The 72,089-nt window shown below is 37.3% G+C and overlaps 5 protein-coding genes and 1 long non-coding RNA gene across 10 annotated transcripts in view; 4 read left to right on the top strand and 2 right to left on the bottom strand.

Moving 5' to 3' along the window:
• Positions 1–4,083, bottom strand: part of LOC136255623 (PR domain zinc finger protein 14-like) — a 7,844-nt gene extending 3,761 nt beyond the window's left edge. Inside the window, exons 1-4 of the mRNA XM_066048439.1 lie at positions 3,976–4,083; positions 1,265–1,388; positions 254–462; positions 1–199 (exon numbers count right to left, since the gene is read on the bottom strand). The exon at positions 1–199 is cut by the window's left edge and continues 36 nt beyond it. Of these exons, the coding sequence (XP_065904511.1) occupies positions 1–199; positions 254–448 (394 nt within the window). The 5' untranslated portion in view covers positions 449–462; positions 1,265–1,388; positions 3,976–4,083. The remainder of the gene's footprint in view (positions 200–253; positions 463–1,264; positions 1,389–3,975) is intronic.
• Positions 1–15,597, top strand: part of LOC136255542 (zinc finger protein 431-like) — a 135,508-nt gene extending 119,911 nt beyond the window's left edge. Inside the window, exons 2-4 of one of the 3 annotated variants that reach the window (XM_066048342.1) lie at positions 4,069–4,212; positions 8,991–9,035; positions 14,445–15,597. In XM_066048342.1, coding sequence (XP_065904414.1) covers positions 4,164–4,212; positions 8,991–9,035; positions 14,445–15,472 — 1,122 coding nt within the window. In that variant the 5' untranslated portion in view covers positions 4,069–4,163 and the 3' untranslated portion in view covers positions 15,473–15,597. Of the gene's footprint in view, positions 1–4,068; positions 4,213–8,987; positions 9,036–14,444 lie in introns of all 3 variants that reach the window. The other 2 variants (XM_066048337.1, XM_066048348.1) reach the window with 2 other exon arrangements.
• Positions 15,598–16,847: 1,250 nt separating this feature from the next.
• On the top strand, positions 16,848–22,301 carry LOC136255387 (zinc finger protein 555-like). Of its 2 annotated transcripts, none has more exons than XM_066048158.1 (2): positions 16,848–17,001; positions 20,658–22,301. In XM_066048158.1, exons 1-2 carry the CDS (start codon positions 16,956–16,958, stop codon positions 22,082–22,084), a joined length of 1,473 nt encoding a protein of 490 aa, XP_065904230.1. In that variant the 5' UTR covers positions 16,848–16,955; the 3' UTR covers positions 22,085–22,301. The 2 variants fall into 2 exon arrangements, with proteins under 2 accessions (XP_065904230.1, XP_065904227.1); XM_066048155.1 differs by lacking the exon at positions 16,848–17,001 and adding an exon at positions 18,203–18,680.
• Positions 22,302–32,528: 10,227 nt separating this feature from the next.
• On the bottom strand, positions 32,529–33,559 carry LOC136255776 (uncharacterized). Its single transcript, XR_010701101.1, has 2 exons — positions 33,113–33,559; positions 32,529–32,830 (listed from the first exon to the last, which is right to left on the bottom strand). It is a non-coding gene; the product is annotated as an uncharacterized lncRNA (long non-coding RNA).
• Positions 33,560–45,858: 12,299 nt separating this feature from the next.
• Positions 45,859–57,517, top strand: LOC136255253 (oocyte zinc finger protein XlCOF6-like). Its single transcript, XM_066047983.1, has 6 exons — positions 45,859–46,023; positions 50,047–50,139; positions 52,450–52,530; positions 53,459–53,739; positions 53,792–54,029; positions 55,874–57,517. The coding sequence occupies exons 1-6, from the start codon at positions 45,975–45,977 to the stop codon at positions 57,283–57,285; spliced, it is 2,154 nt and encodes a 717-aa protein (XP_065904055.1). The 5' UTR covers positions 45,859–45,974; the 3' UTR covers positions 57,286–57,517.
• A 7,150-nt stretch (positions 57,518–64,667) lies between these two features.
• LOC136255637 (histone-lysine N-methyltransferase set-17-like) overlaps positions 64,668–72,089 on the top strand; it is a 9,802-nt gene continuing 2,380 nt past the window's right edge. The window contains exons 1-2 of one of the 2 annotated variants that reach the window (XM_066048454.1): positions 64,668–64,805; positions 68,966–69,052. In XM_066048454.1, coding sequence (XP_065904526.1) covers positions 64,757–64,805; positions 68,966–69,052 — 136 coding nt within the window. In that variant the 5' untranslated portion in view covers positions 64,668–64,756. Of the gene's footprint in view, positions 64,806–68,962; positions 69,053–72,089 lie in introns of both variants that reach the window. The other variant, XM_066048453.1, reaches the window with a different exon arrangement.

Genomic DNA, 72,089 nt, shown 5'->3' with positions numbered 1-72,089 from the left:
CATACTGCTCACCATACCATACTAATAGTTCTGTGCCTGGTAGAATATCCTTAATGGTGTAGCAGTAAATATTACCCTGGTATTGGAATGATAATAAATTCTGTTCTTCTTCATGTCTAGCACAATTGATAAATCTCAACCTACTAGCATGTTCCTCATTCTTGGCATCAATGTAGTGAAATTCTCTACCTTTCTTAACCTAAACAAAAAGAGTAACATGTTCTACTGACACTAAAATTATAATAGTATATACCTTCCAGAAGTAACTTGTATCAGTTTCATCAGTTACATCTTCTTTCTGTACCACTTCTCCCAATCCTAGTCCTTCTGGGTATAAACAAGCTCTTTGGAAAACACTTCCTTGCCAGCATTCATAATGGAGGACTTCTTCACTGTAACTTGTAGTGATACTGGTACACTGGCAAAATATTTTGAGTTTTGGTCCCATCCATGGGATTCATCCTATGGTATTAGAGGACCAGACAGTCACCATGGTATAATTTATCACAATCAACACAAACTGGAAACAGCAGAACAATATTAGTGCATAGAAGACAGTGTCAAACAGTATGCATATAGTGGAATTAACTTCAATCATCCAGATATAGTCTACTACCTGTATATACTGTATTTACTTGGTTAAACGCTACAACGTTTTGCTAAAAATTGAGGAAGCGACTATTCGAATTTGACTACCACTCAATCCTTGAAAACATTGTTGAAGTCCTTCTTTTCAAAGTCGGTTGTAACACCACTTGAGTGTGGTTACTATTGTGTTTAACAAAGTACATACAGTATGCATTAAACTATTAATGCAACCTAATTTTGTCATAAGTATTGATTGCTCCTATAGCTAAATGTTATGTTAGAATAGTGTATGTACATTAAATTTGTATCATTCATCATTTCTTCATCAACTCTATATATTATAGTGATGTATAGGTATATACCAGTTAGACTGCACTACAGAAGTAAAGTTGGGTAGAGAGTTGCTAGGGAGGAAATTAACTAGCAATTCATAAATGCTCAACTTGACAACAATTAAACACTAGAGCACTGATGGCACAAAACGGCTCACAGTTAAGGGCTGATAAACTGATCACCGGTGCCCTCACGATGTTGTATTAAATCTTTGCTGTAGTCTATGCAACAATTATATATCTGTGAATACCAGTATGTGGTTAACTATCTACTACTATACATACTGTACATCTTTAGATCAAGCATAATTTATCTACCCAACTATTTGATTACATTCACATACAGTAGCTCATCATCAAAACTTCTGTCATTGTTTTTGTCATCACCAGTTATACCAGAATGGTGAGGTTTCAGCATTTTCATTCCTTCCGAAATCTCTTTTAATGGAGTCAACTTTATGCTGAAGTCTGCAATGTACAGAAAATAAGTATTACACACATACATACATGTATGTGCAAATTCTTGGCTGCTACATTTGATTTCACAACTTTTCATTCTCATTCTGGCATTTCAAGGAGTTGTATTCTCCTTTCACAGCTTCACTGTTTTAGGTCCCAACTGATTATGCTGATCACATAAAACAATAAGAACAGTAGGGATATAACACTTATTATTGTTTTACTGTGATAGTGCATTACTCAAGTTACAAGCAAGTAAGGTTGCCGACTATATTAGTATATGCAAATTATTTGCATTGTTCGTCGGTTTTAATTTTCGTCGATACAGCCAGTGATGAAAAATTTTTGACAACAAATTTTTCCTCATTTAGTAATACAGTAGTACCACCACCAATAGTACATACGTATGGTAATATAGCCACACTTGTATCAACTGGTGGTGTTTGTTTATTTTGCCTGATTGGATTTGTTTTGTAAATCTGGTCACAAATATATAAGCTTTAACATTTCTAATTAATCCTCATCCTTCATCTATATAGCACCAGTAGTCGAGTTGATAAAATCATCATTTCTGTATTGTTTCTGCTTCACTGTATACCACTCCACAATACAATCTGCAAAACAAACTATTTAAACATTTTGCATAAATCATGCTATAGTTACTAGTACATTAAAAATTATAAATTTAAAAATGAAGTAGGAATCCAAGTGATAAAAAGTAGTGAAACAAGAGATCAATGGTGGTAGCTATTACAGCATAGCTCAGTGGGAAATCCCTACTTTGGCATGGTATAGCAATTATTTTGTGTTCAATGCCAAAGTAGGGATTTCTCACCGAGCTATGCTGTAATAGCTACCATCGTTGATCTCTTGTTTCACTACTTTTTATTACTTGGATCCCTACTTCATTTTTTAAATTCATAATTTTTAATGTACTAGTTTGTTTAGTTTTTTGTTAAGGCATACAGCTAGCTATAAACATGTGACTGTTCTATTAGGGTGACTGCTGTATTAGAGTATCCCGAATCAGCCTGCAAAGATGTGCACTTGCCCAAAATGGGGCGTGGTCATTGTGGTTTTGATCGATTATTAGAGTATCTCGAGTCAGCCTTCCAACTTGAAGGTGTGTGGTCACTGAAATACAGCTAGCATTAAAGTGGTGTGTCTCAATCGATAGATCCATAATGCATAGAATAAAGAATGGGCGTGATCTTGTGACCTATCATGAAAGCTATCTAGTACCGGTACCTCCGTACAGTAGCGTAGTCTAAGCGCCTTAAATAATCATTTGGCGTCTATTATTCTGCTTAAAGAAAGTGTTGATACGGAAAATTAACGCCTCGATATGGTTTCGTTGGATGAAGAAGAAGACAAGCAGCCTGATTGAAGATAAAAGAAAAGACAAGGCTCAGAGGGCACACACTCGTCAGGACCCCAAAAGGCACATCCCACTGGTGAGTTTGCTATTGTGGCGTAAAATGGTGGGCGTGCACTGCTTTGTTTGGCCTCTAGCCTTGCGACTGTGGTCAGTCAGTCAGGCAGTCCAAAATTCAAGTTTTGGTGATTTTTTAAACTTCTATATCCAGCCAACTGTAAGTGTTTTGTTGTATTTAATGCTGTTTTATGCATTATATCGACTAGTACTATTCCGTAAAGGTGATTTTCATCTCGTAAAATAAATCTCTAGGATGCTTTTTAAAGACGGAATTTCGGGCAGCACGCGAAAATTTCACCAGGGTCCCTACTTAACGGCACGACTGTACCGTTTGATATCCCATTACGAGTGTAATAGCAATAAGGGATAGCTATATCACTATTTTAAAATCCCAGTGCGAGGGAGATTATGGATATTAGATTAAGTTCCTGTCAGTGTGTTCAATATTTCGTCCAAATTGTGCAAAAATTTAACTTTGTAGCTACTAGAACTTTCAGACAGAAGGGAGAACAGAACTTTCAGACAGAACTTTCTGCTTCTCCATTGCTGCTGCATTAACTGTAACGAAGGCAAGAAATTTATAAAATTTCATGGATTTCACTGGCATTTTATTCACGGAATTTTAATATTTACAACTCATGTACAAATTGTGTGGAATGATCCAGAGATTGATGTCTACACCACAAAGATGTGCTCCATGACATTGTAACAATGGGAGATTTGACTCTAAAAATCACTCCACTAACTATTTGAAAAGTTAGCTACAAGCTATGCACCTCCCACAAGAATAACCTTGTTCAAAGTACACTGGGTTGGGATTTGACCACTCGTCGTGCCCCATGGGCGGGAAATTTAATTTTTGAATAATTAATTAAGTCAATTCCTACCTTTCCAACAGGCCAGGGGATAATGTTGATAAGTGCATTACCAGTAAAGTGAAGACTCAAGTTGTAGTCAAGGATCAAGCCTCAATTAATCAACCAAGATGGGAGTATTGGCCACCTATTGATACTGTCATCCTGATGATCACCCTCGCGTAGAGTGACCAGACTTTTTTTGTCCGAGGTATAGTCCCACCCACACCCAAAAGAAAAAAAGTCTACATGAGCGAAGTACGCGAGACTACAGCCTAGTTTCATCCCAACACAAGTTACTACATACCTTCATATTCCCTTTTGTACTGCTCTGGCGTACAGTCCATTTCCCGGCACAAGCTCATGAGAGTCACCCGAGACTCTAATAAAATTGTAAGCGCTTACCTAGTGCGTCTACACTAGAATAGGCAAGGCGACAAACGGCTGCTGAAGAAACGCACTGAAACGTGAAGGAGCGGAGGTGTAATAGAGCAAATGGAGCTTGTTGGAGGCCGTGATGAAGACAGGCTGCATGAACGAGAAGGTACAGTACTGAATAGTTGGGCTTAAATCACAAGCTTATAGGGCCTTGTGACAGTGTGATCTGCAAGGGGGTTAACACACAGGTAAACTCGTAAGCCACAAGTCAAGACAAGTCAGCGAAAATTTGAAACCCACAATCGAAAACCTTCAGACTGGTAAAGGCTCTAACTCGGGCTCTAAATCTCAAGTCAAGGTTAAATTTTGGGAGGTCAAGACATTGCATCACCCCCTTAGCTTGATATTGGTTTAAGAGTAGTGTACACATTATTTTTGCCCATTCATCACATAATTTGTCATCCAAAAATGATTGCACCCAATGGCTTTGCTTGCTTCTAAGGGTGGCACTGTGTCTTGATCAAAGTGAAAATTTGTGAACAAGACCATTTTGAATAAAGTGAAGCAGTCAAGCTGTTTCTCAGGGTGGTAAATAGCATGCGGCGGGGGACACCTATGGAGGGGGGCTTAGGTCCCCCCCTTTATTGGAATGGTATTTCTCTTGTTGGAGTGGGGCTGAAAATCATGAAAAACTGCACTACACCCATGATACACTGCTCAAATACCCTAATAGAGTTTTTAAACACTTGACTTGGAAAGTTGGTGTTTTAGTTGAAATACTTCAAATAATTGTACATATAAATTAATTCTGGTAAACTTTGAGACATTGTAAAAGCTAAAATGGGGCTGCCCAGACCCCTTGCTGCCAGAGATTTTATACTCTGGTCAGCCCTTCCCCTCACATCAACTACTTCCTCCATCACTGGTCAATAGTCAGTGGCGTAGCTAGCCCAGAAGGATTGGTTGGGCACTATTGTATGCCACTAAGCTGCAGTAACCATGATGTGCGCAGCTAGGGCCTAGGATTGCATGCCCCCAGGAAAATTTTTGAAAATTACATGCTGAGACGTGCTGAGATTCAATTTGGTGGCATTTTTACAGTTAAAATTTATCATCTCTAGTAGGACACTAGCTGTACGTACGTTTTGTTTGCATAATAATTATTATTAGTTACGTAGCTGTAGGAGGCTTCATATTGCACCTCGTATCGTACAATTTAGCTATAGTTAGCTGCGTACGGTGAGTACCTGAGTTGGTGGGGCACTGGAACTGATTGGTTGGGCCTGTGCCCTACCAGTACCCACCTTAGCTATGCCACTGTCAATAGTGCATGAAGATGTAGGGAAAATGAACAAAATCAGTCAATACAAAGTTCTGTCAAAAGTCAACGATCGGTTTTGAAAATTGATCTGTATCAATAGTGATGGCTATTGTTGATTGTAGTACAGTGGCTATTGGAGTGACATGTCCTTGATGCTTCCCAATGTTGGTGTTGTTTAGCGGCCTCACCTTCAGGCTTGGCTACTAATGCTGCCACGATATAGAAAAACTCTATATCATTATTACCAACATATAATTTAATTAAATGCCAAATACCATAATGTCTGGCCTCCCCCACATCATTAAACTATCATGATACATCGATATAACTGTATAACTGATTGGCTATATCACCACCCTGTTATATCAAGATAATTGCAGCTTTGTTAAGGACTGATTTACTTTTCTGGCATGTTTTCTAACAAATTAGAATCATTTTCTTGAATTACAGCAAGATTGGTGGTATATTATCAATATATCGTGCATGGCAGCATTATTGGCTACTACATGACACGAAACTTGAAGTTATTTGTAGCAGTTGGCTTTCTAGGAGTAATGGATCTCATTCTAATTTGATTTCATCCGTTTATTTACAACAACAACACCAACTGTGATGACTACTGGATAGCTAACTATGAAATCAAGAGTGGGAACTGTGACGGAAAAGTCGGTCCAGGTAAAATCGGTCTGACTACCATAACTGGTCCTGCCGGACCGATTTTAGTTGACCAAGTTTAGTCTGGTTGGACCTTTTTTGGCATCCAAAATTGGTCTGGCCTGACCAAAAGTGGTCCGGGCAAGTGTGAATTCTACGAGATGACTCTACGGTCATTAGCATATGTAGCTATACTAATGTGGTAGTGCATGAAGTATTATTCTACAGCACTGGGTATAGGGCAGAATTGCAAATATTTTGTGTCAGGAACCACTGCATGGCCTGCAAACTACAATATTACGAGTACTGTAGTTTCGTTTCCCGAGCTGATTTACAGAAAATGCATATAGCTATAGAAACTTAATGCTATATCATTGCTGTAGCTATACATGCATAGCCTTGCAGCCACTCAAACATACTAAAATGATACTATACTAATCATAAGCACTCTTTTGTTATTAACAAATTATTTGCATATGTCAATACTAAGTCCCTGCATTGCATGCCAATCAGGTTCCAATACTATACCCAGTCTATCACCTTACAGTGTATACATTAATGAATTTATCAAAGATAACCAGCAGTGTTGCAGGCAGAGTAGTTCTTGAAGGAACAAATGGGGTCTGCTTTACATCTTTTATAATGGACAAATTTCATAATAAGGCTTTATAGCATATAATAGTAACTGTTGCCCCTAGCAACCTGAATTTCCCATTATTTTTAGGTGATAATGTCTAAAGTAACTTCTCTAAATTTTGAAAGGATAGCATATATATATGTCATAAAATATGGCATTTTGAAATTTGTGGTTTTCCCATACATATCTATGTAAGGGGGCTACAGTTGCCCCTTCTGGGCAATCACAAAAATGAGGTATTTCAACATATATATGCAAAAACCAAAAATTCAAAAGTACATATATCTCAATTTTACATAATTTGTAGGTGGGATGTCAACAATAATCTCTCCAAGTTTTAAATGGATAGTGTATATAGGTCATAAGATATGGCATTCTTTAAATCCCATGATTTGTGTGATTACTGAGAAGGGGCAACTGTTTCCCCTCTCATTGACAGAAAATTGCAACTTCAAAATGTCATATCTCATGACTTATATATGCTGTCCTTTTAAAACTTGGAGAGGTGACTTAAAACATTGACACCTGCAAATAATGTTAAATTCAGGTTGCTAGGGGTAACGGTTGATTTTTTCGTTATTATGAAATTTGTCTATTGCTGACAAGTCACCCCATACCCAATCCGTAGCCTTGGCTGGAGGCATCAGGCAGCCATTTAGAAGAAAATTCAGCTGAATAAAAACATCAAAATTTCATAAAACTTTTTGCAAGGATTTAGGGTCGCTCTGAAGACATTTTGGCGCGTTGAGTACACCTGCCAAACTGTTGTGAAAGAAAAATGAGACTGGCCGAGACCCAATGAGACTGGCCCCCTGTTATTCTTATTTTAAATTAATGACCTTCCTCTCTATCTTCGAAATTCTAAATGTTTCTTATTTTGTCGATGACACCAAAGTTTTCAAGAGAATTAATCAGTGTGCAGTCTGTCCCAGCAATATTAATAATGTGGTTATTAATGCGACCACATCAAACTTAGTAAAATTTTAAAGTTGACATACAGGGAATATTTAATAGCTATAACCTAGGTAATGTTTTTTTCCTGCGGGGCATGTGATCAGTAGGAGATTGTACTTGTTCAATGGAGCAATCCTAAACTATCATCTCCTACATACAGTATCACATTGAACAGAGAGGAATGTGTAGTATGTGCACAGGTGAAAATTAGTACAATTTTAAATTTGGTTAAATAGTGAAAAACATATACAGGGAATAATATTATTATAGCTATAACGTTAAAATTAAGGCATTACGGCAATGTTTATTGCTGTGATCAGTAGATGATAGTTCACATTTAGTTATTTAATGAAGCAAACCTAAGCTATTATCTCCTACATTATCACAAACAGCAGAGGAATGTGCAGTATGTGCACATGCAGGTGTTACAGGTGTATTGTTCTAACCACTGCATGGTGTTAACTCATCATCAGACACTATAATGTACACAAGAGCTATCATGCTACTGTGTGCTTCACTGTACAAGCTAAACAATAACAGTGTCCTATTATAATGTCATTAATATTCAGACATCCAGGACTCTCCACTTAAAATCTGGGCCAGCCACCCACCTTGATGGATCAGTGTGCAATGTTATAGGTACATGACTGCTCTATTAGAGTATCTCGATCTTATGCACCTCCAATGCAGCTAGCTGATCCCATGCAGTGATCTGTGCCCTTGTTGGATAACCTTTAGCACAAATCCATGTAGTGATATAATGCAAACCAGCTGTACTGTCTGCATGCCTAGTAATTAATAACAAAACAAAAAAAATGTCTGCAATGCTCATTATTTGAGATTGATAAATGAGTATAGCTAAGTTGGCTGCAGTGACCCATCACAAACAACTTAGCTATTCATCATTGGCTGCATGCGTTGGTGCATGGTCCACCCAGACCGATTTTGGTCAACTAAAATTGGTCCTAGTGGTCAGGGGTGCATGTGGCCAACCAAGTTTGGGCCTGACCAATTTTGGTCAGGTCGGACCAAATTTGGATGCTAAATATGGTCTGGGTGGACTAAATTTGGTCAACAAAAAATGGTCCAACCGGGCCGATTTTTTCCCCCGCAGACCAAAAATTTCATTACAGAACAGGAACAAGGACAGTAGATAGGTTTTGTAATTTAACCAGACGGGGAGTGGGAAATCACATATGACTTTAACTCTTGCACATAGCATGCAAGAAGGTGCAAGCAGAAATTACATATGGAGAGGACCACAGATAAATGGTCCATTTTTGGAATTCCCACCTATCTGATTGGTTTATATTTACTAGTTTTTTGCAAATTAAAGTTTGTTGTTGCTCTATGTTTTATCAGAATATTTCTTTAGCAGCAGATATTGATGAGGAGTGTACTCCTGAAGGTACTAAGATGAAAGGTGAGGATTTTTTAATACTGATTTACTGAGCATTATTCCTGACTGATCATGATAATTCAGGAATATCAGCTGTGCTGTCTGTCCCAGAATTCAAATTTTAAGGATTCTGGTATATTGTACAGTAGCCAATTGTGTATGGATAACATTTACAATGACGTGGCTTGACATCACAAAGTACACTTACGTTTGCACTTAACAGCTTCCCAGTGTACCACCCACAAATAAATCTCAGGATTGTGCAAGGAAATAAAGACTCAAGAATAGAGGCTGTTATAAAACAGAGTTGGCCATTTTTACTATTCTACCTATTAACTTTGCACTGTAGAATATCTAGTAAAATTGCCTAAAGTTTGCAATCAGTGCATTTCAAAGACCTTCCCACGTGCAGAAAAAAACTGTCTAGGAAGCACAGTAACTTTTAAGCACAGGTTAAACTTCAATTCCTGGTGTTGATTTGATTAACAACAAACCATATGTACGCAAGCAAATCTGATTATTAGTGCAATCTTTTTTGGCTTTGCATTTGGAATGGCATTTAATGGAGGGAGCATGGCCCATTTTGAGCTGTTTTGGTTTAGAAACAACATTGAAAGTAACACTCCATTGTATCAGTAATCCATTTAACAAATCTTGCTATGTTTTATCCTGGGATTCTCTTTGTAAACTTCACCATATGCTTATAAACTTTATAAATAATTGGGGCAAGACTTAGCAAGTCCCACCATATGAGAATAGCTGTGATTGATTGGTTTTGCTTAGTTGTACCAAACATTCAAAGGAAATAGGAATTAAGATTGCTAAAGACAACCAGAGGGTTGTTTTGAGATGAAAGATATGCTTTCCAAAGTGTTTTATTTTTACTGTGGTGTATATTTGGTTCTTAACTTCTTGTAAGCATTTCGTGGCATGTTTGGGCTTGATGCTGCCAAGGTGTCATTAAAGTATTTCAAGGGTTACTATTCATCACATCCGTTATACAGTCCTATACTGTACTGTGTTGAGATTGATCTTATGATGAAATGTAGATTGTCCAGGGTCAACGTTTTTACTCTTAAGGATTTGGTTATACTGTGCATATACATACTATCCACTGGTATACGTGAATAAGGTTGACTCCATTAAAAGATATTCCTACCACACTGAAACCTCATCATTCTGGGAACACTGGTGATGACAATATTGATGGTGTGATCTGTAAGTGAAGTTTTGTGTATGGAAATCTAATCACCAAGAGCCAATAGTTAATGCTGTGGTGTTTTAAGGTTTAGATTTTATGTCACAATTATACCAGGGATGTGTCCACAGTGGTTTGTGGTGATCAGCACTCAAGTATAACTGCAACCACCACCCACTACAAATTCAACTCTGCCTTAAGGCCCAACACCTAGTGTGCATGTACATTTCTCGGCTATACTATACCTTAGCGTTGTAGCCACCACTACATACTCTCAACCTGGACACACATCCTTGCAATACAAATACACATAGTCTGTTTAGTGTTAGCATTAAGGTGACACTGAACTGATTAAGCGTATACATGTTTGTCATTACCCTTATGCCATTTTAAGCTCAAAACTTTGCTAGTGTAGTATTTAATTTGTAATATTTCCAAAATGCTATTGCAAGTTTAGTGCACGCTACTGTAAGCTGGAGGACACTGTACTTGTAGGTGTACATTAGATGCTCCTTTATGATCTAGCAGCACCAATAATGATTTGAGTATCGCAACACATCCCTTAATGATCTAGCCGTACTTATTACAGTCAATCATATCCAACATGCCTTGTACTGATAGCGCAGTGAAAAGGAAGACCATGTCCTTAATAAAACTATCGTGTAGGCCAGTCATCTGAGGCCACTCAAGATATTCTAATAAAGCAGTCACCCTAACAGCCATGTTCATTATTCTAATAGAACAGTCACACATGTATGTCATAGCTACAGCTGAACCTCGATTATCATCTGATAATCCGAATGTCAAATCGACTGCTTAATTAAAGTATTTTTTCAACAAGTGTATGCTTTATTAGAGTAGTTGAGGAAAGCTAAGCTCTGTATACTATGGATTTTTGATTTTACATATCTTTCAATTATGAATTATACGAGTACCCTTCCCAAATTAATTTGGATAATCAAAGTTCCACTGTATTTACTATAACAAAAAAAATTATAAAATTATACTTGTAGTGATCCAAGCAATAAATGTTACTGTCTCAGCGAAACCTGAATTGTAACCACAAGCATGTGTTTGAGAAAAACGAAATTTCTAAAAATTACACATGCTACAGTTTTTATTGCAAAAGGAAGGCTCAGATCGATTAAAACTATACATCACTTATTCATCTCAAAAATCCTTGTTTTGTTTCTGTATCTCCAATGGTATACATGTCACATAGGTTTGTTTATGATGCAGTAAACCTTTTCATTTCTTCAACTTATTAAACTGCCTTCGTGCATATATGTGTAAGTGACTACAAGGATAAAACTATACCTTGGTTGATTGGTGAACATTTCAAGCCAAATTCCAGTGTTGTAGACTAATGCAAACGAACGTTATGACTGTGAATGTAAGTACCTGTATAGTTTATTTTCAGTTACTCACTGTACAAATTGATTTTCTTGCTCTTCCTACTGTCTAGTGCTATAATTCCAACACTACGTACTCAAAAAATCAGAAGTTGTGCAAACAAGTCGGGTTTTTGCTGAGATGGTCACAAATGCTAGTGAAGCAAGATATAAGGTATTATACCGTAACCCTATGGAAGATTCCTACTTTAGCATTAAACAAAATAATTTTTATGATATACAGTACCAATTTATGGAGATTTTCTACCATCATTCGTATCTCTTGTTAATACCTTTTTATTTCTTGGACCATACTTTGTTTTTAAGTTAATAATGTTAAGGTGATGCTGAAGTAATCCTTACAAGGCTAATGGGACATCATGTTTGTAGTCATGCACATGAAAAACACAGAATACTATAAACAAAGTGAAACGATTCAAAATATTTAATTTATACCTCTATCAGACTGTATTGTTGACACAAGTAACATTTTTCGTGTATTAATAAACTTCATCATCTTATCAAAGCTCTGGTAAGTTCATTGCAAATATCACCAGCTGTCATCACAGGATTAATGCTTTATAGAGCGTGCTGCGGCCAGCTAGACTGTCTCACAATCCACGAAATGAACTTCTATGTACCATTCACCCTCACAATTTGGCAGAGGCACTAATTTTTGTGATTCATATTTGACAGACATGTTGAAAGATGTGGATGTGTGTTTTAACCAGTTTCCAGGTTTTATTAATAAAAAGGAATTCATAAAATTGTTCTACAAGGTGAGAAACCATAAGAGCCAGGGCAGCTTAAGGCTAGGTTGTTTCTTGGACAGGTTATTTTAAAAATCGGCTTCTAGGCATAAAATTAAAGAAAGTGGGTACTTGTATGTTAGCAACACTACTATGTAGGTTATCATAAGAAGCCTGTAGACACATAGACTACATACAATATTATACTCAACAGATGTAGGAAGCATGGGTGCCATGAGCGCTTGGGCGTATTTCTATCCAGAATTAAAATCACTTGGGCAGTATCATCCTTCCTTTTCTAACTTGCCAATGATTCCATCTGGCTTCAACCATACTCCATAGGCTTAAAAACAAAGGTGCAGTGCAAGTGCATTAAAATAATAGATTACAAGTACAGTGGAACAGTGGAACCTCTCTTATCCGAGTGGTCTGGTACATACTGCTGTCCATACCTCAGAAATGTCCGTAACTAAGAATAACACTCTATGCTAAAATGACTAACTTAAATAAAAGTGATGTTGTTATTCCTTTCAGTTAGTGGTGTACAGTTTAGTGGGCAGAGAGGGAAATCACTACAGAGCATTCATGGTCACTCCCCTGGGTTGTAAATATACCTAGCAACCAAGTGGTAGTTATTAGTAGTACAATAAACAAGCCATCAAACAGGTAAACAGCAACCTTTAGGCTCCCTCTTTGTGTTTTCATCTAAACCAACTTCATTATGGTCAATAAACTACACGCCACATGACCAATTTGGGCTGTCCAGACAATGGAGGTGCTCAGATAATAGAGGTCTGGATAAGGGAGATTCCACTGTATGCTCGTCGCTTATCAAATGCTGAGATACTCTAATAGAACAGTCAAGAGTAGCATTATCATTAACTGTTGCTGATTCTACCCTTCAGTACCATTTTTAATAATGTGTCAAAATTCTTTACATCAAATTGATCCGGGCTTGAGTTGATCTTATTAGTAGTAGGGCACGCACAAGTTAAATGTTTTCTTTTGCCCCTGCTCTAATAAAATTAATAGTTGGCTGCAGCTTAGATTTTTATTTTATTTTTGTCCTGCTGGGCCACTGCAGAGGCATGGACCATGTGAGTATGGAGCTAGCTAAAAATTTATGTATATATGTTTTTCATGAATTACAAAAACTCTTAAATAATTAATGAATTACAAAAAACTTATGAATAATTACTGTCAGTGGCGTATCTAGACTTCTTACTTCACCCGGGCACTGGGTGGGTAAGCCACGCAGCCACATGAGCATACACATGCCCATCTTCATATGGACATCAATATAACATCTAAAATGTATTGTGCATCACTATCTATGTGCTATACCTACACTAACTGCATGCAAAATAGCTAATATTACTAGACACAAATGTTGACTACTATCGTCTTCTTCACACATACAATACAGCAATGCATAATACTCGAGACTTGGATTTAAAGCACCAGGCGCTTATACGATCACATGACAACTGTGGACTAAAGTAGTCAACCTACAAATAGAATAAATGAAAACATTGACTAAACAAGTACTCCATACCTTTGAACTAGTCAGTAGCTAGCTATCATCTACCAAGGCATCACACAGCCATACGGGGTGCATGTCTCAAAACTTGCTCGCATCTGTTCACATCTGAATTTTTAAATTGACTTAATCTTGTATGGACGCTATTCACCACACCATGAAACATTCATTCAGTCCTTGTCACGATGCTGCAGTTGGTAGTCACGTGATCTTCTTTCTATTAAGTGCCTTACATTGAGAATACCACAATCAAAACCAATTCAAGATCGCCGTTTCTCCTCTGCAAAGAAAAGCTTGATTTTATGTGGATCAGTGTAGCGTAGGTATTCTTTACAATCATTAATGTTTTATGGTTATTCAACACTGATGGTGAAAAGCATTTACCAGGGCACAAGTCAAATTAACCAGGCCCAGGCCCGGGTGTAGATACGCCACTGATTACTGTAATGCATGTATTAACAGTTTAACATAAAAACAAACAGTATAATTTTTGATTAATTGGGAATCTGGGTTTTTAGAAATATGTGATGTAACATTCAGTTGCTCTTGTTGCAGATAACAACTACGCTTGTGCTTACTGCAAAGTAAAATTTGTGGACAAAAGTAATTTTGATCTTCACTTGAAGTGCAGTCAAGCTTGTCGTGATGCTAATCCACAAGTATTCAAGTGTGGAAAATGTGGAGAAGTGTTTACTACACTGATCAACCTTCAACAACACATCAGGAGACATGAACAAAATAACCATCCCACATCCACATCCTCAAGATCTCATGAAGTCACCTATTCTTTAAAATCACAGACATTATTACCAGCTGGTGATAGTGAACACTTCCAATGTGAATTCTGTGGTGAATGTTTTACGCAAAATGAAGATCTACAGAGCCATATAGAAATTCATTATTGTTATGAAGGTCAATATTGTAGTGAAGAAATTGTGGAGCAAAGTAGTTTGGCATCAAGCACAGAAGTTCCTAGTGAAGAAAGACCCAACCAGTGTCATTATTGTGGTAAATCATTTCGCGGAAAGTTTGACCTGAAACGTCACTTGCAAATTCATACAGGAGAGAAGCCACATCAATGCCAATACTGTAGTAAATCATTTGGAGATTCAAGTACCCTACGCCGTCATTTAACAACTCATACCGGAGAGAAGCCATACCAATGTCATCACTGCAGCAGAAAATTTGCTAACTCCGCTCACCTACGACGTCACTTAAGGACTCATACAAAGGAAAAGCCTTATTTATGTCATCATTGCAGCAAATCATTTGCAGACTCAACTCTGTTGCAGCGTCATTTAAGAACTCATACAGGGGATAAGCCATATCAGTGTCATCATTGCAGTAAATCGTTTATAGATTCAACTGGTCTTCGCCGTCATTTAGTAGGGACACATGGAGAGGGAAAGTCTTATCAGTGTCACAATTGCAGTAAATCATTTCCTGAAAAAAATAAACTGGAGAGTCATTTGTCAATTCATACCGGAGAAAAGCCACATCAGTGTCAACATTGTGAGAAATCATTTAGGAATAAATACTTGCTAAAATGTCATATGCAAACTCATACAAACAAGAAAACTTGAGGCATATAACAGTTGTACAAGATCTGATCATCTCAGGAACCTGATACTATACATTATACAATGCATAACTTCTCGTAATATCATTCTTTCTTTAATGTATTTGTACCGCAATGGGCATGAAGTCAGTGGTTAGTCTGGTAGTGCCTGACCCTTCACATAACTTAATTATGCAAAGGGTTGGCTGCCACTAGACTAGTTGGTGGGTAACATGAAGTGGAAACAGGGGGAGACCAAGGTAGGAGGGTCGTGTACATGCACATACACAGTCACATTTACCAGTCAATGCTTGAACTATAGATATTCTTAATAGAGCAGTCAATCATTCTAATAAGACGTTAGATTAAGAATATTGATAATCTGATTTGTAATGTGAGTATATCAGGTATATTATAGATATACCTACCCAGTGAGTAGTTTAATTTCTGTATTGTTTAGTGGAGAAGTCAGCAACGAGCTGAAGTGAATGCTTGGCAGTATTGGCACAACTTTTGGGAATACTTCTGAGAATGTATTAATTTTGGGTATAGCTTTTCAGGAAGTGTTTTAGACCAATACATAGTTGAGTAAATAGGAACTTAATAATGATATGGTCCAAAACTTCAGGAACAGCTACATGTATGTTTAGGCACCTGGCTAGATGGATAGCTGAACCATGAGCCTCTAACAAACAAATTGGTAGGCATGTGAGGCATACTATGCGCATGCGTAAAAATCTAGGGGTGGGCAATACCAGAAAAATTTGCTTCTTTACGATTCCAACTACTTTTGTCATGGTATTGATGAGTATCGATACCGATACTGAGTACTTGTGATTATTGTGCTTTCTGTGATGACTGGTGGGTTGAATAAAGTTACAGTATATAATGACTGAAACACTCCATTTTTTGGTGTTTGTAACAACACATGCACAATGTAAGTAAAAAAATGTCACGTGATCACCATGTATCGAAATTTTCGATACCAAAGTATCGGACATTCTGGTATCGGTACCATATTTTATTACTTGTATCGCAAAAAAATTTTTTTTAAATTACTTGTATCGCCCACGTACGCTTAGCTAGTGCGTCTAAACTAGAGTAGGAAAATTCGCTGATAGCGAGGCTGATAGTAGATTAGCAGCTGCTGGAGAAACGTGACGGAGGTGTGTGATATATGATAAACGGACCTCGTGATGAAGATAGGCTACATGAACTTGAAGGTACGGGTATGGCACTGAGCAGTTGGGCATAAATCGCAATTCCTTGTGATCTGCGAGATAGTGAGTTTCGCCCTATGGTACAAAACGATTTGAACTGTCGATTTCGTACAAAACCCTGGCGGCTAGGTACACGTGAGGCATACTACGCGCATGTGTAGTATCACCTAAAATCGTAAGCGCTAAACTAGTGCGCCTAAACTAGAGTAGGCAAGTTCCGAGGACAAGGTTCTAGAGCTGATAGTCGATTAGCAGCTGAAGAAGATACGTTACGGAGGAGTGTGAAATATGATAAACGGAGCTCGTGATGAAGACAGGCTACATGAGCGTGAAGGTACGGTACTGACCAGTTGGGCTTTATCACGAGTTGAAAAAATCCTTGTGATCTGCGAGGGGTGACACACAGTGATACGTACTCACTGTAGGTACTGCGACCGCCAAGTCGACGAAAATTTGAACTGAAACCCACAATCGAGAATTGGCTTATTGCCCCTACTCAGTTTCGCTGCAATATTTGGTATGATAGCAAGGGGTAGTCACTTTAGTACTGTCTGTTGAAACACTTACGACCGGGATTAAGATTCAATCAAGCGATCAAGGATCTTTTGCGCAGTGAATCAAGCTATCAAGACGTCCGCAACAGGGATGATCAAGCACCTTCGAAAGCTAACCTTTAGCGACACGAGGCTTTTACGGCAGATGATCAAGAATCAAGGCTATTTTATAGGTAAAATCAAGCGATCAAAGCAAATTTCGACGATCAAAATTCTTGATCCCGGTCGCAAGTGTATCAACTGGCGGTATGGAAGTGACTACCCCTCGGGGATAGTGATTATTTTTTTTGCCATTAAGTCATGTCAAGACCGGAGTCCAGAGATTTTGAGTGGTGAGGCCATCCATGGCCTGCAATGGAGGTCATAGTCAACCACACCATAGTATCTATGACCTCACTTTAGGTCAGGCAAACTTGATTACTTGCTTTTTGTCACCGCCTGTATCACTTTTTACCCTACCCCCTCGAGTTTCATTGTTGCTGTTGTGTGCACCTGTATTTTGATGCTGAGAAGGCTGGCCATCATTTCACAGTACAGAAAATGTACCTTGCAGCTCAACAAAGGCTGTAAAATGCAAGTATTAGCTTTTAGAATGCTTTCGCTAACCTTTACAGTGACAGATAGCCTACTGTTCCAGTGGTTTGAATAATGAAAAATGACCTCCCGCCTGTGCAAGTATCCCAATTTTGTGGATGAGAAACAAGTAATCAAGTTTGCCTAATCTGTGTAAATCACGATGTGCTTTATTATACCTATTATCAAAGGGTATGTATTATTGAACTTAATACACTAAGCAAGCTATATACACAGCAGATGTACGCTGATAAAAGCTAACTGAAGACTTACTAAGCTGTAACAGCCAACAAATACAACATTTACAATATTTTCCTTCAGTAGTTTCTATTGGTAAAGCACTCCAGAGGCTCTAGTGGATACTTGGTGGCATGAATCTAGCAAAATTACAAGTATTCTAACAAACACCGATAACTTCTTGCCACGACCATGCACATACACTTCCGGTTTGGACCGTTCAATAAAGTGATCTTTGTTCTTCCTGAGTCCCAAGTTTTAAGTAATCGAGCCTGGAGGCTTCAAGTTATGGGCACACCTATAACAGCCATTGTTTCAGTCAAATTGACATGAATGGAAAATTCACTCTCTGTAAAATTTCTGTTGCAGATTGTTTATCCAGTAGTTGGATATATCTCATAGAAACCTCAAAGTGGCTGGGTAATTCCCTATAGGAGTAATTCATTGGAATGTTCAAGAATTGGTTACTGAGTGAAGTACTGCTGTTCGATAATACATATTGTCGTTCGAGAAATGGAAAATGATGAGGTCTGCAGTTTAACCAGTAATTCTCGGTGTGTTGGTGTAATTTACTTACAACTTGGTACAGAAAGAGATCAAAGGTCACTCTACCAAACAGTCCAAACTGGAAGTCTGTGTTGTTGTTGTGGTGAGGAAATATAAGTACTTGTTGAAATCTGTTCAATAAATGGTGACTTATGCTAATACACAAGTATGTTTAAAGCATTGCAGCATGATAACGTATGCAAAGCTATGGGGATCTGGGGGTGTATACTCCTCCAGGAAATATGATAATACATAGATACTAGATGCCCTGAAATGGCACATCTTGAGGCTATTTTGCATACAAAACATCAAGGATGTGTCCTGGTAATTTTGTGGTGCAGTACCACGTTTCATGTACCTATTGTCAGGGCAGATTGCTTTTGATCCCCCTGTATGTATGTATGTCAATCGTGCCGTATATGCATGTCATAAAAATCTCATCCTGGCTTTGTATTGTGACACCTCCAATCTCTTATTGTAAATGCTGGGCTACATTGTGAATGTAGTCCAGGTGGCTCCTTTGATCTATGGACACGACACCAGCATACTTAGATACAAGCCATGGCTCTTATCAGAGGGTACTCTTATGACAATAATTCAAGGTTGCACTGTGGCTACTATCAAGGACAACTAATATATAATATGAGCCAAAGCTATTAAACTGGTGAAATATGGTACAGTACATTATAGCATGTTATTACAACTTTCAAACCTCAGAATAGCCACTGTTGAATCTAGCGCACAACATCTTCTCAGGGAGTATATTCTTCTTATACAACTAACACAACATCATCTGAATGCAAACAGCACATAAACCTTATTTATACTTCAGCAATAAACCATAAATATCTACTTGTTAACAAAGGTGTGTATGCATATATGCTTACAAAAACAAGTTACTTAGTAAGCTGCACTAATGTACACATGTAACCAAAAACTAATGTGCTCATTACAGTGTTAACAAATACATGCTATAAACAAGTTTGTTGTGCATTCGTCCATGGTTACCACACAGTGTTATTAATACGGATTAGAAGGAGAGAGTATCGTTTTAAGTTAGGGAATAGCATTTTTGAGAGGTACAGAATGGTTAAATGAGGTCATGAAAATAAGTTGTATGTAAGGAATACTAAGTATTTTAATTAATCTTTTAATTGCAACCACTGGATGCTGTGGTTGGCATAAAAGTGTGCATAAACCCTTGGGAAGCAGATGACAATGGACGCAAACTCTATTGTCACCTAGAATTTAACCTTGAGATATCTTTTAACAGTACTAGAAACTACATTGGCATCTGCTGCTTGTTTACACAGGCAGCTGCTGATTACCAGAGGTACAGTACAAGAACAAGTGCTCAGGATAATGTATCTGGGCTTGCTGAACATGCTGTTAACTTTGTTGGTTGTTCCTGAAAGCTATTCACAGCAAAGCCTATTGTTAAGATTTGTTACGAATGTCAACTGTGAAAATCCTTCATTTCTAACTTTTTGGCCTCATAAAAATGTATTGAGCCCATTGGGAAAATTCATGATAATGTACAGCAAAAATTCTGTTACTTCAAAAGTGTACAATTTTCTGTACATGGAAAAATACAGTGCTCCCTCGATTATCCAACTCACTTGGGACCAAAACTCCAAGAGAACATACTCCAATACTCCAATAGAACATGCATCTTAGACAAATACTCTAATAGAGCAACTGTTTGGTTAACCAAGTGTTCGAATAATCGAGGGAGTACTGTACATCGATTTCTCTGTCGTTTCATGGTTATCTGCTGTGATATAGATGAAAGATGCCTGCATCCACAGCATCCAGTGGTTGCACAATGGGAAATTAAATCCGATTGCATTCTTAAGGCCTTAGATGCAACAGACTATTGGTATAAATGCCATAGGCTATGTGTTACATGCAAATTAATGAATTATGAAAACTATTAAAATGGTTATTGAATTACAAACAATTAATGAATTACATGATGTATGTACTTAAAGTTTAACAAAACAAAAGTACAGTATTAATTTCAATTAATTGGAAATCTGGTTTTTAAAAATAGCATAACATTCAATTGCTCTTGTTGCAGATGCCAACTACACTTGTGCTCACTGCAAAGTAAATTTTGTGGACAAAAGTAATTTTGATATTCACTTGAGGTACAGTCAAGCTTGTCGTGATGCTAATCCACAAGTGTTCAAGTGTGGAAAATGTGGAGAAGTGTTTACTACACTGATCAACCTTCAACGACATATCAGGAGACATGAACAAAATAACCATCCCACATCCACATCCTCAAGGTCTCATGAAGTTACCTATTCTTTAAAATCACAGATATTAATACCAGGTGGTGATAGTGAACACTTCCAATGTGAATTCTGTGGTGAAAGTTTTACACGAAATGAAGATCTACAGAACCACATAGAAATTCACGAAAGTGAATGCAGTGAAGAAATTGTTGAGCAAAGTAGTTCAGAATCAGACATAGAAGTTCCTACTAAAGAAAGACCCCTCCAGTGTCAGTATTGTAGTAAATCATTTCACGAAAAGTTTGATCTGAAACGTCACTTGCTAAGTCATACAGGAGAGAAGCCACACCAATGCCAATACTGTAGTAAATCGTATGCAGATTCAAGTACCCTACGCCGTCATTTAACAACTCATACAGGTGAGAAACCTTTCCAATGTCAACATTGCAGCAGAAAATTTGCTGACTCCAGTTATCTACAACGTCACTTGAGGACTCATACAAAGGAAAAGCCTCATGTATGTCATCACTGTAGCAGATCATTTGCAGATTCAGGCAGTGTACAGCGTCATTTAAGAACACATACAGGTGATAAGCCATATCAGTGTCATCTTTGCAGTAAATCGTTTATAGATTCAACTGGTCTTCGCCGTCATTTAGTGGTGAAACATGGAGAAGGAAAGTCGTATCAATGTCACAATTGCAGTAAATCATTTGCTGAAAAAAGCAAACTGAAGAGTCATTTGTTAGTTCATACCGGAGAAAAGCCACTTCAGTGCCAACATTGTGAGAAATCGTTTAGGGATAAATACAACCTAAAACGTCATATGCGAACTCATACAAGCGAGAAAACTTACCAGTGTAAACATTGTGATGAGGTGTTCTCGAAATCTGTTGACTTGCATCATCATTTACAAACTCACCCAGGAAGAAAGCTTTACCAATGCACTCACTGCAATAAAAAATTTGAAAGCAACTCTGGACTAAACAAGCATTTGAGAATCCATACCGGAGAGAAGCTCTTCCACTGTGAACACTGCAGTAAAGCTTTTCACTTGTCAGGTAACCTGCATCGTCATTTAAGAACTCATACAGGAGAGAGACCATATCAGTGTGAACACTGTAGTAAAGCATTTGCTGATCAAACTACTCTACGTTTTCATTTAATGACCCATACGGGGGAGAAACCTTATCAATGTCAACATTGTAGTAAAACGTTTACTCGATCAGATTATTTGACACGTCATTTAAGAACCCATACAAAGTAGGGTCATACATAAGTGTGTCAGCATTGCAGTAACTAATTTCAATATCCTCTGTGTAGGCTTCTACAGCATTTAGTAATGCACTTATCAAGGCTATTACTACAGTATATGTTGTGTAAGAATTGCTATACATAAAATAGTTGTCAGTGTTGTGGTAAATTTACAAGGTATAGGAAACATTGAGAACTAATACTGGACATACTATACAACACATACAAACTTCTAGTAAATTCTTTCTTTAATGCAATTAAAACATACTGAATAGTTATGACGCTGCATGAAGCCATTAGTTTGTCTGGCAGTGCCTGACCCTTGCATAACTCAATTTATGTCAAGAATTAGACTATAGGTTAGCTTGCTGGTAACATGAAGTTGAATCTGGGAGATCAAGGCAGGGGGGCCATATGTACATGCACACTTTCCAGTAAATGCTTGCAGCAAATGAACAAGATGCTCTAATAGAGCAATCAGCAATTCTATAATAAGAGCAGTTCTAATAAAATTTTGATTACTAGATTTGCAATAGTATATCCCATATTCAAGCCCAGTAATGTATTTTTGTATCATTCAGTGGAGCAGTCATGCCAGCAAAATTCTACTATAGCAGCTCAAGCTCTTATGAAATAGTCAAATCATCACCTAGCATGTTTGGCGGGAATACTTCTGAGAATTAGCTTAGATTAATAAGTTCATTAAATTGAATAAAAGGAGTATACACACTTGAATTTCATTTATAAGATGTCCCTAGCCAGTTTTCTGGGTGCCTGTTATAGCTACATGTGTCTGAAGTTTTAGACTGGTTTCTTCTTCTGAATTTTAACATCCCTCAATAGTGGTGGTAGTTATGAGACACTTATAAACTTCAAAGCATTGCTATCACCTAAAATTGTAACCCTGTTATTTCAAGGGAAAGGTTCACCCATAAAGTACACTAGCCTATTTCCTACCATGTATGTGGTGATATGATCTATTTGATCATTTTTCTGGAGCATTGTATTGTGAGACATATGGGGGTATTATGAGACACTGTGCTTGCAAGTTGGATATTTCATATTTGGTTATGGTAAATTTTAATTGGAAAAGGTATACATAGTTGGGACACTGTAGACAGTTAAAGCAGATTAGTTGACTTTGTATAATTATACTTGTATTCTTTAATTTACTGCATTGTGCAAGGACTATCATAATTGCTGACAGTCTTTGATATATAAGGAACTGTATTATCCCCTAACTAGATTTGTGGTTTATTTATAATCACTATCTGTGATGATCTGAATAGGTATTATCCCTTTACTCCTAACTCTGGAGGATTTAACCTACTGAACTTGTTTTAAACTATATGACCCTGTCCCATAATACCAGCCGGCCTTCTACTCTAATAAGTAATTATACCAGTCAATGAAATTTACGGGCAATTGGAAACAGTGGAAATGGAAACTGGAAACGGATCAAATTGTCATACAAATCTACCCTGGAGTAAACCCTTGTTTAGTGGCCACCTCTTAAAGACCACCTTCTTACAAAGACCATCTCCGAACAAAGATCACATTGTAAGGCATACTATTAGTTAGATAAGATCACTTCATGGTTGCCTTCATAAAGACCACTCTCTTTACAAAGATCACCCCTTCACATTGCAATAATCAGGGCCGCCCACAGGGGGGGGGGCAACTGGGGCATTTTTCCCCGGGCCCCAGCCTGAAAGGGGCCCCATGAAGGGCCCCCTGAATACCTGTTTAAAAGATCGATATACTCTAATAGAGCAGTCAGTTCTAAATACTCTAATAGAGCAGTCACAGTATTCTTCAGAGGAGCAGTGTAGCAAGCTTATAGATAAGGAGATATGGTTGGTGATGGGTAGTTATTGTCATTGCCAGCAGGTTGTGACCTTTTTTTTTTTTTTTTTTTTTTTTGGTCTTCACATTACAACTTGGGTCAAGGGCCCCACTTTAACTCTTTGCCCTGGGCCCCTTAATTTCTCTGGGCAGCCCTGGCAATAATAGCTAAGTTCCAAACATCTATATATTTCATGACTTTATCAAAAACAGCTTGGTCAGCTAAAAAGGGTAGGCTCTCATTGTCATCATCTCCTCATTTTTTTTTGATACAGTAAGTTACACTGTACAAGCTACACTTCACTTGCATGTATTATTTTTGTATTACACAGAGTAAACATTTCAGCCAACCAGATGATTAATAGTGACTATACAAAGGTATCGACAACAGACATGTACAGTTTGGCTCCATTACAAGTTCAGAAAAGAGATGTAATGAACACTGCTCTTTTATGGCTTTCCCATATGAAAATTAATGTATGGTGAACAGTTTGATTGGCCATAAATATTATAAACAAAAAGATTTTAAAATATTTTTTGTGGATCAAGCAGTACCGCCAAATTTCAAGATCGTGTGTAATTGAATTATTAAATGTTATTGAGGATCCAGCTCAATGGATACATACTATAAGCAATACAGATAGCCAGATGACTTGTGGACCAAACTATGGGGGAGATGAAATTAACCCCTTTCTATAAGTCATGAAATACATGTTTGGAGTTTATCAAATATTACCATGTAAAGAGGTGGTGTTTATAAAAGGTAGCCATGAAGTGGTATAATCAATTAGATAATCAAGTTTGCCTTTATCTATCTTTAGAACAATGTGGTCTTTATATAGAGGTGGTCTTTATATAGAGGTGGTCTTTATATAGAGGTGGTCTTTATATAGAGGTGGTCTTATATAGAGGTGGTCTTTATATAGAGGTGGTCTTTATATAGAGGTGGTCTTTATATAGAGGTGGTCTTTGTAAAAGGTGCTTTATACCTGACCACCAAGTGAGGTTTTTACTCAGGATACATTTATATAAAGATTTGACCATTTCTGTTTTCTCTCATTTCCACTGTTTCCAGTTGCCCAAAATTTACACTGCTTGTTGGAATACTTGACCATTATTCAACAAGTTAACAGTAAACAAAATGATTTTAATCAGTTCTGTCTGGTGTCCTACAAAGCTCAGTGTTGGGACCACTTGTGCATCATGCTGTTGTATAAAGTTATGACCTCCATTTCCAAACAACTACTTATATGATACACAGGCTAGGAATTCAAAATTTTGAAATATTGAAGAAAGGAAAATTTCAATAATCATGCAGCTCTGACAAACTAAAATTTGACAGAAAGCAAGAAATCTTGACTCTGTTTTGAGACTCTTATTGATATTTGACAAATTAATTTTTGATGAATGCAACCAATTTGTCAAATTCTTCAAAGTTTTCTTTTGTCATAATTTCCATCATATGGTAAAAAAAATATTATGCATACATGCAGATGTGTGATCACTGTAAAATGAAGTGTGTCCTGCAGACCAAAGTGCCAACTTGTGTATATAATTATTGGAGGAAGAACTGAAATGTCTTATTGATCAAGACAATTATATAATGTATACATACAGCTAGGGGTCTAGTCTGAGGGGTACCATGCACTGACAGCCACAGAGTGGTCAATACAGGAACCCTGGCAAGGCTTACACTAATACCTTAAATTACAAGAAAATTATTGAAATATTTTTAAAACTGTGTCCTACTCTTATTAACAACCTACTAAACATGAAAATTCTAATTATTTCATGTGCACCCATATGGGAGATTTTCCAAAATTCAGTCACATTATAGATTACTGTGTAATATCAAGCACCATCAGCACCTCTTATTATCATGTTAGCTATCCATAATATAAATGGATTTATAAAAAGTTAATGAACTAGCACAAAAATAATTAAAATATAGGAAATAGAGATCTCTGAAAAAAAGAAACTAAGAGTCAAACAAGCCAGTATGTTAAACTCAGAAGAATGTATTCTTAGTGTATACTTCCGATTTCATCATGAAAAATATTGTTTTTTCACCAATTAAATCCACCAAGTCCCAATAGAGTGTTTACATGCTAGCTTGTTTGACTCTTGTTTCTTTTGCTTTTTCTGTTTTATGAGAGTATTCGACTAACTGTAGTATTACAGTATCTGATTTTAATGCATCATTGTAAAAATTAATGTAGTGTCATGCACGCCAACGTAATTATCAGTTTTCGCTGGCAGATTGGAATGCCATTAATCAAGGCCGCCCACAGGGGGGGGGGGGGGGCAACTGGGGCATTTTGTCCCGGGCCCCCAGGAGGCCCCATGAAGGGCCCCCCGAATACCTGTTTAAAAGATCGATATACTCTAATAGAGCAGTCACAGTATTCTTCAGAGGAGCAGTCACAGTATTCTTCAGAGGAGCAGTGTAGCAAGCTTATAGATAAGGAGATATGGTTGGTGCTGGGTAGTTATTGTGATTGCTAGCAGGTTGTAAGCTTTTTTTTTTTTTTTGGTCTTCACCTTACAACTCGGGTGAAGGGCCCCACTTTAACTCTTTGCCCTGGGCCCCTTAATTTCTCTGGGCGGCCCTGCCATTAATATCTGTAACTCGAATTGCAACAAGTTTCTGGGTCACACTGCTGGTGCTTCCATTTTCTAACTATTGCTCAGAAAACAGTTTCTTCCAATATGAAACAACTGAGCCTACAGTTCTTACAACACATTGATAAGTGTTCTATTCGAGGTGAGTGTATTAGATATGGATTTTGAAAAACTTTGTGATTTCTGTTTTACATTTCTATTTGGTTGTTGAGAGGCTTACTATGTCATCTATTACTTCAACACAGTCATCTATTTTGAATTTTGTGAAGAGTTGGTTGAACCGGTACCTCTCCCTGAAATTGCACTCCCGGAACTGTTTTTCAGTCTGATGTGTTGAATTTACTCTTTTTGCCTCAGTTGAAGCAGTCAGCTAAGCTGTCATACAGTCAGTTGATGATTGTCAAGTTACAACATTCTGTTCTAGCTACCAGTCCAGATGTCTCTTCCACTGCCTTGAGTTTTAACTGTTGCTAAGGCTTCGGTTGCCAACAATAACCAACATTCACTCTGCTACATTTAAGAAATATGCATGTCATCAGTTACCGCATTCTACTCATGTTGATTATTGTGAATCAAACTTAGAGCTATTATCTGTTCAAAATAAATTTTAGATATTGTCAACCTGGAGCAAACCTGTCCTATGTGATGTATGACCTCCCTGTGGAGAAACAACTGTTCTTCTTGCTACACGCTGGTTGTGACACTCTACCAACTCTTATGAACCTAGCTAGATAGAAAACCATTACTATCTGTAAATGTGCAAGGGCGGAATTAGGGGGGTGCATGGGGGCTGAAGCACCATCCCCCTTCCACAATTTTACTATTTGCTAGCTTTAAAAGGTAGTAGAAGCTACAGTAGAGGTGAAATTGCATCTAAAACATACATGGACAATGAAAACATGGAGGGAGTGAGAAGAGAAAATCAACAAAAGATCATCAAATTTATATTCCAGGGGTAAAGCTGCTAAAAAGGCTGCTAAACACTGAAATGCTCTAATAGGACAGTCAACTACTCTAATAGAACAGTCAACTACTCTAATAGAACAGTCAACTACTCTAATAGAACAGTCAACTACTCTAATAGAACAGTCAACTACTCTAATAGAACATTCACCATTATATGTGTTTGATATTGTAATTTTCCTTATTTTTAATTTCTATTAATTTATGTAGATATTTTCAATGTATTTTTGTGTATGTGTATTTTTGTATTTCGCAAGGTTTAGTGTACATGTAGTGTGAGTGTTTGTTGTTTTGTAGCTACGTATACTGTTTTTAAAAAAAACTCTTGTAAGGAAGAATGGCTTTAGCCGATTGCTGTATGGAGTCTACATAATTAATCAAATCAAATTATCATTAAAATTCTTTAAACAAAGACCAACTCCTAGATCCCTTGTCCCTTGAACTTCAACTTTGAACTCAAACCATACTGCAGCATTAATGCTGTGCCCTTTATATGAAAGCTAGTTACCACTACTAGAAAATAATAATTTCACTTAGGTAAATGCCTATTCAGTCAAAATCATTGCCAAATTTGATCTCAGAAAGTTAAATTTTCAAAGTGTGATGGCATGCTGCCATGCCCCCAGACCCTCTAGATATACTCATGCTGAGTGTGCTTGTCACACTGCCCTGCCACATTGTTTAGCTCCCACTATAGATGCCTTTAGCTTAGCACCCACCTTGGGAAACAGAGCCATAGTCAGACTTTTATCTGGGTAGGTTTGTTTAGAATAAAAGTGGACCTTTTTATATGACATGTTTCAGATTATATTATGGCGTGAGCACTTTGCATGCTGAAACTAGGGGGGTCTGGGGGCATGCCCCCCCCCCCCCCCCCCCCCCCCCCAAATGGTTGAATTTAGTGGAATATCAGTCAATAAAAATAACAATCTTTTAGGTAAGCTGGAGATCAGCTGTATGGATAATATCTGGAAAAATATCTCTACTGCTACAGTAATTATACCATCTGCACATGCATGTGTCTAAATATAATATATTGGAATGTCACAGTGAATAAGAATGAGAAAGAATGAACACTCTGCCATGATCAACACATGATCAAACAATACCATGATCAACCATGATCAACACTGTGCCATGATCAGTGGAGCAAAACAAGATGTGTCTTAAACAATGAAATTTATATATTGCTAGGGACCCGCCGATTATGCTAGCATAATTTTGAGCATAATAGGTACCTAAAAGCATTGAGCATAATGCCAGCATAATAGGTTAAATATTTGTACGATAGTGTAAACTCTTGCTGGGAAAATGACAATTGCAAAATAAGATCGATATACTCTAATAGAGCAGTCAGTAACTCTAATAGAACAATCATCAAACTGACTGTTCTATTAGAGTATATCGATCTTGTCTCTTACATGCAGGCAGGCAGCAAGAATTTATTATTTATGTTCCAGCCACTCATTTTTTTCTTTCTATATAGTGCTAAACTAGTAGCAAAGCATATGAACTAAGGCATGAACATTGAGCATAATCGAGCATAATAGGTAAATATTGAGCATTAATTTAAGCATAATAGGTGAATTTTTGAGCAGTGCAGCATAGCATAATAGGTAAAATTATGAGCATAATCGGCGGGTCCCTATATATTGCATGCATGGAATTGAAGCATGGATGCTATTCATGGACTCTGCATGGAGGGGCTTGTCCACCAAAATCTTATATTTGAATGAAAGCTTGGTTTAGACAATCTACATGTAAATTAAGTAATTTTTAAAGAAAATGTAATTGTGACTGTTCTATTTGAGTGATTGTTCTATTAGAGTGGTTGACTGCTTTATTAGAGTATCTCGATCTTGCATTGCATCAGTTTAATACACGCACTGAATGAGTTACTCGGAGCACTTAATTTAGCTTCTTATTAACGGTATCTAGTGAACTGTAGCTAATGGACTTTTGCTCCTGAAAACATGGACTTGTATACTAAAATTATGGAGCTTTTTGGTTAAATTATGGACTTTTTGCTAAGGCCAATGAAACTTGATTAGCAGTTTCGCGTCATCGCCCGCATGCTTTTAATACACCCGCATGGAATTTCATTATTGGTATTTCAGATCGAAATACTCTAACAGAACAGTCACTTTTACTCTAAGAGAGTAATCAGCTATACTCTAATGGAAAAATCACTTGTTATAGATTAGTAACGTACTTTAGCTATTTAATGCAAGAGTAATCAGTGTAGATCTCACTGTTTTTTGGTAGAAATCTTCATGTTTGGATGTGTGTTGTGCTTTTGGAAAAATAATGAATAATGAATAATGACCGCCCGCCCGCCCGCCCGCATCAAATTTTCAAAAATCTGAGCGAGAAACTGGTAATCAAGTTTCATTGGCCTAAAATTGTGGACCTTTTTACTGAAATTGTGGACCTTTTTTCCAAGAGGGTGGTTCTTCAGAACTCCCCCCCCCTAGCTACGGGCCTGGGAAATCCTATATCCACCCTTGATGTGCTCTCTGTCAAGCTCCCCAACCCACAACAAACCATATCTTGACTGGATGTTTTGTTGCTCTTGGTCAGGGTAGGTATACCTGGAGACATAATTCAGTCTTGCAGGTTTCTGTTCATAGCACTATTCTACCGATCTGTTTACCACCCTTAGTAGACCTGACTTTGTCTTAATTTCTAAAGATTCAATCTACTTGTTTGAACTAACAATTCATACAAGAGTGTCTGACACTTGCTCTAGCCACTTGAGCAAGTGTGTCTGCAAGTGTCAGACACACTTGCTCAAGTGGCTAGCACTTCTGGTGTTACAAAGAAGACTGTAAGATCATTGTTTGAGCAGGCTGCTTGTATTGCCCTGCCCTGCTCATATAGGGTTTTAACTCTAGAGCCTCCCCAGACTGGGATCTAGCAGATGATTTTTTCTCTTTATAATAATGTATAATGAGAATGGCTTACAACCCTTAACAAGTAGATTTGCACTATAAAGTTTGTTGTTTGATCATTAAATATTTTAGGTGTCAAATGCACCCATATGGGTGATTTTCCAAAATTCGGTTACATATCAAGTCAGTCATCATGTACAGTAGCTATGTTCCTGTTGACTGCATGTTTACTAGTAAACCTATACTTCTTCCAAATAAATTTCTAAGGCTTCTTTTGTAGTTGGGAACTTTCTAAGGTGGTGTTTAGGTGAGTGGATTTTGGCAAAAAAACAAACAAACACAAGCGAACTCTATTATGAACTATTACTAATGTGGTTCATGTTAATTACAGGTCTAATAACCTTTAAAGTGATGTTTCTTCCTGTGAGACATGAAATCATAATTTCAATGGAGCAAACTTCACTATCAGATCATCAGGTGTTGTTCAGTTACAAGCAGCAAAGAGCTGCATCATTTTCCCTCAAAATTGCTTCCATTTATAATCTCAGTATATATTGCACAGCTGTATATATACCCTACACTCTTTACTACATAGATACATTTACTAATTACTTATTGTCTATCTAATTGTTTGCTGTATATCTTATGTGTATGTGTGATTTCTTTGGGGTGTTGATCGCCCCCTGGGCGCATCGGCAATTGCCGTCTGCCCAGTAATAATAAATAAAAAATAAAACTACAAGTGTTACAGTTAAATTACTGTCTAATTATAAGCTCCCTAGCCAGTAGCTATTATGCACCTATCAATGTTATCCCCCACCTCCCCCCTCCCGGGCGTAGTGGGGGAAATGGTGGGGATTTGACTTTTTGAAAAATCAAATTCTCCACCCACTGCATGGGGAACAACTAGTGGTCAAATCTCCACGTAGTATCGCTGGAATTAACTTTAGGAAACAGATCAATTCTTATAGCTCGCAAGCTAAAGCAAACGCCTAAAATTTCGAACGGTCAAATGCCCCACTAGTGCATAGGGCAAAATTTCTGATCAAATCGGCGAAAATCCCCCACTAATCCCTTAGTAAGCCCGGGAGGGGGGTAGTGCGGCTTAACATTGATAGGTGCATTATATCATAATCCTTATTACAGTACTTGGAATTTCAGTGTTGCTCTTCAACACTGAGTAATTAATAGGAAAAATGCACATGATTTTATCTATTTCAAAACCATTTAACCATTGCATGATGTCAAAAGCCCCACTTTAACTTGTGATCACCACCCTATATTGGCTGGAGTTATATGCAAAATACAAAATAGCTAGGTGCAAAAGAGCATATCATTATACATGAATATGTCTCATGATTAGTTGCGCACTACACAAGTTAGATGATAACACTGTCAGCACTTCTGCCCAGTATAATGTAAATACTATAGCTACAACAAAGAAGATTGGAATCTGGGCCAGCCGTATACCCCTCTTGGTTTATTTCTGGATCAGCACCTGGTAGTGTGCATGTACATAAAATAAATTAAGTTGCTACCAAATTATATTTATTATAATAAATACCATGAAAGATCCAAGTTTTGATATAAAACCACCATGATTATAGGTTGTTTGAAGAAACCAAATGCTACCTTATAAAGCAATAACTTTTCTGAGCACCATATAGTAGTATGCACATCAATTTAAGTAAAATTATAGCTACAATTACCAAAATTCTTCTGTGTGAATACCCTAGCCTCATGATTACATAAGGTAGCTAGCGGCTTTTCTTTGAAATGACTCAGTGCCAACACATTGTATCTGGAACAAATATTATTATTAGACATGACTCACACAAATGATTGAGTTGAAAAATAAGTTGCAATTTTATGAAAAAATCTTGTGGAAAAGTTGCATTATAAAATCAGGAGTTCATATACAAGGGACAGAGTATCTATAGGGAAAGTCCCTGAGGCAATTGACACATTAAGCCTGTTCACAGAATAAAGCCTTGACCTTATCAACACTATAATAAGCACACTGTTCACAGGACACCAAAATGTTCCAATACAGACATGGGAATACATGCATGTGTACGGTTGTGCATGAATATCAATTTGAGATTCTGTATATGCATCTTATACTTCTAGCTAATATATGTGCAAGACACAATATATCTTATACCACAGTTCAAACAATAGCACACATTGTATATGTGTTTCTGCTAATGTCGTCATTCTATACAAGATAATAATATGTCACTAATTGACTGCATGATCAATTAAAACAACCTACGTACATAGCTAAAGAGTTACTAATAAGTGCTATAGCATAATATCCTAATGATCAATACAGCTCCATGTAAAGTGTAAACTGTTACAGAATGATGCAACCACCTTTCGATGATGATCTTCCCCTATCTCAGTTACCTCATCCACAAGTATCATTTCATACATTTCTGCAAGAGACATTTATAGGGCTAGCCTGATAGACACTTTAAAAATTACATAGATGCATACGTAACTATGTAGCAAGTCCATCTGAAATACATGTAACCAGATTTAGACCTAGCTATACAATATATTATTGCAACATAATATTTTCGAAAACTTTTAGACTCAGTATAGCTACTGCATGGGCTATGCTTTACTTTCATTAAAACTGCGATAGCTATACGTTAGCTAATTCAAACAAAGAGTACTGAATCAGACACACCGTTTATTAGCTAAACCCAACTTACCATTGGTTAACCAACACCCTCTCTTCACCCCTCATGTTGATTGTATCCGGCCCAAAAGTATAACTTAGTAAATGTAGAAGTTAATTCCAATGTTCTTTTAGATGATAGTAATATGGCAGTACATATGGGTCGATCTATTATATAGCAAGCTGTGTGTATTAATGCATGTAAAAAGTAAGTGCATGCATGCAAGTAGCATGCACTCAAAACTGCCATCACGCGACTTTGAAAGAGACCTCGCGGAGTGAACTATAGCATTAACGGACGCCGATGTTTGACACGCACCAATGATCAGCAATAAACCTATATGTACGATTATGCTATAGCATGAGAATTGCAGCCAATAGTAGCTCCCGAGGTATAGCTCCAGTTTATTCATTGTTCGGACAAGCGGGACTGTGACAACCTACCGAAAATGAGTTTGTAGGTTCTGAACCGGCATTGTTTTATAGCAGCTAAACAATACCGGTTCAAATCCTTTCAAATTTAATAATCTACGTATTTGTATATTCACTGAGTAAAATTGGTTCTGTTAGATAGTATTCTATAAAGTTTGACAATGATAATATGCATAATTATTATTATTATTATTATTAGCACTTTACAGTGACCAGCACTGAAGGTCTGACAACAACATGTGCTGCAGCCTTAGGATTACCTAACCTACAAGGACTTAGACCTAGTGACTTGACTTTACTATAAATAAACAGTGGGCAGAGAGGCAAACTCTGCTCAGTCCTGGGATGATGATATTGTTGCCATTACAGAAGCAGCATTGCCACGTTGAACATCAATGGCAACCTTCTGAATCAAAAATTGGGTGGCCCTATTATAGGTCTCATTAGTTTTGTTATCTGTATGCAATATAGAGAGAGTACATGAACCTCACAATTCATATCTGTATTTTGGATATATACCCTCAGATCAGAATGCCCACCATGAAGCTATATATTAAATTTTATGTTTTTGAAACAAATTCACCCCATCAAATGCACATGTACACAAGCTGGTAAATAATTATAGTAAATAGCTTTCACTGCACTTTTAAGTTGGTAGCTATAGCTATCAAGGATAGTACGGGTTTTGCATGCTATATTTTGCCTCCGACGTATGTATACATGCAATTAAGAGATGCATGCAAGGTTATAAAAAAGGAAGTTACGAAAAATTATAATGCTTAAATTGACTATAGCTAATATCGTGCCCCATCACAAAAGTACCATCTTGGAATGGAAGGAGGTAGAAATTTGACTTCTTAATGTATACCCATATAGCTATAGCTATAAAATACAAAAGCTAGGGACGGCCACAGGCTGCCCAACCTGCATTTGTGAATAGGACACAAAGACAATTAAACACGGTAGGATAGTCAGGGATTTGCATGTTTTCATATGCAAATGAACATACATGACATTATAGTGTAGGTACATTGGGAGCATGTATGTGATGCATGAGTGCATGCGCATGTAGTAGCTGGTGTACATGCATGGCGCTAATATATGTTGGTGGCGGATTTTAAAAAGGGGGGTTCCACTTTGGAATTGCATGCAACTTCAGCCTAGCTGCAAGTTGAAGACCAAAAAAAAAAAAAAAAAGGAAGTACAAAAAGGTCGTCACCATAGATGGTGAGGGACAATAGCTACCCCTCACCAACTTATTTATAACTAGATACATGCATAACTTGCTACACTGCTCCTCAAAAGACTACTGTGCATGACTGCTCTATTAGAGTATCTCAAGTAAGAGAGGATCATTCAAAGGGGGTTCCATGGAACTTTTTGAATCCTCCCTAGGATCTGCTTCTGGCATGGGTGTACATATGGAAGTCACACTGTCATTGTCAAGGATTGCATCTATCAATGTCATGCCCCACCCCCATACACTTACTGGGGATTCAGCATCTACATCGTGCCCCACCACTGTGGCTTTGATGCGGTTGCAGTTTACAGAACCAAAAACTTTTAATCAAATATCCTATACAGCTTATCCATACAGGCAGTCTGCATGGTACATATGTGACTGAGAAATACATGCTAATTATATGCAAGTAATGTTGTTATTGCTATAGCTGTAAAGTTAAATGGGCAGAGGGGGAAGTACTACTTGACAGAGCAGTCATGGTCACTCCCTGGGCTGTAAAAATGTAAGTATTGCTTTGCAACCAAGTGATAGTTAGTCCTGGTTATCAGTAAACAGCAACATTTTGGCTCCCTTCTTGTGCTCAGTTTCATCTAACCCAAACTTCATCATGGCCAATAGAGTCATAGACTATACAAGCCACATGGCTACTTTGGGCTGTCTGGACAGTGGATAGCTAAAGAGCCTAGGTCCAGATAAGGGAAGTTCCACAATATAGAAACCCCTCTTAGGAGGTGGGGACATGATGATGGGGTTTTGATGACCTTCTTAGCCCCAATACTGGGGAATTTGATACCAGAATTTGTCAAATCCCTTGTATTTCCCCACCCTACCAGTAGTGGGAGGTACATACACATAGCATGTTAGCCAAACACTCCTAGATGGTATTTACACTGCATACATATATCATAAATGTATTAAGAATACACTTCAGTAAATTGTGGCACCTTAAAATTCCTCTTTAATCTAAGACAAGCTGTACCATACACCCCTTGTCTCATGCTTCTGGTAACCAGTGCTTAATCAGCTGCAGGTATCCCATCACCCTCTATCCTATACTAGTTGCCACACATTTACATATATCCTCAGAATTATTACTTTAAAATGCCTTCTACTATTAAATCTGCATTACTATGTACTGTGAAATGTAATGCACCTGCAGTCAGACCTAGTGCATAATATTTGCATTTCTTTCAGAGACTGGCAGCCACTAGAACATCCATGGGCTGTTAGAAATACATATAGTATATACAAGTATCCTACCAATGTACTAAGTAATGTCCAAAGCTGTTTGAACCTACCGTGGGGTGTGAGTGTTGATTCTTGATTGAAGAATACCAGCTGTAGTTGTCTGATCAAGCATCTGCAGTATTGGTATATATACAGCCAGATGATACAGTCTCATTTCATTGCGTGCAATGCACAGCCAACATGCATGGATCATGGATATGGACCTTAAATCACATCCAACATCGTCAACATGGATCATGGATCATGGATCATACATGTGTGGGTGCATCTGAAAAAAATATCATTAAATTTCACTGTTTACATCTGCAAAATTATTTACTGTAATGAAGTATGTTATACAAACTTTGACTATTCTTAGTAATAATCAGAGTATGCCTTCAAATAATATTTTAGAGCACCACAGTTTACCATATAATTGAAGGTGTCTAGATTAAAAAGCTTTTATACAAGGGACTTTCGCTGTATAAAAATAAAATTCATTTGTTGCCATTAGTTGAAGCCATTGGGGAATTGATATACGCATAGTTTACATAGTACTAAACAATATTAGCAGGTTCCATTATTACATTATTGAACTGAAGGAAGCCCCTCCATGTAGTACACAGGTTTGCATGGCTGGAGTACAAAACCATAGCAAATTCATTGTAACAGTTGGGCAACAATAAACTGAAACCCTGTCATTATTTGACTATCACTAGACGAATTTACTTACTTACTTAAAATTTTTATTATTGCAATTATTAGTTTAATAGAATGTATGTACCTTTTGGGCTTTTTCACCCCCTGGGCAAACCAGTATCTAATCTTAAATATTACCAGTATATATGTACTACAATACACGGTGTTGGGCAAGTTACTTGTTAAAAGTAACTAGTTACATATTACATATTACTTGCAACAGTTACAGTTACATATTACCCATAAAATAAAGTAACTATAATAATATTACATATTATATTACTTTGTGTCCACAGCCTTAAGCTATCACGTGTGAAACTACCACCTTATCACGTGACATGATTGCGTTGTTGGACAACATGCAAATCTTGGTTATAAGTAAGAAACTGGTGAATAAGCTGCTTCATTACTTCGTTGTGGATAGGCGTTACTCAGTGGATTACTAATGAGATTAATAACTTCGTTACTTGTAGTAATATTATGTAATATTAGATTCGTTACAGTAACTATATTACTTAGGTAATGCGTTACATTTGTAAGTAAAGTAACTTGAGTTATATTACCTGTTTTTATAGCGTATTTCATTATAATTACTTAGTTAGCTACCACAAAAGTAATAATATTACATAACGTGTTACATAAGTAACGCGTTACTCCCAACACTGAGTCAATACATGTATTCTGCATACACTATACATATTTAATTTGTGCCAGGGTTCTATTTGAGAGAATTTTCATTTCAATTAGAAAAACTTGGATACTGCATGGAATGCCTATTACAAGTCACCTTTTAGAGAGTCAGCTACATTATTTCAAGTCTTCCTATACCCCGCCTGTAGAGAGTGTTCAATTACATTACACAAATCACCAATGCAGTAGAGAGTTCAGCTACAACAAGTCTTGCTGTAAAGAGTTCAGCTACATTACATATCACTCAGTAGAGAGTTCAGCTACATCACAAATCACCCTGTAAGAGTGTCCAGCTATGTCAAGTCACCCTGTAGAGAGCACATTACAAGTCACTCAGTAGAGCAAAGTTCAGCTACATCACAAGACACCCTCTAGGAGAGTTCAGCTATGCCAAATCAACCTGTAGAAAGTGCGTCGCAAGTCACTGATATAGAGTTCAGCTACATTGCTAATCTCCTGGTAGAGAGTTCAACTCCATTACAAGTCACCCAGTGGAGAGTTCAGCTACATATATCTTGCTGTAGAGAGTTCAGCCACATTACAAGCGACCCTGTAGAGAGTTCAGCTGCATTACAAGTCACTCAGTAGAGAGTTTAGCTTCCTTACAAGTCTCCCTGTAGAAAGTTCAGCTACATAACTATAGTTTCCCTGTAAGGAGTTCAGCTATGTGCCAAGTCACCCCAGGCCAGTAGAGCTTGAGAGTTCAGCTACATTACAAATCTCCCTGTAGACAGTTCAGCTACACGTATGTAACAATTCTCCCTGTAGAGTTTAGTTGCATTATACAGTGGAACCTGTCTATAATGGTCACCTTGGGACCAGATATATCTGGCCTTTATATACAGGTGGCTGTTATAGAGAAAACCTGCATAAGATGGTCTGCAGCATTTTAGTGGCTATGACCGTTATAAATGAGTAATTATTATAAAGAGGCTCGCGCCAAAGCAATAAAGTCGCTCGAATACAGTAACAATTTTACTAGTCTTTATACAGAAAGGGCAAGGTGAGCTTGCTATGAATGTTGGTTATAGCTATTGAATATGTTTAAGCAGTGAAGCCTGATAGTTTATATAGCATTCATTGAAAGGCAGGAAGTGTGATAATTGCGCATTAATTGAAACGGTGCCGTGGTGTCAGACCATCGGCTCAACAAGCCACCATAAAAGGAAGCGACCGCTATACGAAGGATAAAGTTATGCATACAGTGATTCATAGGCGAATTCTTGGTTGGCCGTTATACGCGTTAGACAGGTGACCACTTAATGCAGACCACAATACATACATTTGTATGGGAAAAAATTTGGGACCTCGTGACCATGGCCGTTATGCAAAGGTGACCGCTTAATCCAGGTGACCGTAACGCAGGTTCCACTGTACCAGTTTCCCTGTAGAGAGTGCTGCTACATATGTAACATCCTGTAGAGAGCATACATTACAGGTCCCTCTAGTAGAGAATTCAGCCACAATTACGAGTCACCCACGGCCAGTGGAGAGTTTAGCTACATAACAAGTCTTGCTGTAGAGCGTCCAGCTACACATTACAAGTTTCCCAGTAGAGTTATATACATCATAAGTCACCATTGAGCTAGACATGTACAATTCAGTTGCATTACAAGTCACTTTCAGTAGAGAGTTCAGCTAGGTGCAACCTATAGCTATCATTTAGTTTCTATTGAAGTGCACCAGAGTCACACTACAGACAGTGGTGTTGTGAGCCCTTAGTGTGTGTATCAACTTTGCACCAGAAGTCAGACTATTATTGGTATAATCATAGCTATTATACTAATAGTACTTGTAACCAATGTAATTATAAGGTGAATCTGTCTATGTGACTGGGCCTGCGAAAACAGGGCATGTGGGCACAAACTACACCCTGTTACACTACAGTAATATCGCAGTATTGGAACAGAATATTTGCATTCTGTAACTTGCATCATAAAGCCTATTAAATTACATTGCCATAGCATAATAGTATTAAAAGTTATGAGCCAAGGAAATTTGAAATATAGTAGGCAAAAATAATGAGCCCACATGCCCTGTTTTTGCAGGCCTAGTCACATATACTCCAGCTTGCTTATTCTTATAAAAGTTACATTAAAGGGGTGGGGTATACTGGAGCATCTACTGCACTGGTGTACAGAATGGTGTGTGCAATGGTTGTCATGTCTAAAGTATGTGTCCATTAAAACAAATTGTAGCTATATTCTAGTCTTGACAGATAGGTCATTTGGGGCAGGGCATTCCATAATTGAGGGATTCTATTGAAGAAGAAATGTCAACTAACTACAGTTCTGAACATGATTTGTATGTACTTGTGGAAAACCTAGTAATTCCATTACCAGTGATGTAATTTGAAGGAAGAGAGGGAAGGGATACTTGCAGCTTGAGTAAATTCAATATAAAAATTATTTTGTTAAATCACTAAGGATAGCAAATTAGAGTTGTTGAGTCTATCATAATAATTGGAGCTGCAGATAACTTGTTGCTCTCATTTGGATTTGTTCAATAAGTGTAATATTCTTAATAAGGTTAGGTTTCATGGTCAATAACTACAACTTGTGATCGCATCAAAGATATAGGAACAATGTTCTCTTGGCTGTTCCTGTTTGGTACTGGTTAAAACTGTGATGGAGCATCCCCAACATTCTATATACCTAAGGAATTACATCTTTTAGTACTGATCTCAAGACAGGTCTAATGATATTGTAATTCCAAGGTCCTTGTGCATGCCGATCTCTGTGATGTACACTCTTCTTAGGATCATAAAAAACATATCTCATCTCTTATAATAATTACTCCACTAAGTCACTGAATCTAAATCATTTTGAAGGGCAGCAATATCATGGAGGTTGCAAGCAGAAGTATTAATTTTGATGTCATCAATGAATAATTGAGTTTTACAGATGGTAGCACATGATGGCTAATTATTCATGTAAACAATGAAAAGTAAGAGCCCTAAAATACTTCCTTGGAAATAGGACTGGCAATGGAGTGGATAGATAACCAAGTCCAAAAATGCTAATAGTTGGTGGAGGGACCTACACTTAAATGCCACTAAAAAGGTAGACTTTGAAAAAGAGTGATATGCCATCTAGTTTTTGACTAAATTCGTTTTTTCGGGAAGCACTATTATCTGGACTAGACTGGACTGGACTGGAATCTGCATGGACTCAAGTCTAATTCAATACGTACTACATTCTCCCACACTCATCAAAGGGTGCTAGTTGGACACTCTGATAGAATGTTCAGAATTTCCATGGTACATATATACTGTGTAGAGAGAATGTAGACTACCACAATTCATGACTTGCATAAACATATAATATTATACCATTTAGATCTAGCTGCAGTGTGAGTAATTCCACGGTACTGCAACTCCAATGTTTGTGATTGTTTTATTAAAATAGTTTAATTGCTTTCACAATCACCTATGTAGGTGACTTGCCTTTACTATTTTGTCACTGGGTGAGGATGACAAAACAAGGACAGGATCAGTTGCTCGAGACTACGTCAGCCACACAATTAACTACTCTAATAAAGTTGTACGCAGATGGTGTTCTTCTGTACACAAGAGATTCATTCTCTAGAAGAAAATAAAACCCTACATCAACACGCTACAGAGAATGGGCTGAGCTCTGGATGATGAAATTTAATTCTGTAAAATGTGAAAATCTAAGAATAACTAATAAATCTTCACCTTTTGCTGCAAAACATTTCATTACCAATATTAAGATTCAGCAAGTTTTCACAAGCCAAGCTTGTACTTGGGAGTTCATATTGACAAAACACCTTCTTGAAACTTCCACGTTATGCAACAAAGCAAATACTGTCCAAGCATTTCTGCAGTGTAATTTTTAAGACAATGTCCAACAAGCATAAAAGGAAAGGTGCTATCTTTCTTTAGTGTGACCTATAATAGAGTATTCCTGTGTAGATAAGTTTGGTCACCCTATACTCTGACTAATATTGATGAACTAGAAAAAGTACAAAGAAAAGCAGCAAGGTTTGTATGTAATGATTAGTCTAGTGTCACTAACAGGTTAAACAGGATGCATGCAGTGACAACACTTAACTTAAAAGTTAGAAGGGAAAACCTGAGACAGCAATGATTTATAAAATTGTTAACAATCTTGTTGAAATTGAAACAGGAAACTCACTCATCGGGAACAATTTACCTACCCGAGGACATTCAAGTAGATTCAAGCAACCATTTACAAGAGTTAACTTATTTAAATATTCCTTTTACCAAGATGCAATTAAATTGTGGAACAAATTACCAGATACTATAATTAATTGTATATACAACATTACAAAACTTTAAAGATCTAATTAACAGTTAATAATATTTGCACACATACCACACCTTTATATGTATGTTTACACTTGCTTGTTGAATTCTGTATAGTTAAAACAATCTGAAACATTGGAGGGAGATTGCTGTACCCATGGAAATCACCCACACTGCATGCCTTACAATGTTTCACTATGTCAACATAGCTAGATATACATGTCTATGTTCTCTCTACTCAGTATGTGCCATGAAAATTCTGAACATTCTGTTAGAGTGTTTCAAAAACCGTAGCACCCTTTAGTATGTATTGAAATAGACTTGAGTCCAGATTCCAGTCCAGAATCCAGTCCAGGTAATAGTGCTTCCCCCTTTTTCCAGACTTAAACACATAAACAAACGATAATGCGGACATGCTATTACACATTTCTCCAGGCACTTTGCAAAATGTTGATAGACTGAAGGATTACATAAAGAGCACAGCTCTTGGGCCCTATTCCAAGCTTTATCAGAGTACTCCAATTACATCACTGCATGCTCTTTTAGAATTTCTATACATGAACATTCTATTAGAGTATCTCAATCTCTACAGTGCATTCCAAGTTTGGCAGCCACAAGTGGTTCTAAAGTGGGTAAAAGGAAGGAACATTAATGCTAATTTAATTAGTGGGTATACCTAGTTGTGTTTACCTGACTAGCTGTATAGCTACAGGTTAGGGTGGTGTTATAGTGAATCCAGTGATTTTAGTACTGCATGCATCCAGTGGGTTTAGTGAATCTAGTATTTAGTGAATGCCGTGATTTTAGTGAATCCAGTGATTTTAGTTTTCAGTGAATCCATTGGATTCACTAAAATCACTAGATTCTCTACAAAATCACTAAAGTCACTAGACATTAATATATGGTCATGGAACGTAATAAGAGATTCCTGGACAATATATCACATTGTGGAAAAACAACTTTAACGTAATACTTCTGACAAAGATCTCTACTTTCACTAATTCATTTTTGATGCACTGCAATAAAAATTAATTACTTTTACTGTTGGTGTTGTTGAGTGGTTATTTTAATTCTACCCTGGTCATAGGAAGGGATGGAATCCAGCAATGGTTTGCCTGTTCATGGAAAATCCAATGGTGTGATTTGCATCTCGGCAAAGGAGTGCATTCATAAGTTATGACCATTTGATTATGTACCTGTAGTTTTTTGTTTGTATTGTTACAGTACAAATCAATTTTTCTATTGTTGCCACTTTGTATACAGGGGCGTAGCCAGGATTTTTTGAAGGGGGGTTCCAGCACCAGCATTGAGTTACTAGAAGCAGGGGTCTGGGGGCGCAGCCCCCAGCCACTGAGAGGCTTTCAATATTTTAATAAATCAAAACTCAGCAAATTGCTATATTTTACATTAATTATGATGTATTAAGTGCCCCTGGGATGAGGGTAGTACTAGATAAAGTCACCTAGTGGAAACAGACAGCATAACACATAGAGACACATATAGTAATCTGTAAGTGATAGTTATATCTCACTGCGGTAAAGGAGCAATGAATCCACTGATACAAATGACAATCAAAACATTATAACTATGCAAATATGCATAGCATGAATTCATTTTGCATAACACAAGTGATAAATTACTGGAGCTCTATATCTTTAAACACTGCACACCAAAGCTATAGTAGTATAAGATCATGCTAAGTTTTGCATTTAGGAATGTTGGAATGTTTGAAAAACTTCATATGGATATGGATATTTACATGCATGTTCTATTAGAGTATACCTGACTGCTCTATTAGAGTATATACCTGACTGCTCTATTAGAGTATATCGATCTTTTTAACAAGTTTTGAAGAGGGCTCATGTTACCTCTGTAAATCCTTCCCTGAGAGATGAATGTAAGTTTTATCAATTGTTGTGCTGTGCCATTACACTATATTGCTCACTCATTTTGTCCTGCCACACTAAATGGTGTGTTAGGATCCTGCTTGCAGAAGTCTAAATTTTACAGGGGGGTTCCTGAACCCCCCGGAACCCCCCTCCCTACGCTCCTGTATAGTAGTGCTGTATAACTTTGAAAATACTAGAGCTGAAACTTTGGTTGACCATTGATTTGGCTATCTAGATCAAGAAAATGTAAAAAATGGAATTCAAAAAATGCACTAACATATATGTGTGTTATTCCATTTACTAGATCATCAGGGGTCAAAACAGGTAACACAGGGCAGTAATTAAATCACTCCATAAACATACTATTGTAAATTGCAAAAGTTGAAACCACAACAATGCCAAAATTATAATAATAGTTTTATGGGCAATACTATGTACATTACCAGTGTCCTTTGTTTGCTTTATGTACCAGATACAGTGAATGGAATTGCCATGAAAATACCCATGAAAATACCTATGGTTTATCCCATGAATTTTAACATTTCATGGGTACTGCACTCTGAGATTGCCATGAAATTACCATGATAATCTGATCTGGAGATGCATTTCATGGCCCATGAAACAACCCATGCTATACCATGAATTGACTTTCATGGTACATTTCATAAAGGCGATTTAACATTTCATGGAAAAAACATAGACGTTTAATGGCATACTTTTCTGGTAGTGAATTAATTAGATCATGAAATGGACCGATCAAATTCAGAGTTCTCAACCTTAAAAATAGGGAAATCCCTTATTGAAGTCACTAGCAAACCACTAATGTGGGGTATACCATTAAATAGCAAGCTAATATAATACAGGGAAGGCTTTCTACTAACAAGGTACAGTGTATAGAAATAGACAAGCCCTATATTTTTATGATGAACAATCCGTAAAATTGTACTAGAGCAACATTAACTGGACCAGCAATTTCACGTATTTTTTTGTGAAAATCATACATAATAGATATAAAATGGTGTAAAATTGTTTGCACAGTATAGCTACTGTATTTGACAGACTTTTGATACTGCACACACTAACACACATATATTTTACTGACTGCCATTTTGAATAAATTAACACACATAGCTATAACAAAGGATTAGGCTAAAGCCACTTATTGTTTTGTGTTTCAGATCAGAAAGTTAGCGTAAACCAATATGGGAGGATGGCATATTATTCATTACAATCTTCTTGATGCACCTGACCGTTTTATCTGAACGCTCTATTAGAGTATTATTAATCAGGATCTGAAACATGAAATTATTAAACAATAAGCCATTTTTCAACAAATAACTTAGCAATCTACAGGCACACTAGCCCCTCTGATTGAAAATGGCTAGCATGGTCCATTATGTAAAGTAGCTATGCACTGTAGCTAATTAACTTTTCTTTTTTTTTTTGTTGCCAAATAATTTTTGTAGATATGCAAAACTTTTACGAAAATTTCTAACACTAGTCTTGCGTGGCCAGACCTCTTTTCCTTTTTCTCGGCACTGCGCTTATAAGCGAAAAGTGCAGTTCCGAGAAAAAGAGGTCTGGCCAAGCGAGAAAATTTTTGCACAACTACTCTAATAAAGCAGTCATTCATTTAAATCATATAGCTACAAAAAAATTTCTTTTTACACAAAAGAAATTTGCATGAAATTTGTATGCATTATTTGTACGTACTTAGCTATACACACGTATATTTATTACCATGAGACCGTTCCATGAACCTGTAAATACCAGGGGCGGATCCAGAGTCTGGAAAGAGGTGGGGCACCTTGCTGAAAAAAAGTTGAAGAGCAAAAAAAAAAAACAAAGGTCACAACAATAATAGCTAGTTATCCTTTACCAAATATTATATCACGTAAGCTACATTTCCCCATGAACACTGTGACTGCTTTATTAGAGTGATTGGTGATTGACTGCTCTATTAGAGTATCTCGATCTTATATACATTTTTTTAAGGGAGGGGGGGTGGGGGGGCACGTGCCCCCTGTGCCCCCCCCTGGATCCGCCCCTGAATACGTATCCCAAGCAGAGCCAGAGCTCAGCACTAGTTTGGCGCGGCCGCCCCTTCCTGCAGGCAAAGGGGCAGCCGTGCCAAATAATATATAGCTAAGGATAATGTCATTTATAGCCATGCTTGCTAGCCATTTGTAGGATCTATGGCTTGATCGTTGTCCATCGTGAAAAATTGGCTTTGTTCATTCCTTTCACAGATCATAATCATATCTCCTTGGGGAGTCGTAATAAAATCGTAAGCGCTTAACTAATGCGCCTACACTAGAGTAGGGCAGTTCGAGGAGAGGGTCGAGGGCAAGGCTCTAGAGCTGAGAGGACGATTAGTCGATTAGCAGCTGCTGAAGAAACAAGACGGAATACAGTGTTAGTATGATAAATGGAGCTCGATACAGTCCATGGTGAGAACAGGCTACATGAACGTGAAGGTAAGGCACTGAGCAGTTTCGCTTAAACCACAAGCTGGAGGCCGTTTGCCGGATCTCCGAGGGGTCACACACACACACACACTCATTGTAGGTAGATCTGCGACCGTAAATTCGTGTTAAGTCAACGGACGGTCAAGGACGAAAATTTGAAACCCACAATCGAAAAGTATCCGCAATTGCTACATCTCATTGATCTTCCTTGCCATGCGGAGATGCCTACTTTGGCTTTTAGTCTTTAGTCAAACTTAACACTTGGTCTGATGTTCATAGTTAAAACTTTAATTTTTGTGGCCAAGGCACATCAGGGCCGGAGCCCAGAGACTTTAAGTGGTCAGGCAGCCATCCATGTACAATAGAGGTTCATATATATGCATACTTTTATTGATCTGATGTAATATTTAAATCAGACATTTGTGTTTCATGAAAAACTAAAAAACTACACAAACAACTGGCATCTGGAGTAAGCCTGCGCCTATTATGCCAGAATAAACTTGAGAATAATAGGTCACCAATTTTGTGAGAATAATTCTGGAGTTATAGGATGGTTACAGGCATAATTTTAGAATAATCGGAAGACCACGGGAGTAATCAGTGGAATTAGGGGGCATGTCTCTTCTTGATTACCTAGAAGAAAGAGTTAAGCTACTACAAATGATACAAAGCTGACAGGAGTGCTGGCTGAAAGGAGCTGAAAAGCCTCTAAAAGATCGATATACTCTAATAGAATGCTCTAATACTCTAATAGAGCAGTCAGATCGATTCATGTTACCAATCTGCAGCTAGCATCAGGGATTTAACTGCATGATTATCTGCAATTCTGGAAACTTGTACATCTTATACCAGTGTATCTTCTTCAAGTCTTTGAGCATTATTATCTACCTAATTTAGTAGCTATACAGTAGTTACAGCATATTATTATAATACACTAATAATTAAATACACTTGAATTATTACTGTAGATAGTTATTCTAAGTCTGCTGTAACTATTATGGAAAGAAAAATGATGTGTAAGGTGGAATGCTTCATATATGGCTATTATTTCGGACAAAACTACTTATAGCAACATCTTGAAAACTAAGCGACTAGCCACAGATATATACTGAATGAGAATAATTATGGAATAATAGGCTGGATACAAGAATTAAAAAAAAAGAATAATAGGAGAATTTTTTGGAAAGAATAATAGGTAAAATTTTGAGCATAATAGGCTCAGGCCTAATCTGGAGCCTAAAATATTCACCTGTTATCCCATGATGCAAAATTATAAAAGTTTAGTTTTTCATGAGATTTGGAAATAATTTTGATTGAAGTTACTAATTGAATGCATGATCAATTAACACAACGTAGTGCCATGTAGATGCTTCACTGAAATTTTTGCACTGCAAGAAATGGCTTAGCAAGCAGAATGCAATGACTTCTATTAGAGTATCATGATGATGATGACTACTCTATTAGAGTATCTTAATCTTTTTACAAAATACAAGTAGCTAAAAAGTGGTCTGGTGAATGCTGTAGACCAGGATTGTGGGCTCTGGCCCTAAGTCACATGCAGGTTACAAACTGGAAAGGCTCTAAATCTCTAGTTTTGTACATTGGGGATCATGAAGGTTTTTATAATATATATCAATGGTGGATCCATGATGGGGCATTTGGGGCAAATGCCTCCTCACCTTTTGGAGGAACCATAGCTACTTTTGATTAAAATACTAAACTTTATGTCAGGACCAGATCCATTAACTCATGAAAACGATATGCAAATAATAATAATTTTAGTAGCATTTATTACAAATTCACTTGAAATCAAAGCAAACTAGCTGTGAAATTGCCCCCAGAACCTTCGTGCGTACTAAACGCCTCTAAAAATAATTATTGTATGCTGTCGTTTAACAGATTAATAGCCTTTTACACAGTATTTAAGACTCTAAAACCATCTACAAAAGCCAAAATTTCTAAAATCAACAGTGAGACACTACTAAGTGGTGATTATTTGCTACTTAAAAAATGCAGCACTAACAAGAAAATCTCGCTTTCCTACAACTTAGCCTGTTTGTGCCCCTCCCCTTGCCAGCTCCTGGATCCACTCCTGTATATATATATATTATATAGTTATACAACGGCCACGAGTGCTCTGCCTGATATAAACGCACAAGCCTGAGGGCCGTTAGGCCCGAAGGCAAGTGCATTTATACAGGCAGAGCACGAGTGCACGTTGTATAACTGTTATGTACCACTCACCTAATAGGTGGGGAGAGTCTCACAAGACAGCTGTAACACTTATAAAGGCCAGGTTTCTAACATCGATTGTGGGTAACCAAGCCGGACGTTGCAATGACGTTCCCCTTGCAGTACTGCAGCCACCTGAGATATTGAAAGCTAGTACGCTATGGGTTATATCACTAACCTGCATTCGCTGTTCGACTCTCATCATGTAGTGCTCAGCGTCCCATATAGACTAAGCACCAGACTAATCGCCATAGTGATTCTCTCGAGCGAAAAAAAGCTGCTAAATAGACGGTTTAAGTAAACGAAACCTAACTACTAAACGATACTAGTATAATTCTTACTATTCACACTGGCTAAACTCGAATCTAGTGGCATGACAAAACTGGTTACCACAATCGAACGTAAAGGTTAGTATTTTTTAGAATATATTTGTTTTATTGAGTCATTGTCGAAGTGGACTACAGTTTAATCTGGGCTAAGATGGCACCAGACTAGTAAGGTGTATAAGTACGTTTATATATATGTAGACTAGAGTTGTGGCCACCCGCGTTGGCTTTTTCGATCGCCATTGGCTGCTTGTAAACATTATACGTATTGGTGACATTATGGCCCACAATCGACCTTTTCATGTCAGGCTATAAAAGAATTCGAGTGATCTGTGAAGTGTCTTTCCACCTATTAGGTGAGGTGTCGTAGTGGTCTTCGCCACCGGCACTTGTGCTATGCTGCACAAAACCGCAGCCAGTGCAATATCTGTATATTGCACTGCGGTCGGTGCATTATACCTTATAATGCACTCGTTGTGGTCTACAAAACCACAACCAGTGCGTTATAAGTTATAATGCACTCGCTGCGGTCTGCAGCAGTGCAATATACAAATTATGGCACTGGCGGTGCCTTTGAACTGCCCACGCAGAGTGGTACATATATATATATATATATATATATATATATATTGACAAGAAACCAGCTTTATGGTGCCTTGACAGTATTGGTTAGAAGCCCAAAGTACCAACCTGATAGGTTGCTACAAAATTTAAAAGAAAGTATCCAGTGGAATTTTCTACTGACTGCCTGACCAACTGACTGATGCCTTCTGACAGGCTTAACTTGATAATGGCTAAGGCTACAGGCTTAATTTTTCAGTGTTGACAGCCCAACAGGTAGGTGCCTTTTGGGCTGTGCATGCTTTGTGGACTTACCAGTATCTTCCATTTATCTTTGCTGACAGCGCAGGTGTTGGTTCATAGTAGTGCCAAGTGTTGGCTTCCCTACATTTGCAGCAGGAGCCGTCCGAATTTTCTGTTGCAACTAAATTGATTGCAGAGGCCCTTCTCACAATGGTCTTCATTTATAATGCTGTGTAACAGGCTGAAACAATACATATTGGTCACTTTACTGTTTCAGTAATCAATAGTTGGAATGCGCATTCAGAAAAAAGCAATAAGCCAGGAACCATTATTTCTTTTAATGTGTTATGTGTGGATTTTCATAGTAAAAGGAAAAATTAGGAATTTTAAATTAGATTGGGATCAAAAGATAAAAGTAGTGAAACAAAGATATACAGTACTAGTGGACCCATGACTGAATTAGGAATTACAATGTTCACTAGTATATCTTCAGGTATATCGACCTCCCTTGTTTCACTATACTTTATTTCTTTGATCCCTGATTGAACTTAAATTCTTCGTATACAAATGGACTGAATACTGAATTATCGAAGTGTTCACTTTCATACTAGTTATATTTTAGTATTTTGTGTTGGTTGTTGCTGTGTGTTTTATTAGAATAGTTCTTTAGTGGCAGATATTGATGAGTGTTCTCCAGTGAATAAGAAGCAGAAAAGAATTGACAATGACATGGAGAAGACTCCTGAAGGTGTTAAGAAGAAAGGTGAGGACTTCTAGTACTGATTTACTGAACGTTATTCCTGACTGATAGTTCAGCCACATCAGCTGTGCTGTCTGTCCCAGTATACATTAACTCAAATTCTAAGCATGCCGATTTGCTATTCGCTGGTTTATTGTATAGTAAGTAAATTGTATGGATAACATGTGTAATGATGTGGCTGGATTGAGTGCAGAGGCACTTCTCATACTGTTCTTTGTTTGTAAACATACTTGAAAATGAAGTGAAATGGCCACTTCACTTCTCTGTATAATTGATAGTCAGGCCACATGTTTTCCGATTTCTGTGATTGCTTTGAATACAGAGACACTTCTCATACTGCTCTTCATTTGTAATGCTGTGTTTAGGTGGAACAAAGCTGAAAACAAAGCAGAATGGCAACATCATGCACTTTCCAGTATTGTATAGTAAGGGCATGCATTGACTTGCTCAATTGATTTTAATATAATGTCTGGCCAGTACCATTCTTTCCTTTGATGTGGTACATGTTGGTTGACATAAAATACTGTATCATACAGTACGATAGTACTGTATAGTAGGGACCACAAAGGCGTGCCATGAAAAATCACCAAAAACCAGCCTCACTTTTTTTTCCCCAGATGATGATGAGGCAGTATTGGTTAGGTAAAACTAAGTCCAAACAAGCCTTCAGATCGACCCAAAATGCTTGCAACAAGTTTCTTGATAACGGCTAAGGCTACGGACTTGATTTTTTCACTGTTTGACGTTGCTTTGGCCCGAGAGGTGGCTTTTGGCATACTGCAGTATGTACAATGCATTCATGGATTTACCAGTATCCTCCTTTGTGTCCCATTCGTCTTTGCTGACAACAAAAAGTGTCGATTTGGTGGTAGTACATGATGGCTTCCCTTCGTAATGGAGATCGTCTGTTAGTGGCTACTTTGATTGCAGAGGTGCTTTTCAAACAGTTCTTGATTCGTAATGCTGTGCAACGGGTTGTACATAGTTGACAATGAACAGTGTTGGGGCAATTACTTTTTAAAAGTAACTCGTTACATAGAGTATTACTTTCAACTGAACTATTTAGTTACAGATACATATTATCCATAAAATAAAGTAACTATAATAATATTAAATATCATAATACTTTGTTTCCACAGCCTTAAGCTGTCACATATGAAACTATCACCTTATCACCACGTGACATGATTGTGTTGTTGGACAATGTGCAAATCTTGGTTATAAGTAAGAAGCTGGTGACTATGCTTCATTCAGTAGGCTTCGTTACTTCGTTGTGGCTAGGCATTACTTAGTGGATTGCTAACAAGATTAGTAACTTTGTTACGTGTAGTAATAATATTATGTAATATTCTACTCGTTACAGTAACTTCATTACTTAGGTAACACGTTACATTTGTAAGTAAAGTAACTTGAGTTATATTTCCTGTTTTATAGCCTGTTTTTTTATATTACTTTGTTACCACAAAAGTAATAACTATTATGTAACGCGTTACATAAGTAACACGTTACCCCCAACACTGACAATGGATACTTCACTTTTCAGACGATAATTGATATAGCTGGGACGCACGGTGCCGTTGTTTTCTTTTGATGTGGTATGCGTGGGTTCACCAGTCATAAAAATTGTTTATAAAAAAATTAGCAAACAAGTACACAAAATAATTGGAATTTTCAACTAGAGTAGGGATCATAGCACATCAATAAAAAGTACTGAAACAAGCTGGAGTAGTGCATGATAGTAAAACAATAAGAAGTGTTATATTCCTACTGTGCATTTCCATTATGGTATATTGAGCACAGTAGGGATATAACGCTTCTTATTGTTTTACTATGATGCACTACTCCAGCTTGTTTCAGTACCTTTATCAATGTGCTATGGTCCGTATACTCTAGTTGGAAATTTTTGCGTACTTGTATACTAAGCAAACAAGTGTAAGAAAGTATGTTTGTGAGTAGGGATCATAGAAATAAAAAAGCAATGCAGGTCATTTATTCCTGCAGCTATACTAGCTAGTGGATTGCTATTGTATGATCAACTGTAAACTTTTGACACTTGTAGTTAATGTAGATTGTGCCAGTTTTAAAGTAATTGTACATTGAATGCAGAGGAAATCCAGGATCCCAGGCTGTGTGGCTACTCAGACGCTTGTCTGGGATTTTTTTCTGAGTTTTAGTAACATGGTTGTGACTCCCTGCTACAAAGTAGCCTTCTTGCAGATCCCTAGTGGATAGTGACTATACTATATACTACTGTACATACCATTAGTCTATGGTGACAATGAATTGTTCAGTATGTACACATGTCTATTACAGACTTCAGTGTAAGATTGACTCCATTACAAGATATTCCTACCACTCATCATTCTGAGAGCACTGGTGATGACAATGTGATCTGTAAGTGGAGATTGTGTATGGAAATCCAATCACCAAGAGGTTGACATATATTGAATCAATGCACGCTATCCCTCCCTTATATACCATGTGTCATGTGAGGTTGTGATGTAACCACATGCGGTGTTCATGTGTGATAACCACCAGAAAATACATTTCTTTGAGATATAGCCAGTACATGCACACTCCTTACTTCCATTTTGTGGCATTTTGTAGCCACCACTATTCTCTAAACCTGGACATACATCTTGAAATACATAATTTATACACATAGCCTATTAGCCATGCAGAATAGATTTGTTACTTAGTGATCTATATTTAAGGAAATCTTGAATCTGAAATGTCTAAACTGCCTGTGATGTAGCTAGCATGCAGGTTGTAATTGTCACAAACTGATACCATTAACCTCCATCTTTAGAATGCAGAAAGTTTGTGTGCCAAAAACAACCATTTTTCTTTATAATCAAACACTCAATAGTGCAACGGGTACATATACGTATAATAATGTACCAGAAATATCAAGATTGAAAGTACTTTTTAATACATTGTCCTGAAAATACCGTAATACAACGATAGAATTGCTATATACAAAGCAGTGTGTTTTCTAAAACAGAAACAGAATATCTTTTGTTTTCTAACTCTGTGACAATGTTAACTCAATAATTTGGTCATTGTAAATTGACATCTGCATTTCAACAATTCCAAAAAAAATTTATTTATAAACAAAAACAGCTACGGTAATAATATTCATGTTGATTCACCCAATATGTACATTGCGATACATGATATATATAGTCAAATCATTTATTGATACTTGTATTTCTGATATGGCAATATACTTGATGTATCGTCCCATCTCTATATAATGTACATTTTGTTTATGCATTGTTGGTAGCATGGAGATCCACTAACGCTGTTTTGCTGTTTGTAGTTTGTATCAATTGTGGTAAGCCATACCATGGTGACTGTCCAGTACATGGTCCTCTAATACCATTGGATGAATCCCGGGGGTGGGACCAAGACTCTAAATCCTTTACCAGTGTACCAGTACCACTACAGGTTACAGTGAAGATGTCCTCCATTATGAATGTTGGAAAGGGAGTGTTTGCCAAAGAGTTTATACCCAGAAGGACTAGAATTGGTCCCTACAAGGGAGAAGTGGTACAGAAAGAAGATGTAACTGATGAAACTGATACAAGTTACTTCTGGGAGGTTGGTATATGGTTGACTGTGTTATTGTAAATAATAATTCATTGTTCTCTAGATAAGGAAAAATGGTTCTGAGTCTTACTACATTGATGCCAAGAATGAGAAACATGCTAATTGGTTGAGATTTATCAATTATGCTAGAAGTGTAGAAGAACAGAATTTATTATCATTCCAATACCAGGGTAATATTTACTGCCATGCCATTGATGATATTAAACCAGGCACAGAACTATTAGTATGGTATGGTGAGCAGTATGTCAAACTATTGGGACTACCAGTGGATCAAATTATCGGTAACTTACTGCTATGAGTGACAACATATATGCATCAGATATATGTACTTTTACTGTACACCAGGTAAAAGCTGTAGCTTGCTTAATAATGACCCCAGCATAGTATATATAGCCACAATTGAACCTTGTCATAAGAGCCACCCTCAAATAACAGCCACCCTCAAATAACAGCCACGGCTTGTATCTGTAATAGCATGTGTTTGAAGGAGAGACTGTTGTTTTAGACCAGGATATACCGTATAGTAAAAAACTTTGGCGGTATAAAACTCGAATCTGGCGAATAGTGTTTAATTCGCCAGAGTTTTTTTCACCAATTATTTTAGATGATCATACAAGCATAGTGAGTAACTATAACTTGAGATGAAGGTCAGCTCATACCACCACACAATAAAGATCGATCTGACTTTGGAGATCTTCAAAGCGTGTCCCACACTTGTAAGCACTCCTTTGGATAGCATTTACAACCGGCTTCCCCGAGGCTTCCCATTCACACATCAGCTAGTTAATCATCTTGCGACGGATTGGCCAAATACTTTGATATATGTGCTAATCTCTGCTACTGAAAAAATAAATACGGTCCCTCAGTATTGCAGGAGATAGCGAAGCACGGCTTTGCTAGCGTGACATTGTTAGATCAGTAGCTACAAAAGTACTGCTACAAAAACAACGCTAGCTACCTATACACTTAGTACACTACTTAACTGACGAGTTAACACCTTGTTGTTATCCTTACGTACCGTAGCTACAGTAAAAACTACGGCGGTAAAAACTTTGGCGAATATTATTTCAATCGCCAAAGTTTTTTCCGCCAATTTTTTCAACAGAGGGGTTTCGTCACACTTTTTTACCACCAAAGCTTTTTACTATAGGTACTTGGTATGAGTACTCCTGTAACAGTATTGAATCAAGGTCTGTCATTTGAAATTCCAAATCACAATTGGTATGCATTTCTAGTATTTTAAAGATTTCTAGTATGTTTATATAGACCCTGAGTTCTTTAGTTGAGATTTGATCAGACAGTCTTAGCCAAAAATTTATGTATGCATACGTATAAATAATGTGATTATGCAATTAAAATAATAATTTATGAATGGCTAAATGATTCTAAAATTACTAAATACATGATGTCTGTTCATTTACAATTTAGCATCACAAAAATAACTAGTGTGTAGGTGATCACACACATTTGAGTGTAATCAGGGAATAATTATACGAGTAATAGCCAAAATTGCATGAAGCAAAGCCAAGTAAAATTTTGACTGTTACACGTACAATTATTCCCAAAATGTGTGTGATTGCCCAATAATCACACAGTGACCACCCTTCTGTGTTTTAGTGCAGTTCTGTGTGGCAATTAACCTCTAATTGGTGATACAGTTGATTTCAGGTTGCTTGTGAATGTAATCGAACAATTCAGACGTTGTGATATTTACACAGGTGAGCTATTTCTTTACAAGTTACTTTTAGAAAATTATTCGTCGCCTTAGATTGACAGACAATGCCAGGAGAATACTGAGCTAGTTATTCAGCACATTTAAATATTGGGAGTAGCATTCACATGATCACGTTCACAACTCACATGTGCAAAATTTTCATTTACATTTTGTAAGCAACCTGAAATCATCATTCTTTCAATACCTAATTTGTTACAAAATCTGCTACTAATTTCCACATCAGCCAATCTGGTTGGCCAATTATCTCATCACCTTTGTATTTAAATGGCTTTTGTGATTCTGACAACTCATTGGCTACTTTACAGTACAATTAACCATTAATTCAATACTTATAACTATAGACATCTGGGTTCTTAAAAGTAATGTGGTATTTATTTGTTCTTGTTGCAGATGCCAACTACACTTGCTCTCACTGCAAAGTAAAATTTGTGGACAAAAGTAAATTTGATCTTCACTTGAAGTACAGTCAAGCTTGTTGTGATGCTAATCCACAAGTGTTCAAGTGTGGAAAATGTAGAGAAGTGTTTACTACACTGATCAACCTTCAACAACATATCAGGAGACATGACCAAAATAACCATCCCACATCCTCATCCTCAAGATCTCGTGAAGTTATCTATTCTTTAAAGTCATTGCCAGCTGGTGATAGTGAACACTTTCAATGTGAGTTTTGCGGTGAGTGTTTTACACAAAATGAAGACCTACAAAGCCATGTAGAAATTCACTATGAAAGTCAAGATGAATATTTCAATGAAGAAAGTGTTGAGCAAAGTAGTCTGGAGTCAGACGTAGAAGCTCCTACTGAAGAAAGACCCCACCAGTGTCAGTATTGTAGTAAATCATTTAAGACAAAATTTAACATGAAACGTCACCTTTTAATTCATACAGGAGAGAAGCCACACCAATGCCAACATTGCACCAAATCATTTGCGGATTCAAGTACTCTACGCCAGCATTTAAGTACTCATAGTGAAGAGAAGCCTTACCAATGTCATCATTGTAGCAAACAATTTGCCGACTCACGATATCTACAACGTCACTTGTGGGTTCACACAAGAGAGAAATCTCGTCAATGTCAACATTGCAGTGAATCATTTGCAGACTCGGACAGTTTACAGCATCATTTAAGGACTCACACAGAAGATAGTCCTCATCAGTGTCATCTTTGCAGTAAATCATTTTCATATTCTAGTAGTCTATACCGTCATTTAAAAACACACAAAGAGGGAAAGTCTTATAAGTGCCATGATTGCAATAAGTCATTTTATGAAGAAAGCAAATTGAAGCGCCATATGTTAGTTCATACCGGACATCAGTGTCAACATTGTACAAAATCATTTAGGGATAACTTCAGCTTACAACGTCATTTGCCCACTCATACAAGAGAGCACCAGTGTACACAGTGCAGTGAGGTATTCACAAGACCTTATGACCTACATTGTCATTTACAAACTCACTCAGGAGGAAAGCTTTATCAGTGCAGTCACTGCAACAAAAAATTTGCAAGCAACTCAAAGCTAAACAAGCATTTAAGAACCCACACCGGAGAGAAACGCTTCCATTGTGAACATTGCAGTAAATCTTTTCTCGAATCATTTAATCTGCAGCGTCATTTAAGAATTCATACAGGAGAAAAGCCATATAAATGTGAACACTGTAATAAGACATTTACTGATTCAACTACTCTACGTCGTCACTTAATGACTCATTCAGGGGAGAAACCCCATCAATGTCAACATTGTAGTAAAGGGTTCATCCGGGCAACTCATTTGCAAACTCATTTAAAAACCCATGCCAAGTAGAGGTCCTATATGTACCATTTACTAAAACTATCAATGTTAGTACTACAGTAAAGCTTTCATATGGTCTAATTATTTGCTGCATACGTCATGTAAGAATTACTATACGTATAACATAACAGTTGTCAATTGGATTATCTCAGGAAACATTTAAAACTTGTACTATGCATACACATAAATTTACTGATATTAGATTGATCATTTCTTTAGTGTGTAATATTTACTGCCATAGGCTGATGCTACTAATGAAACTTAACTTGGGAGGAGGAAACAGAGTAGGGGGAAAGCCAAAGGTTGCTATGAAGCAAAATTCAAGATACTCTAATAGAGCAGTCAGAATTTATGCTTTTAAAAACTGCCAGTTGATGCTTAATTTACACTGTGCACCATAGTGCATGTGAGTATAGTACAAGGGCAAATTTCTTCTACTGTTTGTACTTAGTGTACTATGTACTAGCTAGGAAACTATATATGTGACTGGATTTTGGAAAAACGATCCAAATCGCACATTAGAAGTTTCGAGATAAACGGTTTTAAAGAATTGAAACCAGCAAAACTCTCCAAGGATAGCAAGCACGCGTATGAAATTTACACAAAAGATGCATCAATCTGTTACCTTTCAAGCCACTTCCAGTACTTGTAGCTGCTTGTCACAGTACAGTTTCCCGCCAAATAAGATAGAAAATCGGGGTGGAAGCTGGGGGGTGGGGGGGTGGAAGCTGGGGGGTGGGGGGGTGGAAGCTGGGGGGTGGGGGGGTGGAAGCTGGGGGGTGGCGGGGAGGGCAAGAGATAGACCTCAAAATGGAGGCAGACCACAATTGGAGTCCAGACACGAGACTGCAGGGCTGTACTGGCTCCCTAGCGGCTGATATGTAGCAAAATCAACAGAGAACACGCCTGGCCAACATTATAAGACTGTCCACCAGTAAACCACTGATTCTTGCCAAGCCAGGTCCCTCACAAGGCCCAAAACCGCCATTTAAGCACTCCACACCACCCAGAAAAGACGTCTGTTAAAACCAGCCACGTGTAGTTTTACTGAGTGCTGAGGGTCAAAACGTGTAGTACGATAGTGTAGCTATCCACTGGTGGTGTTAGTTTGATTTTGCCTGATGTGCGATTTGGATCGGTTCTGTAAAATCTGGTCACATATAGAAGATTGAGGTGTAATTGTATTTTCATAAATATGTAAATGTTACCATATAGCCTAAATATTTTGAGGGGTAATATTTTTGAGGCTAGGCAATGCAAAAAATATCTTTGAATTTGCTAACAATCCTGAATGCATTCATTATAATTATGGAGACCTAAATAATTTTTCAAAAATATTTTTCTGTTAACTGTGGCCCACAAACCTTAAAAATCAACAAAAAAAATCCTTGTCAAAATAATTATTTAGGCAATACAGTAGAAAGAGCTAGGAGAAATGCAGATCTCTTCTCTAAAGCTTGAGGTAATTTTTATTTTATTTTAGGAGTGATTGGAAGCAACTAAATTTTAAGCATATCTAAATTTTAAAAAAGGAAGGGAAGAACGTTAACTAATTTTGGACTAATGGAGGGAGTAAGGATTAAACTGAAGTGAACTACTCTAATAAAACTTAATACTCTAATAAAACATCGAAAACTGAATATTCATAAACTATCAGGGAAATAATTATCTGTGTGCATGAGCTGCAGCTGGTACAAATAGAATTCCCTACCATAAGTGATCTTACACAGTAAAAATGCACTAGTGAAGGTCACTATAAGCTACTAATGTCTGCCACAATACTCACTATTTTTGTGTAGTGATGTTCACTACTAATTTTGTAGTGAATGTCACTACCATGCAGTGATGTTCACTACTACATAGTGAGGGTCACTACAAAAGATTGAGTTTTGAATCTCACTAAAGTAGTGAACGTCACTACTCAAAAATAGTGAGTTAGTGACAGAAATTAGTAGTGACCTTCACTAGTTTGTTTTTACTGTGATATACCAGTGGGCATTTTAACCTCCTCCCAGGTAAAAATTAATAATTGGAAAGTCTCTTTCAGAACACTTGCCACATTGCTGGCTATAGTGCATCAATTCAAACTCTGAAATTCAATTGTAAATTAAACTTATATATACCGTACTGCTGAACCTCTGTATGATGGCTTTAAAGTGGTATTACCACTGCTGGAGATGTCTAGATTAAAATGACCCGTGATCACAATAAAACTTGTTATACACCAAATTTGATCTTAAATACTGAATGTCCTAGCTGTAAGGGCATGCCCTCAAACACTAGAAAGAGCATGTTGGCAACAATCCAGTTACTCTAGTAACCCTGATAGAATGTTCAACAGTCAACAGACGTAACTAAAAAGAGTGGATATCAATGAGCATACAGTTTAGCACCTAGCTAGTGTTGTTAATGTTAGTGAAAAGTTGACATTATATTGCAGCCAATTCTTAATTGTATATGTGTATTGTGTAACTATAACTACTATGGTACAGTGGAACCTCTCTTAACAAACTCCCCGCCAAATTAAGGACACAATAGAAAAAAACTTCCATAATAAGGACAAAATTTTGGGACCCAACAGATCTGGTTAATATATTTTTTACCTCTGAAAGAGGAAAACCTCTATATTACAGCAAAAAATGGCCAAAAATTCTGGGTCCCAAAATGTCCGTAATAGAGAGGTTCCACCGTATACTTCATAGTTTGTCAACACCTAACCATGCATATGTTATGCGGTGATGATTGTGCTTTCAGGTGTAACTCAGCTAATTTCCTATTAACATGCATATGTTGGCATTCATCACAACATCATACTTGCTAACATGACAGTGTTGCATGATAACATCGATCATTTCATGTGTGTGTTTCCCTGCGTATGCATGATTATATATTCCAGTGAAGCCATAGGTTTAGAGGAACTGCTTGGTATAGTTATTGCCCAGTGAGTTGAAAGAGAGATACTACAAACTAAGAACGTAGGACAAGGTAAAGCCGAATATGGGTAATATTTATGACTATTGTGTTTCAAAATTGTATATCCCATGCAGTGAAGCTGTCACCTGATTGCACCTGGACTATATACAGTACCCACAAGTAACTAAGTGTTTATATATCACAGCAAAAAGTATTGGTATTTCCTAATACAGGAAACCTATACAGGATTCCGACATAATGATATAATTGTTACCACCACATGGTGTTTCATGTTGGATTTCCTGAAACCTACAGACCCCATTTCATGATACCCCTGCACTACAGAACACATGAGATTTCACATAATGATGGAAAAACATATGAAACATGATATTAAGGAGTGCTGCAAAAAGCAGGAAATGTGATGAGTCCTGTATTGAATCATGAAGTTTCCTATACATGTTATGTACTACGTGTACAGGAAATGTAATGTATCCTGTAGCTACAGGAAACATGAACAATCCTATACTTACTATGAGCTCAATGAAACATAAAGTTTTCTATACTTGTTGGAAACATGAAATTTCCTTGCACTTGCAATTGTGTCTATACAGGTAACAAGCTTAAGTTATATTACAAGGTATACATATTTAGTTTCCCAGCATAACTACACATAACACTGTAGATCACATGTAAATGAAATGACTACACCTATCGATATATATAATATAATCTAGCTAACTAGTTTCTTTATGCACAATTGCAACTACTGTATATGGATACCTAGAGTGTACTACTATACCATATATGTCTGATTCCTGCAGCAAAGAAACATACTAAAATAAACTGCATATGTACATCTGTGACCGAATTTTAGAAAATCACCCATATTGTCTTCTATGAAATGATTAGAATTTAAATGCTTAGAATGACACTGTTTAGAAGGGTACAGTATTTAAAAATATTTCTTATAATTCAAGGAATTGAGAATCATTAACAAGTGGATTTACACCAAGAAGCTTATTACTTAATCGTTAAATATTTTACATGTCACATGTGCCCATATCCAAAATTTGGTCACATGTACTTCTTGCAATTGTCCAGTTACCATATCATAGATGATTACTACATGTTGTCACAATATTAAAGTTTCATCTCCAGATCTCAAGTTGTTCACAGATAGAGTTCACCTGAAAATGACAAACAAAATTACAAAATACTCTAATAGAACAGTCATTTCTACAGTTTGCAATTGGATAAGAGAATGCTCAGATAGTCAATGGCTGGATAACTGGATTTTCAAAACCCCAACATAATAGCACATGCATAATTGTCACTGGATTTCAAAACCAGGCTTCCACACATATCCAGATTTGTGACTTGAAAGGGCCATAACACAACGTAGGAGTATCCTATCACTTTCAAATTTTGACTGGTGTTGTGAAATTGTGTGAAAATTTTAGGTCATACTGGTTATTTAGTGCTAGAAGATATGAGATTTTAAGCCAAAATGCCATTATTTTTCAAGTAGCACTTGAATCACTTCCAACCTCATGTGGGGCACTTATCAACTACTTAGTAACTATCTGGTACTATAGTCTCACTTAGCCAGACCCTATTTCTCTGCACGGTGCTTATCGATTGGAAATTATTTGTGCCTGCTCCAAAAGAATCTGGTGACTCTTACAATAGAAAAATCATGTTCAGCGGCAGGCTGTTGTTGATTAGCTTTGGCCCCAAACTGAAGAAGTGTCAACGAATGAGGTATGTATCCATTGCATTGTAAACGCTGCTTGTGGCATACTAAATGAAGCACTATCAACTGTACATGTTTTCTCTTTATTTTGTGCACAAACGCACATTAAGTTTCTTGTTGGTGCAGTTATGAAGATAGAGAACACAAACGCTAGAACACAATTTATGCCAAATGCTATACAATTTACAATGCAATGAATGCGTACCTCACTTAGATTATATACAAGACAAAACATGTTATTGGGATTTGTTAAGTCAAAATTGCCAAAATCTATAGCTAATTTACAGTCAGTAATCAGTCCTTTGCTTGTTTTCTGTCGTTAGATCATGAAATAAGTTCTTATTGATACATATACATTAAAATTGACAAGGAGAAAACATCCTGACTGCCTGGCAGACTCTTGTAAGCATTCAAGCATTGATCAGGTGGCTGCAGGTTCGAGGTGGATTTTTTCTCCTTTCTCCACCTTTTCAAGCACACTTTATGTAACAACTTTAAACAGGCTGTACGACCAGGTGTCCTACAGACCTTCAGCACTTGTGCTGTAAAGCCTAAATAAATAAATAATAAATGGACTGAATGATTGTTGGAAAGGTCTCAGGATGGATGGACCGCTTCTTTGATTTCTCCAATACAAACTCCTACTTTTTCAATAATTGCAAGAACTAGACATGATCAATACAAACATCATAAAACTCAACTTCTTATGAATTGCTCTATATGATTCTACCAGAAAAAAAAATCTATAGTATGATAATGGCGAGATGCCACTATTTAATTGACCTCTCCAATAGATTTGGTATTGCAGAAGTTGCTACTTACTACCATTTGTTATAAAATTGCTTGTTAATGCTTTAATATTGATTTAACTTTGATATCATCAGATAGAGGACGCTTATGTGGTGGCTGAACAAAACTGATACCATCTCCAGAACAAGAGTTATGATAAATAGACAAGGGTGCACAACAGGCACATATAGCTATAGCCTGCTAACCCCCCCAAACAAACTACATAATACACATCAAAAACAAGTTAACAACTACAACAGATAAAAACATATACAAAAAAAAGTTAATAGAAAACGACAAAGTGCATCGAAATGCAGGACAAGTAGAGACAATTGAAGAATCTCCAACTATGCTGCTGGTGAGTCATGAACAGAATTTTTCTATTTTTCTACTAATTTTGTGACCTCAGTTTGATGCTTCTATGAAGATTACTGCACCTTAAAAAGATTTGATTATTTTTAGCCAGTCTGTTTTTGCTCATCCCCCAGATACTCCTAGATCCATCAAGGCTCAGGTTCACCAATACTGACGAGAGTCCTCTAAGGAATGTGCTGTTGAGATCAGAAGCAATCTTTCTCCACAACTCAATGAGCTGTTGACTTGAATAGTGAATCTGGGGCCTCTTCTTGGCTTTAGCATTACAGGACCAGGGTTTCCATCTTAATAAGCAGGAGTTTTGGGATGTGCTCCACTTACACTATGGATGGACATTGCTGAATACTCTAGTGTGTGTGGCACAACTTCACTAATGATCATACAATGATATGTCAACATGATGGTTTGACTTTTGTTTGTTATATGACCTGCGTGACATTACAGCTGAGTTGCTTTCAAATGTTTGTAATGATGTTGCTATCAAGCCACCTCTTCAACCTCTCAGTGGAAAAATACTCCTGGATCAGCTAACTGACAAGATGATGCTAGAGCTGACATCCATGCTCGTGCGACAGCAAAATACCCTTTTTGATAGAAGGGCTTTTCATCCAAATGCACAGAGCTACTGTAATGTATCAATACCAACTGTGTATAGATGTCACAAGGTGCAGAAGAAGAGGGAATATATATGGTGATCGTGTCTTTGAGGTGGAGTTTGCTTCTTTTACTCCATTGGTTTTTGCAACAACTGGGAGCATGGGAAAAGAAGCAATCACTTTCTATCATTGGTTTGCCGATCTCCTCTCAAAACGCAATGTCTCATCCCACACTAGTACTTTGGAGTGGCTTCGCTGCATCTATCTTTTTCATTGTTGGGGTCAGCGACCATGGGAAGTCACTCCATATCTTATAGGTCATGGCCTCTTAAGTGGCCCGCATGCAGCTCAACACTATAGCATAGCTAACTCAGTAATTGTAGATCTTGTGTGCGTACACTTTGAGTTTTTGATAATACCTCTCATTGATGGGAGTGTGTTTCTAGTGTATAGCTATAACAGGACATATAAAAATTTTCTGGCCACTCCCCGACGCGCCTAGTCTCGTTGCCAGACCCTGTTTTTCCGCACGGCGCTTATCGATGGAGCTGGCGTTTATAATTTCCGATCGATAAGCGCCGTGCGGAGAAATAGGGTCTGCATGGCAACGTGAGATTTCGAGGTTGGGCATGGCAATGTTGCTAAAAAAATTTTTTCGCGGATTTGCAAACACTCCCAAAATGTTCGCAGACTAGCTATATGGAGGTACTAATATTTCAAGGCTAAAATTTTCGCTGATAACACCCAAAACCGCGAAATCAGCTACCTCGACCGGACCAGTTCGAGTAGCACCCTAGCTACATTTTAAAAACATCTTCTTTTATAAGCTTACGCTACAACACAAGTGATAACATCGACCTTTATGCTCCTGCTGTCCTTTTCGTGTTGCTCCTGCTCGGTGGACACCTTAGGATCTATGCTAATAAAATTTTAATCGTAATGCGCTTCGCCGATAATGCGCCTACCTCGGCGACTACAGCTGAGTACGCCAGGTGCACGTAGCAGCTGCTGTGAAGCGAGATGGAAGTATGTATCGTGGAATAATAGGTGGTAAATGGAGTTGGTTGCAGTTCATCATAGAAAGAGGGCGCAGGAACGTGAAGGTACAGTAACTGTATCGGGTAGCTACTGTAATGAGGAGAATATTTTTTTTTTAAATTATGGAACTAAAGTAATCGAGGGATAGGTAGCTAACGACGCGGCTGAAATTTCCTATGTCCCCTCTGAAATTATTTCTGAAATATAAAATAATGCCTGAAATTTTGTACATTTGAAAGTTGATATAAAATTACGGATTTTATGATTTAAAATTTACAGAAGGTGCACTTTGCCTGTTGGCTTTCTGTACTTCTGAATACAGTGTGAATGGATGATTCCTCTTTCTGGTGCCAATATAGTCCTGCATTAAAGTCCAAGGGGGAAAGAGAAGGCCAGGGGGGCAAAGCTTATCTACATTCCTTACTGCAGCTTTTCGGACACTTTTACTTCTCATGGTCCTATTTGGCCTTCACTTAAATCTGTCCAAATGTGAGTTTTGTTAGCCATCAGGTGACTCTTTTCCTGAATTCCCAACCAACACAAAACGTGTGACCACTGAAGGGTTTAGAGCTCTTAGAAAGAGTTGTGGCTGCTTAAGATAGCATTTCCATCTTGGGTGTTGTTTGGGTAACTGTAAAATTGTCCATCTTTGAACAGTTTCATTCACTATATTATTGGGCTTGAACAGTTTGATCTTAATCTTAAAACCTGCTTGAGTCGTATTCTACAGTGTACCCTTCCATGTAATTCATGGTGTCAAGCTACTTAACCAGTGGTGTAGCTACCATTGAGGAAACCGAGGCAGCTGCCTCGGTAAAAATGCTTGACAACAGCCTGAGCAGACCTGAGATTTGGCACCCCGGATTTTCTACTCAAATGTTATTAGACAGCATTACTGTACCACACATAATAGAATCTATGGCTGTGGTACTAAGCAGGGTTGGAGCCCACAGTGACATGTATGACTGGACCACTTTTCAGCTACTTGAATTTGTATGAAAAAGATCGAGATACTCTAATAGAGCAATCATCGTAATAATTCTAATAGAGCATTCACTACAGATTATAGCCGCTGTTCTCATTACACTGCTTGGTCTGAATCATTAACATTAATTTTATGTTAATTGCCTTTAAATTACTTTTCAAAAGTTCCAGTGAGTCATCTGCATGGCATTGCATTGAGCTAATTGATAATGCATATCATGCATTAGCAGTTACAATAAAAAAAATAGCCTCCACATGCCATTTCAAAGCATAATTATATTTTCAAAATTTTCTGCATGCCCCTAGACTCCCTAGATTGACATGCTTAGCACATGCAGTTGAGTATTACATGAAAGAGATAATCTTTGACTTAAATATCACATCAGATCAATAAAAAGTATAGTGTGACCTTCATTGCAGTTCAGGGATGGCTTGACCATTCAAAATATCTCCAGAGTAAGTCAGTATTTTGTGTTGAGTACAATTAAACTAGTCTAATAATTGAAGCATGGTATACTGTAGCATTGACTAAGCTGAAGCATTACTTATGAAATGTAGAAAAACGCTCAGAGTCTCCTGAAACAGTTTCTTGCATCCAACCAGAGAGTCAACCCACAAATGCTGTACCACCCATGCTTGAAAGTGTGAATCAGTTGAGTCAGAAGCAGACCCTCTCAATTATGTCAGTGTATAAACTTTGCCTCGGTTAAAAAAAAAAATTCTGGCTACACCACTGTTAACCATTTCATTTAGGTGGTCTAGGTTTGCGTTCTTCTTACCATTCTGTTTTGGTAGCATTTGTCTACTGGCTTTCCTAATTCCATCACTAGAATTTCATGAGTTAGCCCTTCCCTGATGAAGATGTTGCTGCAATTGTCTTTGAGAACTTTTCTTCCAATCATTCCATTTCTGTTGCTTCTCAGCATGACTTACAGGTTGTTTTAGATCAACATCAAAATGACCAGCTTTTTGCTTCATCATGATTATCAAACATTTGAGAACAAGCTCGTCTCACAGCTTTGTCTGACTCATCTGGTTCCAGTAGTGGGTAGCTTAAGGCCGGTTATTCCTCAAGTATCACTTGGCCTTGGTCCTGAGTTAGTAGTCGGTCTTTGCTTATGGCTAGAAATTTCCTTATTTCCATTGTCACCACTTTGTGTGTGCCTTTCTACCATTGACCGCTGTGATGATCATCTTCTGGAACGTGTGCATATAGGCTTACATGTATCTGTCGACATAATACACTAGTTGACATTGTCTACCATGCTTTGTCTCAGAGTTCTATAAGGAGTAGAGAGTTTCTGGTGATGATTATTCTCCAGATTATCTGCATATTTTAACATTTCAGTTTGTAGCACTACTCAGGCTTCACAAAATTCATCCTCCTCTTCTTGTGTTGGAGTAGCTGCTGCAGCTGGGGAGTTGGTAAAGGATGAAAGACATCGTGATACTGTAAAGGAAGTAGGGTGTGACTTTTCCCCCATGTTGTAGAATCATTTGGCATGTGTTCTCCATTTCCTCTTCAAGATGTACACTCTACTGCTGATTGCACCACAGCTAAAGTATGAACGTATTGAGCTGGATGCAATTACACACGATCTTGAAATTTAGCTTATTTGTAGCACTGTTTGACCCGCTACACATATTTCAAAACCTTTTTGTTCAAATCCCGACACAATATTTACAGTCAATCAAATTTTCACTATGGGGAAATCAGTGTCCATTACAAACCTTTCTCGAGCTTGTGATGTAGCCAAATCACACATGTCTGTTGTTGGCACTTTTACTGTCATCACTACTCACCTGGTTAGCTGAATTGTTATTGAGAAAAGTCCAGTTTTCAGCTTTACCTGTTTTTTTTCCAGCTCAATTTGTACATACAGTACCATAGAAGTGGTGCTTCTGCTCGACTGGCTCATAAGAACTTGCTTCAACACCTTCCAGTGTCACTTTGGATAAGTGATGCTAGAATGATTTTATGATATTGGGCTCTGCAGTGTGAAGATTCTGACATCCCTTTTATTTCTTAATGTGTAGCTTTGTATTTATAACAGTTATAGTGTAGTTATATGTAAGTTAGTTTGTAGTTTGGTTTAGTAGCTTGTTGCTATTTTGTAGCTGATTTATGTTGGTTTTTTTTCTCAATTTTATGGATTTTCTTATTTTGAAATTACTACTGAATTTTATGGAGAAGATGAACCAAAACTATATGATGTTCTTGAAGGATGAAATATGGGCACTTTTGTGACAATTTTGGCTTGTTACTTATGCCTTGAGAAAAATTTTTAAGCTACTGTTCACTGTCAAACTACTGATAAAGGTCTCAGCAGCTTAGCTGTGATCCTTAGTGCGTGAATTTATTTTGAGCCCCACAGGTCTTGTGGTCTGGGTGTGAGATGGGTGAGTACTTACTTGAGGGGAAGGTAATATGACAGTGCATGTGATCCGAAATGTGCATGGAATTACTGGAATTTAGGAGAAAGATGAACTAATATGCCTTGAAAGTTGAAATTAAGGGCAGTTAACTCTCTATCTTTGAAAGTTCATAAAAGACTTTCGCTTGTTACCTATATACCCTTCATGAGTGCTGAGTCTCTTGTCTTGATTGAGCAAATGACATTGTATCAATTTGTATGTGTATGATTGTTTTCTTTTTGGCTTAGGGGTATGACACCTTCGCAATCTGTACACGATTTAAAACCAGATTTGAGATTTGAAATCTGATTTGTGATTTGTATATGATTTGAAAAGTCACATGTCATTACTGTCACACACAGCACAGTTCTCTTGATCCGTAAGATGCAAAGATAATTCTATTAGCTTCCTGAGACTGACGAAAACTTGTGCATGGTTAAATTTGTTAACCTGTGTGAGAAACCTTCTTTTAAACATCACAGATCTGCTACCACATAGACTTAGCCATAAAATTAGTTGTGCTGCTTAGAAGCCATTAGTAAGTCAGTCAGTCAGTTAGTAGAAAATTCCATTTTAATTCATAGAAACTTTATGGAAGCATGCCACATCACAATGGAGGCATTTTTAGCTAACCAATACTTCCAAAGGGCCATTGAGGCTGGATTTTGGTTAGAAGTTTTCTTGAGAAAATGCAAAATTTATAATCCTATTTTACAATACTACTGTTACACGCTGTACTGTATGATGAGACCAGAGACATATTTATTGAGGTTTCTGGTTGTTACTGTATGTTCTATTTGAGCATTTCCTTTTTGTACATTAGCAGATATTGATGTGGAGTACTCTCCAGTGGAGAAGCAGAAGAGGATTGATAACGGCACCAAGCAAATTCCTAAATGTATAAAGATAAAAGGTAAGAATATGTCTAAATCATATATTTCTTTTTAATCTTTAAATCTGCTATTTAGAACAAGAAAACTCTTTTAGAAGAACAAATATATAAATATCAATGCCCTAAATTTGGTTTGCCTGCCTTCCTGCCACAACCACAAGACTAGAGGCTAAGCAATGGACCATAAATTATGGCCATTAATTTATATACCACAATACTTAACTCATTTCTGGAATGTGCCTGTTGGGGTTCCGATGAGTGTCTGCTTTCTGTGCCTTGCTTTTCCTTTTACCTCAGCATCATGCTGGTCATCATATTGATGCAATGAAACCACATAGATAAATTAATACCAACTTTAAGGTTCAGATACAACCTTTGAAGCTTTGACAGATTTGTATGTAGCTATAGTTATTATGTAGTTGTTATGAAATAATTTATTGTAGCTAGGGATGCATCGATACCACTTTTTAGCAGCTGATCGGATGCTGGTACATTTTAGGTGGAAATCTGGCCATCTGGTCATTTTAATTTGACTCAATACATTGTCATAGAGGCATTATTTGCAAGAAACAGCCAGTAATGTATCTGCACTTCTGTTTAATAAGCCAAATAAATACTTGCTAATGTCTTATAACACTGCTTGTTGGTTTTGTGGCCATCAAGCATTGAACCATAATGATCATTGGCTTCAGTAAATCATGTTTTCTAGCTCACTACCCATTCAACTGTACTAACAACCATAATCACAGGCTTCATATGGGTATATATGTTCTTCTGTAACAGTCCATTCCACTATCTAGGTATGCCGCCATCTTTAACTGAAATAAAGTATTGGTTATAGTATCGGACAATTGAACATAACCAATACTGATATGATACCACTCAAGGTATAGGTGCATCCCTAATTGTAACTTTATAAAGCAATAGCAATTAAGAGTTATGGTTGATATTAAATTGTCATTTTCACTCCCATTGGTTAAAGACTTTGTATGATTGGCAGCTGAAGAAAACATAAAAACAAACCAACAGTGACGATGTTTTAACCTTACCACATTAGAAACCCTTGATTTAACTGTTGCTACAAGGTTCTACTCAAGTATTAAACTATGCTTTACTAGGTAAGAATGCTCTTCTTAAGCAACATATGCAGCTTTCCCAACCTACTTCTCCATTAACAATAGGCATGATCACTTGTGGTGCAAGCTAGTCAGACAGCAGGTGGCTTTGTGTACAACTAGCTTCAATCACTTTCTAAACATTACACTCCATGGCGAAAATGGTTCACCTCATGATAAACCATTGAATCCCTGCCGACCATTTAATTTTCTGTAATAAAATTTCAGTCGTTAAAGTGAACTAGTTTGCTTATTCGAGCATCACTTACACCATTTGAATTTTGCATCCTTTGAACCATTGATCGAATGTAGCACATTTATTTGTGCACTACTCCCTTGGTTCCATAACTGTGATATACAAGTGTGACTGGCAATGATTACTGTACATGGCTGTTGTATTAGGGTGGCTGCTTTATTATAAAAAGGTGTGAAATAAGATAATAATTATTATGGTGATATTATTTGAATGCTCAAAACAAACAACCAGATATTGGGAATAGTAATCATCCAGGTGGTATTCAGTAACAAATTCAGTGGTAAATATTCATACCTGATCATGAGCATGTAATCACATTAACATAGCACCTGCATGTATGATGATGATATTTTGACATATTCTTTTTACCTGTTTCTCTGTGTATAATCTTGTCTACAAGAATGAGGCACAATGCTATGACTTTAGTGACCAACCAAGCTTGCTGCAATATCCATTGAATTGTTTGTACAGATCTGTGTTTTTTGACTTCCACAATCTGCCACTGGTGGGTATGGCATTATTTTCTCTTGTGATGACACCACTCCACCATTATCCACCACCACCAACAGATCCTTAACAACACTTGACTGCTGGCAAGCTCTACTGTGTCTCCCAGAAATACATTTACGGCAATACAAAGTATAATTTTACTAGCAAGTTTAACTATATACCATCAACTTCAGCTAGAGCTTGAAAGAGCTGATGACAAATTTGTTGATAAGACATGTGATCATTTGCTCATTCCCTCAGTCTTCAGCTTGTAACCTCAGATCCAAAAGTTGATGGCATTCTGTTGTCAGGACAAATTAAAGTAGACACTGTTGTGATAGCAATCTTGGATGCTGCAAAGAAGAAGTAATGTGTTGGTGAAATAATCTTACTGTCTTCAGTTTTTAAGCTGTTGTATTGTGTTTTAGTTGTAAGGAATGCAAGCTGATTTGTAGCTGCTTAATATCTCTGCATACACTTAAGTAATTCTCTTTTTAATTTGGTGTACTGTACTTTGCATGCAAAAAGCTGTAAATGTTTGCATGATTCTGCTTCTACCTTGTGCTTTATTAAAGTTGACAAGTCTACAAAGCCACCCAACTGTACTTAATGGATTATAAATCACATAAACAAATTTGTTGCTTATGTTCACTAGCTCTTTCAAGCTCACGCTGTAGTTGACAGTAGTTATACTCACTAATGAAATCATACAGTATTGCCGTAGGTCAAGTTTTTCTGGGACACAACTTTCCAAGAAGGAAAGTGTAAATTTGTTTTGCAGTTTTTTCTAAGACGTCTCCCACATGTTAATGAATGCTTCTTTGATGAGGGGAGAGTATGATACTTGTTTATCATTGCCCTTCAGAGGATGTCACTGACTCAATCACCTTGCCAACAATGAACGCTATACAAATATGGTCACTTAGTGATAATCCTGGCCTTTAAGTTTTAAAAAGTTAACCTTCTGAGATTGTATTTGGTAACAATTTTGGCTGACTTTTGTTGAATAAAATTGTAGTTTTGCTTGTTGTGATAGTCTTGTGTTATTGCCCTACTTTTGAAATACTTTAATATTTATAGCTCACCCCAGACTACCATGTGTGCAGTTAAGCCATCTACATGTCGTGCAGCTACTTCTACAATGGTATTGAAAGATAATAACTTTTTCAACATGTAAACTATGCTGCAAAATGCCTCC

Source organism: Dysidea avara, chromosome 1, assembly GCF_963678975.1.
Source record: "Dysidea avara chromosome 1, odDysAvar1.4, whole genome shotgun sequence".
NCBI classification, from domain to species: Eukaryota; Metazoa; Porifera; class Demospongiae; order Dictyoceratida; family Dysideidae; genus Dysidea; species Dysidea avara.
This window is presented reverse-complemented; position numbering and strand designations above follow the sequence as displayed.

Bases quoted from the DNA above. Each gene is read 5' to 3' on its own strand.
- LOC136255387 (XM_066048155.1), top strand. From the start codon at position 18,545: ATGGAAAATGATGAGGTCTGCAGTTTAACCAGTAATTCTCGGTGTGTT. The intron at 18,681-20,657 runs GTGAGGAAATAT...CTCTTGTTGCAG, and splicing joins AAGTCTGTGTTGTTGTTGTG to ATGCCAACTACACTTGTGCT.
- LOC136255253 (XM_066047983.1), top strand. From the start codon at position 45,975: ATGGAGCTCGATACAGTCCATGGTGAGAACAGGCTACATGAACGTGAA. The intron at 46,024-50,046 runs GTAAGGCACTGA...ATAGTTCTTTAG, and splicing joins CAGGCTACATGAACGTGAAG to TGGCAGATATTGATGAGTGT. The intron at 54,030-55,873 runs GTAACTTACTGC...TTCTTGTTGCAG, and splicing joins ACCAGTGGATCAAATTATCG to ATGCCAACTACACTTGCTCT.